Below are 72,089 nucleotides of genomic sequence, written 5' to 3'. Positions count from 1 at the left end.
AAAATCAGTGTAAAAAAAAAAATTATATACTTAGATCATATATATATATACACACATATACATACACACACATACACTGTCTAGGTGTATTTTACTATTAATATATATATAATTATATATATATATATATATATATATATATATATATTAATATCAAATTACACATAGACTTATACTGATTAAATATATATATATAATTATTGTTATATATATTTATATATAATATAAAAAATATGTAAATACGTTAAAAAATAAAAATAACAAATAATAAAAAATAAATAATTAAAAAATATATAGATGTGTGTTATTTCATTCTAACTGTATTGTGATATTTATATATATATATATATATATCAAAATACACGTAGAACGGAATAATATATATATCTATATACATAAATATATACGTATATATCACTATATATATTTATACCTATATATAAATAAAAATATGTTTTAAAAATTATATATATATATATATCTATATATATATACTTATATATACACATACGTATATGTATATATATACATATATTAATTCTACATATATATTTATGTAATATTTTTACATAATTAGGTATTTTAATACCTATTACAATTAGCGGGACCTGCCTGACAACCCATGCCAAAAGTATAGGGAATTTAATTTGCTGGCACTATATTTAACCCTATAACTTTCCAAGACACCATACAATTACACCATACAATTAGCGGGACCTGCCTGACAACCCATGCCGAAAGTATAGGGAATTTAATTTGCTAGCACTATATTTAACCCTATAACTTTCCAAGACACCATAAAACCTGTACATGGGGGTTACTGTTTTACTCAGGAGACTTCGCTGAACACAAATATTAGTATTTCAAAACAGTAAAATGTATTACAATGATGATTTCGCCAGTAAAAGAGACTTTTTTTTGCATTTTTCACACACAAACAGCACTTACACGGACGATATTATTGCTGTGATACTTTTTACTGTTTTGAAACACGAATGTTTGTGTTCAGCGAAGTCTCCCGAAGAAAACAGTACCCCTCATGTACAGGTTTTAATGTGTTTTCAAAAGTTACAGCGTCAAATATACGTTGCCTTTGAGACCCTATGGTAGCGCAAGAATGAAAATTACCCATATGATGGCATACTATTTGTAATAGTAGACAACCCAAGGTATTGCAAATGGGGTATGTCCAGTCTTTTTTAGTACCCACTTGGTCACAAACACTGGCCAAAATTAGCATTTTTTTCATTTTTCACACACAAACAAATACTAACGCTAACTTTGGCCAGTGTTTGTGACCAAATGGCTACTAAAAAAGACTGGACATACACCATTTGCAATACCTTGGGTTGTCTACTATTGCAAATGGTATGCCATTATGGGTGTAAATTTCATTCCTGGGCTACTATACAGTCTCAAAGGCAACGTAACCAATCTGGCAAATTTCAATTTCAAATGTAACGTGCTATGTTTGACCCTGTGACTTCCCAAAACACCATAACACCTGTACATAGGGGGTACTGTTTTACACGTGAGACATCGCTGAATACAAATATGTGTATTTTATTGCAGTAAAAGCAAACAGTATTATAACATTGACAGTTAAAATGTCATGTAGAACTAACAAAATAAAAAAATTTCTTATTTTCTCCCATTTTGTTATATAAAATTGTGTTTTATAGCTAAATATTTAACATTAAATGAAAGCTCTGTTTCCCCTGAATAAAATGATATATAATAAGTGTGGGTGCATTTAATATGAAAGAGGTGAATTACATTTGGACAGACATGTAGGGCAAATGCAAGGTTTTGTTTACGTTTTGTTTTGTTCACAACGTGTACATTTGGCTCCGTCCTTAAGGGGTTAAAGAACTGAGTTTTTTTGTTTGTTTGGTTTTTTTTACATTTTCTGCTGGAACCTAATATAAAAGTGACTGTCATTACTTTCTCTGGGGTCACATCCACAGGCTGCTGTTTCCGCTGTTCTGAATGAGTCCCCTTTCTGACAATATGCCACCTTTTTCCTTTGCTCATACCGAAATGCTGCTGTACTGCACTTTATTGCACTTTAGGGTTGCTGTGAGTAGGGTAGGGCTGCCACTACTGCTGGTGCTTTACCTATTAAAGCACTGCAGTTTTTTTGTGTTTTTTTTTGTGCAGGGACTAAATATTAGAAAAGGGACTTCTACCAATTTATCTGGACTCACATTCAAAGGCTGCAACTGCTGTTCCGAGTTAATATGCACTTTTAGATGTTATTGTGAGTAGAGTAGAGCTGCTAGTGCTTTCCTTGTAAAGCACTTCAGTTTCTTTTTACTTATTTGCAGGAACTTAACCCCTTAAGGACCAAACTTCTGGAATAAAAGGGAATCATGACATGTCACACACTGCCACCTCTTTCCATGGGCTCAAGTACAAAGGCTGCTGCTACTGTTCTAAGTGAATTCCCTTTCTGACAGTTTGCCACCTTTTCCCTGGGCGTATGTCCAATCCTTAGTTTATCTGGCTGTCAGTATGTGTGTGCAATGTCATATGCAGAATCTGCATATTAATTCATTAATTTCCAAAGAGATTAGATGTTCAATCAAAATTTGGTAAATAAACAAAAGTTTCAGCCACGCCAAATTGACCCAATGTTTGTAAATGAATGACCAAAAACAAACCAAACATTCTTTCAGTGCACATCCTTAAAATATTTATATAAGATCAGAGTAGCCATACTGGAAGCATAGCTGACTTAGAAAATGTTTCCAATTTGGCTATTTTTACCGTAATTTTTTAATTCACCTTGAATTCTCACTTTAGTGAATAACCCTGTCTGTTTTAATATTGCTGTTAGAAATGAATGTCCTGAGGTACTAATGTACATATACTGCATTTATTTATTTATTTTTAAGAAATTTAAAGGAATGTCAGTTAAATAAATTTTGATTAGCTCAGCTCAGCATGAGGACCTGAAATAAAGTAAATAAAATAAAGTGTCAGATCGAGGTATGTAGAAAAGAAAATCTGGCATAGTTGATGTTTTGTTATTATTTAAGATTGCACAGAAACAGAAATATCCAATATTGCTTTCACTATAGTATAAAGAAACATAAAATTACCTTCATAGAGGATCCATAGACAATCAACGTTCTATTCTGAAGGAAAAGAAGCATAAATTGGGCACTTTCCTCAAGCAAAGAGAAGAAGGAAATACAGTAAAATGATAAACACCTGCATATTTTGCTAGGGTTATCGAATCCTAAATCAAAACTATTAGGAAAACAAAAAAACATAAACCCTTGTAATTTAAAAGTATGTTACCTACAGCAAATCTTTGGAACTGTAACACCCAATATATATAGCTAGGCAATAATACACACAGATACTTTTATAGGCGGTTGCATTGCAAAGCTCTTGAAAATACTTTAACTGCTAGTACATTCAAGTTATCTACAACAATGTACTGCTAGTACATTCAAATTATCTACAACAAAGTTATCTACAACAAGTTATCTACAAAGTTTCAGCCACGCCAAATTGACCCAATGTTTGTAAATGAATGACCAAAATCAAACCAAACATTCTTTCAGTGCACATCCTTAAAATATTTATATAAGATCAGAGTAGCCATACTGGAAGCAAAGGAAAAATAAACTTTTTATTGCAAGAAAACAAATATTTTTATTACAAGTGTATATGCTTGTCTTGATTACAGTTATATATAATGATGAAACTAATTATATTTTTCTGAAGTCCTTGTAAAAAGATGTGTGATATCTTGGTTACATAAGCATTCTTTAATATATTTTTAATTTATACATCCTTGTGTCTTTATGAGATTTATTTGATATAGTAAATTAACGATGAGAATAGATTTTTATGCTTTTATAACACTTATTTGTATTTGCATTTTTACTATGCATATTGTTATTGGTGGCAGAGACATCTATGTGTGTCCACCCGGTCTCTACGTTTCATACACTCATTAAAGATAGTCACTAGTGATGTACCGAACTGTCCGCCGGCGAACAGTTCCCGGCGAAATTAGCGTGTTCGCGTTCGCCGCGGCGGGCGGACACATGCGCAGTTCGATCCGCCCCCTATTCGTCATCATTGGGCAAACTTTGACCCTGTGCCTCTCGGTCAGCAGACACATTCCAGCCAATCAGCAGCACTCCCTCCCTTCCACACCCTCCAACCTCCCTCCCAGCATCCATTTTCGATTCATTCGGAAGATGCATGCTTAGTGAGAGGAGGGAAAGTTTAGCTGCTGCTGATTAGATAGGGAAATTGATAGCTAGGCTAGGGTATTCAGTGTCCACTACAATCCTGAAGGACTCATCTGATCTCTGCTGTAAGGACAGCACCCCAAAAAGCCCTTTTTAGGGCTATAACATCAGGCTGCTTTTTTTTTTTTCCTGTGTAATGTAATTGCAGGTGCCTGCCTGCCAGCTTCTGTGTGAGGTTCACATTGGATACTGTGCCTACTTGCCCAGTGCCACCACTCATATCTGTTTTAACATTAGGTTAAGATTTACATTTCAAATAAATATTTTTTTTCACTGTAATAGAAGAGCAGTTGCCTGCCTGCCAGCTTCTGTGTGAGGTTCACATTGGATACTGTGCCTACTTGCCCAGTGCCACCACTCATATCTGTTTTAACAATTGGTTAAGCTTTACATTTAAAATACATTTTTTTTTCACTGTAATAGAAGAGCAGTTGCCTGCCTGCCAGCTTCTGTGTGAGGTTCACATTGGATACTGTGCCTACTTGCCCAGTGCCACCACTCATATCTGTTTTAACAATTGGTTAAGCTTTACATTTAAAATACATTTTTTTTTCACTGTAATAGAAGAGCAGTTGCCTGCCTGCCAGCTTCTGTGTGAGGTTCACATTGGATACTGTGCCCACTTGCCCAGTGCCACCACTCATATCTGTTTTAACAATTGGTTAAGCTTTAGATTTAAAATAAATAATTTGTTTTCACTGTAATAGAAGAGCAGTTGCCTGCCTGCCAGCTTCTGTGTCAGGTTGGATGCCTTGCCCATTTGCACAGTCAGTGCCACCACTCATATCTGTTTTAACAATAGCTTAAGCTTTAGATTTTAAAGAAATCATTTTTTTTCACTGTAATAGAAGATCAGTTAGTTGTCTGCAAGCGTCTGGGTGTCAGGCCTACTTCAGCGTGTGCTCTGCAGACCTGTGCCAGCGTGCTTTGACAGTTGCCAATCATATCTGGTGTCTCTTTAGCGTGCTTTTACAAAGAAAAAAGGTTTCCAGTGTAAGCTAATAGCAGACAGTCAGTGTCCTTCAAGCGGCTCTGTCAGGCCTTCCTTCAGAGTGTGCCCTGCACAACCCTGCCAGAGTACTTTGACAGTTGCCACTCATATCCGGTGTCTCTATAGCGTGCTTTTACAACCAAAATTTTGTTTCCACTGTAATAGAAGAGCAGTTGCCTGCCTGCCTGCCAGCTTCTGTGTGAGGTTCACATTGGATACTGTGCCTACTTGCCCAGTGCCACCACTCATATCTGTTTTAACAATTGGTTAAGCTTTAGATTTAAAATAAATAATTTGTTTTCACTGTAATAGAAGAGCAGTTGCCTGCCTGCCAGCTTCTGTGTCAGGTTGGATGCCTTGCCCATTTGCACAGTCAGTGCCACCACTCATATCTGTTTTAACAATTGGTTAAGCTTTAGATTTTAAATAAATAATTTTTTTCACTGTAATAGAAGAGCAGTTACCTGCCTGCCAGCTTCTGTGTGAGGTTCACATTGGATACTGTGCCCACTTGCCCAGTGCCACCACTCATATCTGTTTTAACAATTGGTTAAGCTTTAGATTTAAAATAAATAATTTGTTTTCACTGTAATAGAAGAGCAGTTGCCTGCCTGCCAGCTTCTGTGTCAGGTTGGATGCCTTGCCCATTTGCACAGTCAGTGCCACCACTCATATCTGTTTTAACAATTGGTTAAGCTTTAGATTTTAAATAAATAATTTTTTTCACTGTAATAGAAGAGCAGTTGCCTGCCTGCCAGCTTCTGTGTGAGGTTCACATTGGATACTGTGCCCACTTGCCCAGTGCCATACTCATATCTGTTTTAACAATTGGTTAAGCTTTAGATTTAAAATAAATAATTTGTTTTCACTGTAATAGAAGAGCAGTTGCCTGCCTGCCAGCTTCTGTGTCAGGTTGGATGCCTTGCCCATTTGCACAGTCAGTGCAACCACTCATATCTGTTTTAACAATAGCTTAAGCTTTAGATTTTAAAGAAATCATTTTTTTTCACTGTAATAGTAATCAGTTAGTTGTCTGCAAGCGTCTGGGTGTCAGGCCTACTTCAGTGTGTGCTCTGTAGACCTGTTCCAGCGTGCTTTGACAGTTGCCAATCATATTTGGTGTCTCTATAGCGTGCTTTTAAAACCAAAATTTGTTTTTCACTGTTATAGATTGAATAGCAGTTACTTGTCTTCAGGCGGGTGTCTCAGGCCTACAGTGTGTGCTCTGCAGAACTGTTCCAGTGCACATTGCCAATCATATCTGGTGTCTCTATAGCGTGCTTTTAAAACCAAAATTTGTTTTTCACTGTTATAGATTGAATAGCAGTTACTTGTCTTCAAGCGGCTCTGTCAGTCCTTCCTTCAGCGTGTGCTCTGCAGAACTGTTCCAGTGCACATTGCCAATCATATCTGGTGTCTCTATAGCGTGCTTTTAAAACCAAAATTTATTTTTCACTGTTATAGATTGAATAGCAGTTACTTGTCTTCAAGCGGCTCTGTCAGTCCTTCCTTCAGCGTGTGCTCTGCAGAACTGTTCCAGTGCACATTGCCAATCATATCTGGTGTCTCTATAGCGTGCTTTTAAAACCAAAATTAATTTTTCACTGTTATAGATTGAATAGCAGTTACTTGTCTTCAAGCGGCTCTGTCAGTCCTTCCTTCAGCGTGTGCTCTGCAGAACTGTTCCAGTGCACATTGCCAATCATATCTGGTGTCTCTATAGCGTGCTTTTAAAACCAAAATTTATTTTTCACTGTTATAGATTGAATAGCAGTTACTTGTCTTCAAGCGGCTCTGTCAGTCCTTCCTTCAGCGTGTGCTCTGCAGAACTGTTCCAGTGCACATTGCCAATCATATCTGGTGTCTCTATAGCGTGCTTTTAAAACCAAAATTAATTTTTCACTGTTATAGATTGAATAGCAGTTACTTGTCTTCAAGCGGCTCTGTCAGTCCTTCCTTCAGCGTGTGCTCTGCAGAACTGTTCCAGTGCACATTGCCAATCATATCTGGTGTCTCTATAGCGTGCTTTTAAAACCAAAATTTATTTTTCACTGTTATAGATTGAAAAGCAGTTACTTGTCTTCAAGCGGGTGTCTCAGGCCTACAGTGTGTGCTCTGCAGAACTGTTCCAGTGCACATTGCCAATCATATCTGGTGTCTCTATAGCGTGCTTTTAAAACCAAAATGTATTTTTCACTGTTATAGATTGAATAGCAGTTACTTGTCTTCAAGCGGGTGTCTCAGGCCTACAGTGTGTGCTCTGCAGAACTATTACAGTTCACATTGCCAATATCTGGTCTCACAGTAGCTTGCACGCATAGTACCACTAATCCCCAAAAAAATGACAGGCAGAGGCAGGCCACCCCGCAGGGGCCGTCGTGGTCGTGGTGCTGTGATTCCCTTTTGCCCTAGAATAATGCCCAGTTTTCAGAAGCCACGTACCCTGAACTTGAAAAGTTCTGAGGACATAGTTGACTGGCTAACACAGGACACCCAATCTTGTACAGCCTCCGCTCGGAACCTTGACGCACCAACCTCCTCCAGCTTAGCTTCAGGCACCTCTCAAGATATCACTCACCCGCCTGCCGCCACCACCAAAACTAGCACCACAGCCGCTTTACTTGGTATGTCAGAGGAGTTATTCACACACCCGTTTGAAGAAATGAGTGATGCGCAACCATTATTGCTAGAGGATGTAGATAACAGGGATATGTCTCAGGCAGGCAGCATTAAACACATGGAGGTACGGTGTGATGATGATGATGTTGTACCCGCTGCTGCTTCCTTTTCTGAGTTGTCAGATACAAGCGAAGCGGTTGATGATGACGATGCGTCCATGGATGTCACGTGGGTGCCCGCTCGGCAAGAAGAAGAACAGGGCGAAAGTTCAGATGGGGAGACAGAGAGGAGGAGGAGACGAGTTGGAAGCAGGGGGGGGTCGTCGCAAGGAGCTAGTGGCACAGTCAGACAGCATGCATCGGCACCCGGGGTCAGCCCGACAGCACGCCAATCAACGCATGCTGTGTCCACCACCAGAATGCCGTCATTGCAGAACTCAGCAGTGTGGCATTGTTTTTGTGTGTCTGCCTCTGACAACAGCGATGCCATTTGCAACCTGTGCCAAAGGAAACTGAGTCGTGGGAGGTCCAACACCCACCTAGGTACAACTGCTTTGCGTAGGCACATGATCTCACATCACAAACGCCTATGGGATCAACACATGAGTACAAGCAGCACGCCTACTCTAAGCCGCCATCCTCCTCCTGGTCCAGCATCTTCAGCCACGTCAACCACTGCTGTCCTTCTTGCCCCCTCTCAACCATCCGCCACTCCGTCTCCCGCCTTGAGCAGTTCCCGCTCATCTGCCCACAGTCATGTGTCTGTCAAGGACATGTTTGAGCGTAAGAAGCCAATGTCACCAAGTCACCCCCTTGCCCAGCGTCTGACAGCTGGCTTGTCCGAACTATTAGCCCGCCAGCTTTTACCATACAATCTGGTTGAGTCTGAGGCGTTCAAAAAATGTGTAGCTATTGGGACACCGCAGTGGAAGGTACCCGGCCGGAATTTCTTTTCACAAAAGGCAATCCCCAACTTGTACTCGATTGTGCAAAAGGAAGTCATGGCATGTCTGGCACACAGTGTTGGGGCAAGGGTCCATCTGACCACTGATACCTGGTCTGCAAAGCATGGTCAGGGCAGGTATATCACCTACACTGCGCATTGGGTAAACCTGCTGACGGCTGACAAGCAAGGAATGCGTGGCATTGCAGAGGAGTTGGTGACACCGCCACGAATTGCAGGCAGTCCTGCTGCCACCTCCTCTACTCCTCCTACTCCATCCTCTTCCATAACCTCCTCGGCTGAGTCCTCTTGTGCCGCTGCTTCTTGCTCCACATCAACGGCACCCCCCCAGCTCCCCAGGTACTATTCCACATCCCGGATACGGCAGTGTCACGCCGTCTTGGGTTTGACTTGCTTGAAAGCAGAGAGTCACACCGGACAAGCACTCCTGTCCGCCCTGAACGCACAGGTGGAAAAGTGGCTGACTCCGCAGCAACTGGATATCGGCAAAGTGGTGTGTGACAACGGAAAAAATTTGATAGCGGCATTGAAGTTGGGCAAGTTGACACATGTGCCGTGCATGGCACATGTGTGTAATCTGATCGTACAACGCTTTGTGCATAAGTACACAGGCTTACAGGATGTCCTGAAGCAGGCCAGGAAGGTGTGTGGCCATTTCAGGCGTTCCTACACGGCCATGGCTCACTTTGCCGATATCCAGCGGCGAAACAACATGCCAGTGAGGCGCTTGATTTGCGACAGCCCTACACGTTGGAATTCAACACTCCTAATGTTTGACCGCCTGCTCCAACAAGAAAAAGCTGTTAATTAATATTTGTATGACCGGGGTGCTAGGACAGCCTCTGGGGAGCTGGGAATTTTTTTGCCACGTTACTGGACGCTCATGCGCAATGCCTGTAGGCTCATGCGTCCTTTTTTTTTTTTTTCAAAGTATATTAAAATTTTTAGTATACAAATGTAAAAACATATCCCATGCTTTACCCATTTTACAGTACAACTGTACACATGCAACATAAAAGAAATCACTGAAATTCAACAACACAAAGCTTACATGGGCTTTGAGGTGTTTGCCAAAATGCATGTATTTGTAGCCCAGATATAACATTGGCTATAATTAACCTATGTAAACTTGTCACATCTGGCACACTTATACATTACTAAACACAGAATAGTAGTGAACTAAAAAACAAATTAAAAAATTCTGGTATTTGAAGAATATATTCAAATCATTCGTTTTCTGCCTACATTTTGTCATTCAGTTTTCAATTCAGTACAAATAGATGTTCAGTGAATAAACAGCTTAATATGGGGTTGTTGCTTGCTAAAAACAGACAGTTATGCTTTCTTCAGAAAACAATTATTGAACATTTGAAACTCCCATAGAAAGTATGGCTTTCAACTTACTGAGACAAATTAAAATTTCAGCTTTGATGTTCAGCACATTACATGTATTTTTTTCAATATTTCGCTAAAACATAACAGTTAAAAAAAAACAAAAAACTTAAATATAACAAAACTACAACATTTATGCAAAAGGTTGAGGTCCTGCAGTAAAATGTTGATCAGATAAGAAGTTAGGTGGTATTATTTGTGAAAGCGGGTAAGAGAAGAGATTGGCTGGGTCAATGGACAATGGATTTACTGCATGAGTAGGGGGCAACATACCATGCCAGCCAGGGTAGGCTGCTTCTGGATACAATGGAAAAGATGGATATGGGAGACCTGCTGGAACAGTATTTGGCACATGGAGAGGTGGCATAATATTAGCATCCTGACTCTCTCCTATAATTACAGAGAATTCTCCTGGGAACTGAAGGCCATTGCTCAAATTTTGGAGCATATTCATGATCTCAGGCATGCCAACTTCCTCTCCTGTATCCTCAGAATTCTGATTCCACTGCTCAAAATTTGGGAAACCTGGAGGAGGGAGCCCTTGCTCGGCCATTTGTCTCTCCTCTCGTTCAACATCTGCTAATATGTCAGAGAAAATATCATCTGGGATATCCAAACCTTCTTTATGTTTCTTGGAAGATTTTTTGGGATAAGCTGTCCAGGAAGGATGGCATGGAAGAAGCAAGATCAGAAGCAGAATAGGATGGTTGTCTTCCAAACCTGGACCTACCAAAGGACGCAATCTTTGAGGGATGGGTTGGCCGGCAGGTAGAGGCACTAGGAACGCCTCCATGCCATGACTTCTGATGATTGCATATCTCAGCTTCCGATTAAGATAAGAATACAGCCGAGCATATGAAACTGCATCACTTGACGTTCTTTGATTCAGTCGGATCACACACATGTCCTTGGTGCACTCTGGCCAGATACGATCCACATATTCCCAAACAGACTCTTGCAAAATGCATCCTTCGGATGTTAACACTTTTGGTAAATCCTGGCAAAGATGACTGCTATAACCAGACTCTGGCGTGGCTGTAACTTTAAACTGCTTTATAGAGAACATGTGAAGGAATCCCTTCCACACACTTGAGTCTGCTGGATCTGTGAGTCTAGTATCTGGATCATACAATTTCTTGTTCTTCTTTTCAATGCATGAAGAATGTTGATTGCCATTAGTTATATGGTGTTTCCATATTTTCTCTGGTTTCTTGGTAATTACCCATTGGCTTAAGTCAGCATCACCTGGGGGGTTTATCAGCCCTTTGCATATAAGGCAGTCCTGATCTAAAAGGTGGCTCTTGTGTTGGGATGTTGTGTCCCTTTTCTCTGAGATGCAATCCTGCTGAGAATCCTGAGGCTGCCACACAGAATCAGACAGATCCTCTAGGGTCAAGTTCTGATCGGGCACGGTATCAATTTCAATTAACCCCTTGTGTGTCAGCTTTGTCATCTGAATCTGGTATGGCTGTCTTTCCTCTTTCTCGATTAGTTCCAGTGCATGTTTTCTCTTTTGAATTCTCCAGTTGGCCAGCTCCTGTGCAGCCATTTACGTTGCACTCATTAGAACCAAACACTGTGGGGTGATTTATGGCCCCCACCCACCGCGCAGGGGTGGGGGCCGAGGGGGGGAGGACAGTAGGTCCCCCCATTGTGATTTATGGCCCCCACCCACCGCGCAGGGGTTGGGGAGGACAGTAGCTCCCCCCAGTGTGTATCATGGGCTTTGAGGACAGGTGTCAATCCATACCTGCCAAGTGACCCTATGTAGGGGTAACAGTCCCTATTCTGCTCTGTGTCAATGTGTATCATGGTCTCTGTGGACGGGGAACAGTCTCTATTCTGCTCTGTGTCAGTGTGTATCAGGGGTTTTGAGGACAGGTGTCAATCCATATCTGCCAAGTGACCCTATGTAGGAGGAACAGTCCCTATTCTGCTCTGTGTCAGTGTGTATCAGGGGCTTTGAGGACAGGTGTCAATCCATACCTGCCAAGTGACCCTATGTAGGGGGGACAGTCTCTATTCTGCTCTGTGTCAGTGTGTATCATGGTCTCTGTGGACGGTGAACAGTCTCTATTCTGCTCTGTGTCAGTGTGTATCATGGTCTCTGTGGACAGGGAACAGTCTCTATTCTGCTCTGTGTCAGTGTGTATCAGGGGTTTTGAGGACAGGTGTCAATCCATATCTGCCAAGTGACCCTATGTAGGGGGAACAGTCCCTATTCTGCTCTGTGTCAGTGTGTATCAGGGGTTTTGAGGACAGGTGTCAATCCATATCTGCCAAGTGACCCTATGTAGGGGGAACAGTCCCTATTCTGCTCTGTGTCAGAGTGTATCAGGGGTTTTGAGGACAGGTGTCAATCCATATCTGCCAAGTGACCCTATGTAGGGGGAACAGTCTCTATTCTGCTCTGTGTCAGTGTGTATCAGGGCTGGGCTTTGAGGACAGGTGTCAATGTTAGGTGATTTCTGCCCTTTATGGATTAAAAGCAGACTCTGCATCAACTGTGCAATTTTCCATGGGAGTTTTGCCATGGATCCCCCTCTGGCATGCCACAGTCCAGGTGTTAGTCCCCTTGAAACAACTTTTCCATCACTATTGTGGCCAGAAAGAGTCCCTGTTGTTTTTAAAATTCGCCTGCCCATTGAAGTCAATGGCGGGTCGCGCGGTTCGCCGGTTCGCGAACATTTGCGGAAGTTCGCGTTCGCCGTTCGCGAACCGAAAATTTCGGGTTCGCGACAACACTAATAGTCACATTGTGGATCCGGGATGTACTTTCTAGCTTTTTTAGTTTGTAAATATCAATAAAGTTTATTTGCGCTCAACCAAGGGTGTCAGTCATGATGATGATGTATTCATATTAATATGTATACTGCATGTGCCCCCGTGCATGGATTTTTTTTTTAATTCTTTATTTTTCGTGTGCATGATTTCATATAACATAAAGACCTGTAGCTCCACAACAGCGAGCACAGGCTTTCAATTGCATACATTGTCATGGCGAGAATGAAAGGCACACATTTTTTTTTTGAAAGACAAAATAACAGGATAATAATACTAATTGCTAAGGTATGTGTATCAGACTATTGCATGATTTAGTCAACGAGTAGTGACACATATTGATTTATGATTTAGGTGCGTCTGAGAGGTCACAGGCTATGTTCATCTAGTAGTCTAGTTATAGACACGGTTATACACGGACATGGTAGTCAACAACTCACTGCTGTATATAGACCTACAGTTGTCCCACATGCTAGGCATATCATAAGATTACAGTTTCCTCTGAGTAGAAGCATGCCTATATACTATGTGAAAAGAGTTAAACGATATGCTATACTAAGAAGAGCAAAATGTAAAGGAACTAAGTGTAGAAATAAGTGAACCTCTGTTTTTAATCTTTCAAGATACTTTTCTTTCAGGAAGTGTTCCGGAGGATTGGAGGAAGGCAGATGTGGTTCCTATATTCAAAAAGGGTTCAAAATCCTTGCCTGGAAATTATAGACCTGTGAGCTTAACTTCTGTGGCTGGTAAAATATTTGAAAGGTTATTAAGGGATAATATTCAAGAATTCCTTGAGAAGAATATGGTTATCAGCAAAAATCAGCACGGTTTTATGAAGCACAGGTCATGTCAAACTAACTTGATTGCGTTCTACGAAGAAGTAAGTAGAAGTATAGATCAGGGTGTTGCAGTGGATGTGATCTATTTGGATTTTGCCAAGGCATTTGATACAGTTCCACACAAAAGATTAGTGTTCAAACTCAAGGAAATCGGTCTCGATGAAAATGCTTGTTCTTGGGTAGAACATTGGCTTAAAAACAGAATACAAAGAGTTGTCGTTAATGGTAAATTTTCAAGCTGGACAGAGGTGGCAAGTGGTGTCCCTCAGGGGTCTGTTCTGGGACCCCTTCTATTTAACATTTTTATAAATGATCTTGAAGACCGCATTGAAAGTCATGTTTCAGTGTTTGCAGATGACCCAAAACTTTGTAAAATAATACAATGTGAGCAAGATATTACTTTGCTGCAGAAGGATTTAGATAGACTGGAGGACTGGGCACTCAAATGGCAGATGAAATTTAATGTTGAAAAATGCAAAGTTATGCACTTCGGCGTAAAGAATACACAAGTAACGTATACCCTTAATGGAAGTGAATTAGGGATAACAACACACGAAAAGGACTTGGGAATTGTTATAGACAACAAACTATGCAACAATGTGCAATGTCAATCAGCAGTGGCTAAGGCCAGTAAGGTATTATCATGCATGAAAAAGGGCATTCATTCTCGGGACGAGAATATCATTTTGCCTCTCTATAAATCACTGGTAAGACCACATATTGAATATGCTGTGCAATTTTGGGCACCTGTTCTAAAGAAGGATATCATGGCACTAGAAAAAGTGCAGAGGAGGGCTACAAAATTAATAAAAGGAATGGAACATATCAGCTATGAAGAAAGGTTAACAAATTTAAACCTATTTAGTTTAGAAAAACGTCGCCTGAGAGGGGATATGATAACATTATACAAATATATTCGGGGCCAATACAAACCATTGTGTGGAAATCTATTCACAAACCGGACTTTACATAGGACACGAGGCCATGCATTTAGACTGGAAGAAAGAAGATTTCGTCTAAGGCAAAGGAAAGGTTTTTTTACTGTAAGAACAATCAGGATGTGGAATTCTCTGCCTGAAGAAGTGGTTTTATCAGAGTCCATACAGATGTTCAAACAGCTACTAGATGCATACTTGCAAAGACAGAATATTCAAGGATATAATCTTTCAATGTAGGGTAATATGTGCTTGATTCAAGGATAAATCTGACTGCCATTCTGGGGTCAAGAAGGAATTTTTTGTCCTAGCTTGTTGCAAAATTGTGCTTCAAACTGGGTTTTTTTTTTTTTTTTTTTTGCCTTTTGGATAAACAGCAAAAAACAGGTGTGAGGAAGGCTGAACTTGATGGACGCAAGTCTCTTTTCAGCTATCGAACTATGTAACTATGTAACTATGTAACTATGTAAACACGCTGGTAGAAAACGGGCTACTGATTACGCAGCACAAAAGACACGTGCATGGATTTTGCATATATTTCACATTTATGTGCATTTATATTTGGGTTATTTTATTTAGTTTTATTGATATTATGCAATAAATTTATTGTGTCGTTATTTTCTTGTCTGCTTTTTTTCCTTTCTATATTTGTTTATTTATCCTCACAATATAAATTGTGTGGATATCTAAGAGGTCATCGCTAACTAGAAAAATATTTATAATCTTACTCTGATAAATGCTTAACATTTAAACATTAGAGTCTTAAAGTTGAGATTCTTTACTGCTCTTTCTTTTATTATAATTTTTTTATATTGACTGCTTTGTATGTATTTATTTTTTGGTTTGTTTGTTTTTGTATTGTATTGATTACGCATGCAATATTTTTATGTCTTTTTGGTGTAGCCCATCCACATTTAACTGTTTGATTATTGGAAATATGTATTTTGTCATTGTTTGCATCAATGTTTGAACATGTAATTGAATTGCTTTTGTTTATTTTTCTGTGGCAGGCTATTCTTGCATAAAATTGGAAATCTTGAGCAAATATTGATACTATATTTATTAGTGTATTTTTCAATAAACATTGTACTTTTTGCTTATTAACATTGTTTCTTTTGGTTTATTTTTTGAGTGCCTTTCTAGATTCAATATACTGATAAGGATATTTAATAATGGTCAAGAGAAAACATTGTGACCCCGTACTGAGAACCATGTATTCTTTTACAAAGAAAAAAAATGAACAAAATTTGCCAAATTTTCAAAGGTTCTCTTTCACATATTCTCTGGTATTGTCCAAAGTTAACAAAATATAGAACATATGTTCAGAAATGAATTTAAAAAGTGAATCCTAACATCTCAGTATTAACCTCAGAATTAGTTTTGTTTAAAACAAATTCCAAATTCACTTGAAAAAATAGATAAACATAGAATGTGACGGCAGATAAGAACTATTCGGCCCATCTAGTCTGCCCAATTTTCTAAATACTTTCATTAGTTCCTGGCCTTATCTTATAGTTAGGATAGCCTTATACTTATCCCACTAACCTTTACTGTGTTAACCTCTACCACTTCAGCCGGAAGGCTATTCCATGCCTCTCAGTAAAGTAATAATTCCTGATATTATTTTTAAACCTTTGCCCCTCTAATTTAAGACTATGTCCTCTTGTTGTGGTAGTTTTTCTTCTTTTAAATATAGTCTTCTCCTTTACTGTGTTAATTCCCTTTATGTATTTAAATATTTCTATTAAATCCTCCCTGTCTCGTCTTTCCTCCAAGCTATACATGTTAAGTTCTTTAACCTTTCTTTGTAAGTTTTATCCTGCAATCCATGAACCAGTTTAGTAGCCGTTCTCTGAACTCTCTCTAAAGTATCAATATCCTTCTGGAGATACGGTTTCCAGTACTGCGTACAATACTCCAAGTGAGGTCTCACCAGTGTTCTGTACAATGGAATGAGCACTTCTCTCTTTCTACTGCTAATACCTCTCCCTATACAACCAAGCATTCTGCTAGCATTTCCTGCTGCTTAAAACATTGTCTGCCTACCTTTAAGTCATCAGAAATAATCACCCCTAAATCCCTTTCCTCAGATGTTGAGGTTAGTACTGTATCAAATATTCTGCAATCAGTAACCTTTTCCTATTGATGAATCTTACCTGTAACAGTAAAAAAGAAAACTCTTAGCAAAATCTTAGACCGTTGAAGATTCTGTAAAACTCTCCAGAATATCTCCAATCACATTCTTAGAAGCAGAACTTATGAAATAACCAATAGACTGCCTTCTCAGTTGAAAGACAATCTTGCTTACTATTGGGAAGTATGGGATAAAGATATTAGAAAGAAATATACGCTTTAAATGTGTTCACATGTGGAAAGTTAATGTTCATGTTGTTAATCTGCCTTAGTTATTTTACTTATTTCACCTAGGTCTACTATCCAAACTCAAGATAAAAGGTATACAGATAATAATACATTAAGAATTAAGCTTAAAAACAACTATTTAAGGTGGATGTCCTATCCCCACCCCCCTTTGACCAGTTTTAATGTTTGTTTGTTTTTTGAATTCTTTTAATTTTTTTACATAAATACAAACTTTTTTCTTTTTATAGATATTCCATTTATAATTGTTTTTAATTAATACTTATTAATGCGATTGTGTAGAAAATAAGAGTTATGGGACATAATACAAGGAATAAAATACAAATTATAGTTTTTAATAAGACCTGTTTATTGTAAAATATTTAGTTTTTTGTTTATATAGATGTGGATTGTGTTGTACAGTTGTTGAATATATGCATGGCTAAATTTTTAAGTTTTAAAAATGTTTCTTAATAGACATTATTTGAAGAGAAAAAAAAAAGAGTAATCAATGGATTTTTGCTTGGAGCACTATGCAAGTTTATTTACTCAGAATATTTATCACTTTTGTGTGAGAAATGCATAGATTTTTTCTCAGAATGAATATGTAGCACACAAAGCAGCTTGAATATTAGCCCATTCTTAATGGAGCCCATTCCTAATGTCAATCATTACATATACATTTGCTCACACTCTGCTAATGAGAAACAAATGTAGCAGCTCCTTTGCTTTTTGGAAGTAAATTGTCTTTTTGAATACATTTCCAGAAATATTTATCAGCAATCCTCATATCTATGGCAAGGAAACAAAGATAACAAAAATAATAATAAAAAAACAAACTATAATAACAAAAGGAAAATAACTACTTGTGGTGTATAAAAAAATAATCCGATCTCCCATGGTGATAACTGGAGGTCTAGAAATGAAGAGCTGCCAAGCTTTTACAGCATCATTCTGTACCTGCTGTTGCATCATCTTTCTGCACCTGTAGAGCTCTACTGCACTTTGGTTGGTAGTAGTAGACTCACAGTTGTGCAACGTTCAAAAATGCTTTCCCTAAGATGCACTGTGACTGGTTTCTAAACTGTTTTTTGTAAATTGTAAAGACTAGATTATTAAAGTGGAACTGCCACCCTTTCCTCCAAAATAGATTTTATGGAATACTTATTATGACTGGGTTGGAATTGCACAGAATCCAGTCAAGAGATATACAGAGACAAAGTGGAGCCTTTTATCCTCCATCTGACTTTTTTTGACACGAGGCACAGCTACAGTCAACTCCTGCTGCTTTCATGTGCGAAAGTACAGCAGTGATGTCGGCGCCGGAGAGGACCATGTCAGATCAAGATGGAGGCACCCGTGAAGGACAGTTTCAGATGAGTAGGCTCACATTTACCAGCCCCCCAGCCACCAGACCACCAGTGGTGATGTTGCCATTGGGGAACTTTGTGAATTCGGCATAGTCCCCAAATGGTAACAGCGTAGGCCCACCACATAGAAACTTAGAAACATAGAATGTGACAGCAGATAAGAACCATTTGGCACATGTAGTCTGCCCAATTTTCCAATAGCCTTATGCCTATCTCACTCATGCTTAAACTCCTTCACTGTGTTAACCTCCACCACTTCAGTTGGAAGGCTATTCTATGCATCCACTAGCCTCTCAGTGTAACGGATTAATCTGCACATAGAAATGGCTATAATGGTATTTACCTTCCTGACAGGAATAGTTGTGCCCATCTGCAACCATGCGCTCGAATACCTGATAAACCCAGCATGTCTAGGGATGTCGGCCGCTGCAGATCTGTGTCACTTTATAGCCCCATGGCCGCCCACGTTGATGATGACGTTGGTGTGTGTGTGACATCACGAGCGTGCACATTTTGGGTTCAAAGGCCGGTTACAACCAATCGGAATAACAGGAGGGTTATTTAAACTACTTTGTACATTCTTACATTGCCCTGTCGTGGTTTCTGCCTGATGGTAATCAGAGAGTGCATTCCTGATCTTGATTTTTTTGGTATTTGATGTTGGCTTAGTTCTGACTTCACTGACTTCTGGTATCCTTGACTTTTGACTTTTTCTCATCACTGTGTCTGATTCTCTATTCCCAACCTCGGCAAGTATTCTGACTATTCTTGGATATGTTAAGTCCGGCCATTCTAAGGTCCGGTTAAATGTTATCCTTAGTCATAGGTGTGATACAGTTCTGCGTGCGGGATCAATTAGTAATCCTGACATTACAACAGGGCCATAGATCCTGTAGAATTGTATCAGCACATAGATGCTTGCAAGAGAAAGCTAGAGGAGAATTATCACCATATGCATCAATTTGCCCAGGCCTTCAGTATGCTTCTTACTCAAACAGCGCATCTGCAGCCTGCGGCTTCTCCGACTGTGTTACCTCCGCCTAGTGTACCTCAGCCTATAGTACATAAGGCACCTACTATCTCCCTATTTCCTCCCCCGCATTTTGATGCTAATATTCAAGAATGCCACCTGCCCCTGATACACACTGACAAAGAGCAGAATAGAGACTGTTCCCGTCCTCAGAGACCATGATACACACTGACACAGAGCAGAATAGGGACTGTTCCCCCTACATAGGGTCACTTGGATTCACACCTGTCCTCAGAGACCATGATACACACTGACACACAGCAGAATAGGGATGTGGAATAGCACCTGGGGAGCTGGGGGGGGGTGCCGTTGACGTGGAGCAAGACGCAGCAGTAGAAGAGGACTCAGCCGAGGAGGTTATGGAAGAGGATGGAGTAGGAGGAGTAGAGGAGGTGGCAGCAGGCCTGCCTGCAAGTCGTGGCGGTGTCACCAACTCCTCTGCAGAGCCACGCATTCCATGCTTGGCAGCCGCCAGCAGGTTTACCCAATGCGCAGTGTAGGTGATATACCTGCCCTGACCATGCTTTGCAGACCAGGTATCAGTGGTCAGATGGACCCTTGCCCCAACACTGTGTGCCAGACATGCCATTACTTCCTTTTGCACAATTGAGTACAGGTTGGGGAATGCCTTTTGTGAAAAGAAATTTCGGCCGGGTACCTTCCACTGCGGTGTCCCAATAGCTACAAACTTTTTGAACGCCTCAGACTCCACCAGCTTGTATGGTAAAAGCTGGCGGGCTAATAGTACAGACAAGCCAGCTGTCAGACACCGGACAAGGGGATGACTTTCTGACATTGGCTTCTTACGCTCAAACATGTCCTTGACAGACACCTGACTGTGGGCAGATGAGCAGGCCTGACACAAAGACGCTTGGAGACAACTAAATGCTATTCAATCTATAACAGTGAAAAAAGTTTTTTGTTTTTTAAATGCAAGCTATTGGGACACCAGATATGAGTGGCAAAGTACACTGGCAGAGTTCTGCAGAGCACACGCTGAAGGCCTGACACACCCGCTTGAAGACAACTAACTGCTATTCAATCTATAACAGTGAAAACATTTTTTGGGTTTTAAATGCACACTATTGTGACACCAGATATGAGTGGCACTGTGAACTGGCAAAGGTTGGCAGAGTACACGTTGTAGGCCTGACACACAGACGCTTGGAGACAACTAACTGCTATTCAATCTATAACAGTGAAAAAGTTTTTTGGGTTTTAAATGCACGCTATTGTGACACCAGATATGAGTGGCAATGTGCAATGGCAGAGGTCTGCAGAGCACACACTGAAGGCATGACACCTGCTTTAAGGACACTGACTGCTATTAGCTTACACTGAAAAACTTTTTTTCTTTGTAAAAGCACGCTATACAGACACCAGATATGAGTGGCAAATTACACTTGCTGAGGTTGGCAGAGCACACGCTGAAGGCCTGAAACCCAGACGCTTGCAGACAACTAACTGCTATTAGCTTACAGTGAAACACTTTTTTTGTTTTTAAAGGCACGCTATAGTCACACCAGATATGAGTGGTGGCACTGGGCAAATGGGCACAGTATCCACTGAGCCTGACACAGACGCTGGCAGACAACTAACTGCTCTTCAATCTATTACAGTGAAAAAAGTTTTTTGGTTTTAAATGCACGCTATAGAGACACCAGATATGAGTGGCAAATTACACTTGCTGAGGTTGGCAGAGCACACGCTGAAGGCCTGACACCCAGACGCTTGCAGACAACTAACTGCTATTAGCTTACAGTGAAACACTTTTTTTGTTTTTAAAGGCACGCTATAGTCACACCAGATATGAGTGGTGGCACTGGGCAAATGGGCACAGTATCCACTGAGCCTGACACAGACGCTGGCAGACAACTAACTGCTCTTCAATCTATTACAGTGAAAAAAGTTTTTTGGTTTTAAATGCACGCTATGGAGACACCAGATATGAGTGGCAAATTACACTTGCTGAGGTTGGCAGAGCACACGCTGAAGGCCTGACACCCAGACGCTTGCAGACAACTAACTGCTAGTAGCTTACAGTGAAACACTTTTTTTATTTATAAAGGCACGCTATAGTCACACCAGATATGAGTGGTGGCACTGGGCAAATGGGCACAGTATCCCCTGAGCCTGACACAGAAGCTGGAAGACAACTAACTGCTCTTCAATCTATTACAGTGAAAAAAGTTTTTTGGTTTTAAATGCACGCTATAGAGACACCAGATATGAGTGGCAAATTACACTTGCTGAGGTTGGCAGAGCACACGCTGAAGGCCTGACACCTAGACGCTTGCAGACAACTAACTGCTATTAGCTTACAGTGAAACACTTTTTTTGTTTTTAACCCCTTAAGGACACATGACATGTCTGACACGTCATGATTCGCTTTTTATTCCAGAAGTTTGGTCCTTAAGGGGTTAAAGGCACGCTATAGTCACACCAGATATGAGTGGTGGCACTGGGCAAATGGGCACAGTATCCACTGAGCCTGACACAGACGCTGGCAGACAACTAACTGCTCTTCAATCTATTACAGTGAAAAAAGTATTTTGGTTTTAAATGCACGCTATAGAGACACCAGATATGAGTGGCAAATTACACTTGCTGAGGTTGGCAGAGCACACGCTGAAGGCCTGACACCCAGACGCTTGCAGACAACTAACTGCTAGTAGCTTACAGTGAAACACTTTTTTTGTTTTTAAAGGCACGCTATAGTCACACCAGATATGAGTGGTGGCACTGGGCAAATGGGATCAGTATCCCCTGAGCCTGACACAGAAGCTGGAAGACAACTAACTGCTCTTCAATCTATTACAGTGAAAAAAGTTTTTTCTTTTTAAATGTCAAGCTTAAGCTATTGTGACACCAGATATGAGTGATGGCACTGGGCAAATGGGCACAGTATCCACTGAGCCTGACACAGAAGCTGGCAGACAACTAACTGCTCTTCAATCTATTACAGTGAAAAAAAGATTTTTCTTTTTAACCCCTTAAGGACGGATGACGGACGAGGTCCATCATCCTGGGGAAACCCTTAACGACGGGTGACGGACCTCATCCATCACGCAGTAAAATTAACCCCAGATCGCCGCAATCGCGGCGATCGTGGGGTTAATGGTGCTCCAGTCTGCCTCTGTATTAGAGGCAGACCGGGAGCACCCGATAGTGCTGCCCCAGCACATGTGCCCGCTCTGACAGCATGTCAGTGTGAGCACATGTGCTCTTTATACTTACCTACGTGTCCCTGCACTTCCGGGTTCAGTGTGAAGTGCAGGGAGACGGATCTTCAGTGATCCTGCCCCCTGGTGGAAAAAAAATTAAGTAAAATTAAAATCCCACCCCCTTTTATCCCCCCTTTACCCATTTTAATAAAAAATTAACCCCTTCCCTGCCAATTGATCACTGACTACAGTGGTCAATTGGCAGGGATTACATTTTAATATGATCTGATTTTTTTTTAACCCCTGAGAGTTAATTCTTTTTTTTTTTTATTCCTCAGGGGTTACATTTATTTTGGTAATTAATTTAAATATTTTAAAATGATAAATTTAGCTAGCTGGGGAGGGTGGAAGTTAGTGGGGAATTGGGGGATTTAGTGTTAGGCTAACTAGGGGTTAACGTTAAAAAAAGTTTTAAAATAAGCTTTAAAAAGTTAAAAAATTAAGTTAAAAAAAGTTTTAATAACTTTTAAGTAAAAAATAAAAAAAATAAACCCTTTACCCAGTCCAAATAAAAATTAACCCCTTCCCTGCCAGTCGATCACTGCCTACAGTGATCAAAATACAGATCACAGTATTATACTGTGATCTAATTTTTTTAACCCCTGACGATTAACTTTTATTTATTTTTTAACCCTCAGGGGTTAAATTTATTTAATTAACTAATTTAAATATTGTATAATTAAATATTTTGCTAGCTGGGGTGGGTGGGAGTTATGGGAAAATGGGGAATTTACTTTTAGTGCTGCTTACTGCTAGTTAGGGGTTAACGGTAAAAAAAAGCTTAGAAAAATGTTAAATCCGTAAAAAAAAGTTTTACGAAAGTTTAGGAAACTTTAAAAAAAATAATTTTAAAAAACAAAAGTAAAAAAAAGTAAAAAAAAAGTAAAAAAATACATTTAATAACTCTCATTACCACTACACCTGGTACAAGCTAGCGGAAAAATTATCCCACGCTAAGGTTCAAAATATGCCTTTTGAAATACCCTGGGATGTCTTCTTTAAGAAATGGTATGGCGTTATGGGGTATTTGGTGTATATAGCCTGGTAAAATACTCTAAAATGGGACATGGGTACAGCGTGAAAATGTAAAGTTTGAAAAGAAATGGAATGGTTGTGTCCCAAATGTGCCCCTCCGATGTCCACATATACCTGGCAAAGTTACATACGGGGGTATTTTTGTACTCAGCAGACATAGCTGAGTAACATATGAAGTATTATACAGTGGTAGTACACATAAGGTTTGCAAAATATACTGTGCAAACTCACTTTGTGTGTCAAAAAGGCAGAAAAAACGCTTATTACCACTACACCTGGTACAAGCTAGCGGAAAAATGATCCCACGTTAAGGTTCAAAATATGCCTTTTGAAATACCCTGGGATGTCTTCTTTAAGAAATGGTATGGCTTTATGGGGTATTTGGATTATATAGCCTGGTAAAAACATAGCTGAGTAACATATGAAGTATTATACAGTGGTAGTACACATAAGGTTTGCAAAATATACTGTGCAAACTCACTTTGTGTGTCAAAAAGGCAGAAAAAACGCTTATTACCACTACACCTGGTACAAGCTAGCGGAAAAATGATCCCACGTTAAGGTTCAAAATATGCCTTTTGAAATACCCTGGGATGTCTTCTTTAAGAAATGGTATGGCTTTATGGGGTATTTGGATTATATAGCCTGGTAAAAACATAGCTGAGTAACATATGAAGTATTATACAGTGGTAGTACACATAAGGTTTGCAAAATATACTGTGCAAACTCACTTTGTGTGTCAAAAAGGCAGAAAAAACGCTTATTACCACTACACCTGGTACAAGCTAGCGGAAAAATGATCCCACGTTAAGGTTCAAAATATGCCTTTTGAAATACCCTGGGATGTCTTCTTTAAGAAATGGTATGGCTTTATGGGGTATTTGGATTATATAGCCTGGTAAAATACTCTAAAATGGGACATGGGCACAGCGTAAAAATTTAAAGTTTGAAAAAAACGGAATGGCTGTGTCCCAAATGTGCCCCTCCGATGTCCACATATACCTGGCAAAGGTACATACGGGGGTATTTTTGTACTCAGCTGACATAGCTGAGCAACATATAAAGTATTATACAGTCGTAGCACACATAAGGTTTGCAAAATATACTGTGCAAACTCACTTTGTGTGTCAAAAAGGCAGAAAAAAAGCTTATTACCACTACACCTGGTACAAGCTATCGGAAAAATTATCCCACGCTAAGGTTCAAAATATGCCTTTTGAAATACCCTGGGGTGTCTACTTTAAGAAATGGTAGGCCTTTGTGGGGTAGTTTGAATTTAAAACCTGCGAAGATGCTTGGAAATTGCACATAGGCCCAGCGTCAAAATTCAAAGTTCTGTAAAAAACGATATGGCTTGGTCTCAAATATGGCACTGTAGATTCACAAAATAGTGCCAAAGACATGCATTGGGGATGTCTTTTTACTCAGAATACTTAGCTGAGCATAATTTGGAGGTTTTGAACTTAGTGGCATATATGAAATATACAAAATGCCCAGCAAAAATGCAATCCGTATGTAAAGAAATGCCCCAAATTATTTTTTACCACATACTTTGGCATATATTGGTGAAAAAATGGGGGCATGCTAAGGCACAATATGCACCTTATGATATACCCTGGAGTGTCTACATTTACAAATGGTAGGCCTTTGTGGGGGTTTTTTTGAACAGTCAAACTGTTATAATACCCCAAATGGAAGCATAGGCTCATTAAATCCGTCTCTCAAAATTCTACTGTGAATACTGAAAAGGACAGGTCTCCTATATGGCACTGTAGCTTCACAAAATAGTGCCAAAGACATACAATGGGGGTACCGTTGTACTCAGCAGAAGTAACTGAACACATAATAAAACTTTGTACAGGAATAGCACACACCAACTTTACAAAATACACATGAGAAGTTCTTTGTTATAAGTTTGTGTGCGAAAACCCCCCAAAAACTAATTTTTCTCCAATATTTAGCAGAGGTTGGCGGTAAAATGGCTACGTAGAAAGTGTCAAAACAACCTTAGGTAAATAGCCTGTGGTGTCTACTTTATATAAATATATACTTTTGTGTGGCAATTTTGTTTTCTTTTATGGCTATTAAGCTTACAAGACAAACATACCAAATTCTAAAATCGCTCCACATTAAAAGTTTATTTTACTCCTTGTGCTTTGTGACCTGTAACTACCAAAAAAAACTTAAAATCCCAGACACATTATATATTCTGTAAATCAGAACAACTAAATGAATTTATTTTTAATTACTTTCCTTAACCTGCACTAATTGTGCACACATTATTATTCAGGGGAGGGCTGGCAGCCTTAGGCCTGGGGGGCAAAACCAGTCAAGTGGCCCATTGCGCCACCAAATCAGTTCACCATCCATGCCCACCTTTTCCTGGTTTTATAACGGATATTGATGTTATGCTAATCAGTAGCTCTTTGCCATACCCACTCCTTCACGGCTCTGACTTTCAATGTTGTCAGAGCACAGGCTGAGAATCTCTGGGCCTGTGCTCTGACTCACTAACTGAGCGCTGGAACCACGAGGGAGAGGATATGATCTGACTGCACCTACTGCTGGTGCGCAACAGTGGACCACCAGCGAATCATTTAAATTAAATATGCTGGTGTACCCAACTTGTGAGCTGTGTTGGCCGCCGGGTGCCTCTGTTGTCATGGCACCCTGCGTGACCGCACAGCTTGCCCACCCCAACGGCTGGTCCTGCTGACACACACTGACGTTACTACTTAGACATCCCTCAATATTAATACAGACATCAGAGTAAACACCAATAAACTGTGGAAACAGAGCTGATCCCCCCAAATTTATAAAGGTTTGCTTAGAGGATTTATTGTAAGATTAAATCATGCCTCCTCCTCTCACTCCCCCATGCGCTGCTCTGTAGGCTGGGAGGAAGTGAAGAGTAATCACAGTCTCCCAGCACAACGCCACCTGTGGCTGCATGGGGAACAGCTGTTTAATGTAATGCTTGCAGGATGGCCAGCTGCCGCAGAACCTCTTTGTTTCCGTCTCTGCAAAGGGCTCCAGGCACTGCTTGTTGTGAGTGTGAGCCACTGTAAATTAGGGGCAGAGGGCAGAGGGCACTTGCACTGCGGTCAAGACGGGTCTGGGCAGCAGGAGAGTGCAGTGCAATCAGTGAACTCCCCTCCTGTGGGTCACCAGTAGACTGGTGCACCTGCCCAGGATCAGAGCCGGTGCAAGGATTTTTGCCGCCCTAGACGAAATATAAATTTGCCGCCCCCCCATGTGACATCACAATGCCCCACCCATATGATCTGCCATATGAACTAACGCCAGTGCTGCACACAGTGTGTGTTTACATTAAAAAGCATGCAAATAACCAGCTATAGACACCACATCCACTTCAGTAAGCTATAGTGTCCCTTTAATGTGAGGTAAATTATAGATTAGTGTCACTAATAATATACTACATTGCCTACTTACAATTAGATGAGGATGATGATGAGCTGCAGTTTGGCTCCACTGGTCTGGTGTAGAACAGGATCTCTGGAGGCTGTTTGCAACTGTGGTCACAAAATTCAATGTTCTGGGAGAATTAGAAGCAGCTCAATTTTTGGGGGGCCTCTTACACAGCTCAAGGTCTGGGCCCCAGGGCCTCACGGTGGGTATGCCCATAAGGCCCACTCATAAGTCCACTTATATGTTCCACCCACCCATGAGTTCGCTCACAGGGAGTGGAGTGTGTAGGGGATGTGTTATGAGTTATTGTAGAGGATCTAATATGTGTGCTTATGGTATGTAGTTTATAGGGATACCAGTTTGTGCAGGTGATGCAGTGTGTTTGTGTGTAGTGGAAGCAGTGTGTATTTGTGTATAAGGGATGTATTATGTGTTTCTGGTTGTGTGTAAGGGATGCATTGTGTGAATCTGTGTTTGTATGCAAAGGGATGCAAGGTGTGTGTCTGTATGTGTGTGCATTGAGTGTAAGAGATGCATTGTGTTTTTGTGTGTATGTAAGAAAAGCAGTGTGTGTGTGTTTGCATTGTCTGTTTCTGTGTATGTGTGCAAAGGATGCATTGTCTTTGTGTGGGGGTTGCATTGTGTGTGTGTGTAATGGATGCATTGTGTGTTTCTCTGTGTGTAAGGGAAGCATGTTGTGTTTCTGTGTATGTATAGGGATGCATTGTGTGTGTGTGTGTGCACATAGTGTGAAAGAGCTCCCTGTCTTGCCCCCTGTCCTATAGAGCTGTCCCTTCTGTCCCTTAGAGCTTCGTAACCCTCCTACTTCTTCTTACTCCCCCTTCTTCTTCTTAACCCCTTCTTCTTCTTACTCCCCCTTCTTCTTACTCCCCCTTCTTCTTCTTACTACCCCCTCTCCTTCTTACTCCCCACTCTTCTTCTTACTCCCCCTTCTTCTTATCTCCCCTCCTTCTTACTCCCCCTCTCCCTCTTCTTACTCCCCCTCCCCTTCCCCCCTCTTTTTCTTATCCCCCTCCTTCTTATCTCCCCTCCTTCTTACTCCCCCCTCTTCTTCTTACTCCCCCTTCTTCTTCTTCTTACTCCCCACTCTTCTTACTCCCCCCTATTTTCTTACTCCCCCCTTATTCTTCTTACCCCCTTCTTTTTCTTATCTCCCCTCCTTCTTACTCCCCCTCTCCCTCTTCTTACTCCCCCTCCCCTTCCCCCCTCTTTTTCTTATCTCCCCTCATTCTTACTCCCCCCTCTTCTTACTCCCCTTCCCCCTCTTCTTCTTACTCCCCCTCTTCTTCTTACTTCCCCTTCTTCTTCTTACCCCCCTCTTTTTCTTATCTCCCCTCCTTCTTACTCCCCCCTCTTCTTACTCACCCCCTTCTTTTTCTTATCTCCCCTCCTTATTACTCCCCCCTCCCCCTCTTCTTATTCCCCCTCCCCCTCTTCTTCCCCCTTTTTCTTATCTCCCCTCCTTCTTACTGCCCCCTCTTCTTACTCCCCCCTCCCCCTCTCCCTCTTCTTACTCCCCCTCCCTCTCTTCTTACTCCCCCTCCCTCTCTTCTTCTTACCCCCCCCCCTCTTACTCACCCTCACTCTCCCCCTCTTCTTACTCTCCCCCCACCCCTCTTCTTACTCCCCCCTCTTCTTATTCCCCCCTCCCCTCTTCTTATCCCCCACCTCCCCTCTTACTCCCCCCTCCCCTCTTCTTACTCCCCACCTCCCTCTCCACCCCCCCTCGAAAAACCCCAAAAAACTAAATTTTACTCCAATATTTAGCAGAGGTTGGCGGTAAAATGGCTACATAGAAAGTGTCAAAACAACCTTAGGTAAATAGCCTGTGGTGTCTACTTTATATAAATATACACTTTTGTGTGGCAATTTTGTTTTCTTTTATGGCTATTAAGCTTACAAGACAAACATACCAAATGCGTCGGTGCAATAAATTAGTAAAATGCAAATTGCAGTTGAACGCAAACAGCAAAAAATGCAAAAAATGCAGTTGTCATTAAGTGAAAGACAGGCTTCTGAAGCTCTGTCCTTAAGGGGTTAAATGTCAAGCTTAAGGGGGCGGGGCCTGACCATCATGGCGGAGAGACATGTTTTACACAAGCTCCTGCACAATCTTGGCAAAATGAGCAACAAAGGCCTCACACAAGCGACACAACCAGCAAATTTGGATGCCCACCGGCCATCCACACCAAGGGGCACACAATGGGACATCCTGCTACTTGATCGGAGCCAGATGGAACCATGTACGGCGTTGCGGCCTGGTATACGCCGGGCGGGGGAGGCGGCCGCTCCCCTAACCCGGAGGCGCCCTGAGGCTGCTCGCTGCACAAACAAGCCCTGTTACCCCCCCCCCCCCAGGACCGGCGGGGGTGATCCCGGTCCGCCCAGGGGCAGATGTCCCAGGCATGCTGAGAGGTGGAATGTCGCCCACGACAACAATCAGAGGCCCACCTAAAATGGCGGACACAGCGTGTGCTACCGACTCAATCAACGCCACGCAAGATGTCCTCACAAGACTGAACCACCACTTTGAGGTATTCTGGAGGAAGCTGGAGGGCAGGCTACGTCTACCTGCCCCTCCCGGGCCCCCGGCTCCCTTACAGCGACCATCACCAATCGATCCCCACCAAGCGACTCGGCGATTGCACCGCCATACAGAATCTAAGACCACACGAGTGGGGAATCACCACGGAAATGCCTACCCCAGACGCCGCCACTGCAAGGCACGACGATCGGGCAAAGACCGACTCCAGGTTCCCAACTCACCTGGGCCGAGAAGTCACAAACTACAGCACCACTCACGGGCTCAGAGGTACTCTAAGGGACTTGTCCCAATTCATGGACTTAACCGAGGACCTTACCCAGGCCACACATCACCGCCCTCGATACCAAGGCGGAAAGCGGCAGGGCCCTTCATGGGGATGCAAGGTAAAACCATCCGACGCCAACCATACGCGTTGGCCCACAGCACCGCACGGGAGCTCCAACACACTACCACCCACCTGAGTCTGCCAGGCAGTATGGATTACCTGCACCCCACCTCACCTCCACAACACAAAACCTGCCTCTCTGTGGCATTCCCCACCAACAACCCCAGCATCTTCCAAGCTTGCTTAGAGAACCTGCCATCCCAAGGAATCGGCTGAGTGGAACGAGGACCCGCAGACTGGCAGGTGATGGTTGCCGGGGAAGACGGAGACCATACAGAACTGTGCCCACCGAGCAGTGTCACTCAGTTTTTCACTGTGGACTTGAGATATGTTTTCCCACTTAACCCCAGAGTAGCAATGAGTCTCATCACTAGCCCCACAATAGTGCTTTCCCAGGAATATTATAGTTTGTGGATCAGAAATGCAGGCCCTCATCAAGGCCTGGGGCTGGGGGTGGGCTCTACCTGACTCCTGTCTCACAGTGCCGTCCACCTACGTTCCCTGCCTCTAAGTCGGGACATTGGTTTGGGGGAACTTCCCACATCGGGCCCACTGTTGGAAACCACCTAATGGACTGCCAGACTGTCTCCCGCCTGAAAATTAATGTTTTCCCACACTAATAAGCGCATAATAATCACAGTATTCATTCTACTGCCTCTCGTGATACAATTGCTTGGTTTTGTGCTGAGACAGGGGGGTAGTTCGTGGTCACACTATCTTGCCAGTTTCACTACTAACACTTAGCCTAGTTAGTTACTCTAGGCATTTACCTTATATTTTTTTAAAATCCACTTATGTACACCAGGCATTTTATTGTTTTATCACATACATCGATCATACTATCAATAAGCTAAGCTGACTTGAGAGTAGCTCACAAGTACATCTCTATCATAGCATCTTGTCTCAGTGTGTATGAAAGGCTTACCAATCGAGTAATTCTGACATGCCATGGTATGTCTTGTTTAATTAACTCTTGCAAACAAAATTTTGAATGTTTAAACTTTACATCTGTTCATAGTCTTGACGCAACAGTTTAGCATGTTTATATTCTACTTAATTGATAAAAAAAATAAGGCAGTCATATCAAGGAGATGTTAAAACCATATTGTGATATCCCTATCTTGTATCCATCCATCTCGTTCATCTCCGATTCTTTATTCTGTACCACCCAAATCAATTGCCTTAATAAAAGAAAGATTGACAAAAAAAAAAAATGTCAAGCTTAAGCTATTGTGACACCAGATATGAGTGGTGGCACTGGGCAAATGGGCACAGTATGCACTGTGAGCCTGACACAGAAGCTGGCAGGCAGGCAACTGCAATTACATTACACAGAAGAAAAAAAAAAAGCAGACTGATGTTCTAGCCCTAAAAAGGGCTTTTTGGGGTGCTGTCCTTACAGCAGAGATTAGATGAGTCCTTCAGGACTGTAGTGGACACTGAATACCCTAGCCTAGCTATCAATTTCCCTATCTAATGAACAGCAGCTACACTTTCCCTCCTCTCACTAAGCATGCAGCTTCAGAATGAATCTAAAATGGATGCTGGGAGGGAGGTGGGAGGGTGTGGAAGGGAGGGTCTGCTGCTAATTTGCTGGAATGTGTCTGCTGACCGTGAGGCACAGGGTCAACGTTTGCTCAATGATGACGAATAGGGGGCGGATCGAACCGCCCATGTGTTCGCCCGCGGCGGCAAACGCGAACACGCTATGTTCGCCGGGAACTATTCGCCAGCGAACAGTTCGGTACATCACTAGTCACGAGTGGACACTTGCAATGGACACTATGAATATCTGGTTATGCCCTTCGGGTTATGCAATGCCCCAGCCGTATTTCAGGACTTCATTAACGATGTACTAAGAGATTAATTTTACTCTTTTGCACTTGTATACCTGGATGAGATCCTTCTTTATTCCCCCGACCTGGAGACCCATCATGATCATGTTAAATAAGTATTACAAACTTTACTCAAAAATGGTCTTTATTGTAAACTTGAAAAATGCATGTTTGATCAACTTGAAGTACAGTTTTTGTGGTAGAATATATCCGCCTCTGGCTTCCAAATGGATCCTCACAAACTAGATGCTGTTCTACACTGGCCATTACCCAACGGGTTAAAGGCCATTCAAAGGTTCATTGTTTCTCCAATTATTACAGGAGATTCATAAACGGTTTCTCTTCAGTAATGGGGGCTATCACCAATATGGCACGTGAGGGGGCTAATTGTAATATATGGTCCAAAGAACCCAAAGAAGCTTTTGAACGTTTCAAGAAATTGTTTGCTTCTGCAGATATATTGATACATCCTGACACTAGCAAAGCTTTCATACTTGAAGTGGATGTCTCCAAAACAGGGGTCAGGGCTGTCCTTTCCCATAGAGAGATTCAGGATACCCCTTTGCATCCTTGTGGTTACGTCTCCAGAAAGTTGTCTCCAGCTGAGCGTAATTATGACATAGATAACAGAAAACTGTTGGCCAATTTATTGGCGCTCAAGGAAGGGTGACATCTTTTGGAGGGTTCCAAAGCCCCCCTGCTGATCATAACCGATCACAAGAATCTGGCCTATATTGATGATGCCAAACGTCTGTCTTCTAGACAAGCTAGGTGATCCCGCTTTAACTTTTTTATTACTTATAGACCTGGTCCTAAAAATGTTAAAGCTGACCATTTATCTAGGCAATTTGACCAAGAGTCAGAATTAGAACAAGAAACGTCACCCATTGTTCCTCCTGAGTGTATCATAGCATCCACTGTCCTTTCCTTGTCATCACCATTGCTTTGTGCTATCATGTTGGCTCAGTCCCAGGCACCTTGCAATAAACCTCTAGATAAATTGTTTATTCCATTACATAACAGGAAAGAGGTTTTGAAAATATTCCACGACAATGTAACTGTTGGACATCCGAGTATTAATAAGACTGTATCCAGTATTTCCAGATTTTTGTGGCAGTCACTCAGAAGGGATATTAAGGATTATGTGGAAGCCTGTTCTGTTTGCACTCCTGTGTGGATTGTTAGATCCACTTCCCATACCCAGTATTCCATGATCTAATCTATTTATGGATTTCATTGTTGAGCTACCAACACCCTGTTCTAAATTATTATGCAAATTATATTTTCTCATTTACCTAAATAATTGATGTAAATAACAGTCAGTATAATTATCATGTTATCAACTATTAAGAGTACAATTCAAATTTTATTGAACAAACCTCCTAATGATAACAGTATTTTGTTTAACCCCTTAAGGACGGAGGACGGTTCAGGACCGTCATCAGCATTTTTGCGTTGCCGACCGGTGACGGTCCTGAACCGTCCTAACCGTCCAATGTACTTACCCGATCGCCGTCGTTCCCCCAGCGGCGCTCGGCGGTGCTCCCGGTGTGGGAAGACTGCCTGCAGCCCAGACAGTCTCCCCATGGCGGTTTAGGACCCCTGTGGCCATGTGATCGCCCAACAGGGTGACCACATGGTCACAATATGTGTCCAAGTATCTGCCTGCAGGGGGACTGTCTGTGCTGACAGGCAGTCTCCCTGCCAGTGTAAAATCTGAAAAAAAATTAAAGTGAAAGTTAATAAAAAAAAATTATTATTATATATGTGTATATATATGATATATAGACATATATTATACCTATATAATATATGTCTATATATCATATATATATATAATGTCATGCTAAGTGTATTTTTATATTAATATGTACATATATTAACATAAAAATACACTTAGAATTAAATTACACACGTATATATATAATATATATAATAACTATATATATTGTATATATATATATATATATATATATATATATATATATATATATATATATATATATATATATTATAAAATACTAATAATAAGTAATTTAAATTAAATTAAAAAAATTAAAAATAATAATAAAAATTTTAAAAAAATTATATCTATACGAAATTTTATTCTAACTGTATTTTGATATGAATATATATATATTTATATCAAAATACACTTAGAATGAAATTGTATATATATCTATGTATATATAAATAAATAAAAAGAATGCAAACTATTCATATGTCCATATACAAAATTACATAAATAATTATATAAATATACACGTAGACTTCAAATATATAAATATGCATATATATTTAAATTCTACGTGCGTATTTATGTAATATTTTTACATAATTAAGTTATTTTATTGATTGCAATTTAAGGGACCTGCCTGCCAACCCAGGCCGAAAGTCCAGAGAATTTAATTTGCTATCACTGTATTTTACCCTGTAACGTTCTACGACACCCTAAAACCTGTACATGGGGGGTACTGTTTTACTCGGGAGACTTCGCTGAACACAAATATTAGTGATTCAAAACAGTAAAACATATCACAGCGATGATATTGTCAGTGAAAGTGACTTTTTTTTTGCATTTTTCACACACAAACAGCACTTTTACTGATGATATAATTGTTGTGATACATTTTCCAGTTTTGAAACACTAATATTTGTGTTCAGCAAAGTCTCCTGAGTAGAACAGGACCCCCCATGTACAGGTTTTATAGCGTTTTTGAAAGTTACAGGGTCAAATATATGGGTCAAATATTTTTACATTGAAAACGGCCAGGTTGGTTTTGTTGCCTTTGAGAGCGTATGGTAGCCCAGGAATGAGAATTACACCCGTGATGGCATACCATTTGCAAAAGAAGACAACCCAAGGTATTGCAAATGGGGTATGTCCAGTCTTTTTTAGTAACCACTTAGTCACAAACACTGGCCAAAATTTGCGTTCAATTTAGTTTTTTACTTTTTTCACACACAAACAAATATGAACGCTAACTTTGGCCAGTGTTGGCGACTAAGTGGCTACTAAAAAAGTCTGGACATACCCCATATTGAATACCCTGGGTTGCCTACTTTTAAAAAAATATGTACATGTGGGGTGTTATTTAGCGATTTATGACAGATAATAGTGTTACAATGTCACTATTGATACATTTAAAAAAATGTATGTTTTGAAACCGCAATATCCTACTTGTACTTATAGCCCTATAACATGCAAAAAAATAGCAAAGAGCATGTAAACACTGGGTATTTTTAAACTCAGGCCAAAATTTTGAATCTATTTAGCAGTTTTTTTTATTCGGTTTTGTAGATGAGTAAAAGATTTTTCACATAAAAGTCAAAAAACATGTATTTTTTTCAATTTTTCATCATATTTATCATTTTTTTTTAAATTAAATTACATGAGATTATATAAATAAAGAAAGCCCCTTTTGTCCTGAAAAAAGCAATATATAATTTGTATGGGAACAGTAAATGAGAGAGCGGAAAATTACAGCTAAACACAAACACCACAAAAGTGTAAAAAGATGCCTGGTCACAAATGTACAACATCGCAAAAACAGTCCGGTCCTTAAGAGGTTAAACATAAAAAACTTACAATGCACTGTTCCAAATTATTACGCACAGTAAGTTTCAAAACACTTTATAGGTTGTAAAGAACTGAAAATTGTCATTTGTTGTGTTTGCAGCATATTTACTGAAATCAAAAGCTATTTCAATCAAACTTCTAACAACATTTTAACTTTTTAAACATTTTAACAGGTTACGTTACATTTTAAAATAGGACGCCTTATTTGATAGTAGCTTCACAAGTCCATTGTGAGTTTTTGGACATTCTGCTTGAATTTCTTTGCAAGATGTCAGAATAGCCTCCCAGAGCTGCTGTTTGGATGTAAACTGCCTCCCACCCTCATAGATCTTTTGCTGAGGATGCTCCAAAGGTTCTCAATAGGATTGAGGTCAGGGGAGGATGGAGGCCACACCATGACTTTCTCTCATTTTATCCCTATAGCAGCCATTGATGCAGAGGTATTCTTTGCAGCATGAGATGGTGCATTGTCATGCATGAAGATGATTTTTTACGGAAAGCATAGTTCTTCCTTCTGTACCAGGGAAGAAAGCGGTCAGTCAGAAACTCCACATACTTTGCAGAGGTCATCTTTACACCTTCGGGGACCCTAAAGGGGCCGACCAGCTCTCTTCCCATGATTCCGGCCCAAAACATGACTCCACCACCGCCTTGCTGACGTCGTAGCTTTGTTGGAACAGGGTGGCCATCCACCAACCATCCACTACTCCATCCATCTGGACCATCCAGGGTTGCATGGCACTCATCAGTGAACAGGACTGTTTGAAAATTAGTCTTCATGTATTTTTCTGCCCAATGCAGTTGTTTCTGCTTGTGAGCATTGGTTAGTGGTGGCCGAATAGCAGGTTTATCACAGTTGCAAGACTCTGGAGGACTCTACACCTTGATGTCCGTGGGACTCCAGAGGCACCAGCAGCTTCAAATATCTGTTTGCTGCTATGTAATGGTATTTTAGCAGCTGCTCTCTTGATCCGATGCATGGATCTGGCAGAAATCTTCCTCAATGTGACTTTATCTGCACAAACCTATCTGTGCTCTGAATCAGCCACAAATCTCTTAATAGTGTGATAATCACGCTTAAGTTTTTGTGAAATATCTAATGTTTTCATACCTCGTCCAAGGCATTGAACTATTTCACTCTTTTCGGCAGCAGAGAGATCCTTTTTCTTCCCCATATTGCATGAAAATGGTGCTCTGCTTAATAATGTGGAACACCCTCCTTTAGTAGTTTTTCCTTAAATTGGGCTCACCTGGCAATCTAATTATCACAGGTGTCCGAGATTGTTTTCAGTGATCAAAAGAGCCCTGAGACACAATGCCATCCATGAGTTAAACTGAAAAACTAAATATTTCATCTTTGTGACACCTAAATAGAATTTGCATAATAATTTGGAACAGGGTATAGTTCTAATGGTTATACCACCATCCTTATGGTAATTGACCGTTTTTCCAAAATGGCACATTTCATTCCACTCAAGAAATGGCCATCTTTTTAGTATCTGGTTTCCATATTGTTGTGCCTAATCATTAAAGGGACACTGCAGGCACCCAGACCACTTCTGCTCATTGGAGTGGTCTGGGTGCCAACTCCCACTACTCTTAACCCTGCAAGTGTAATTATTGCAGTTTTTCATAAACTGCAATAATTACCTTGCAGGGTTAACTCCACCTCTAGTGGCTGTCTACTAGACAGCTACTAGAGGTCACTTCCTAGTTTCTAGCACAGGTTTCCTGTGCTAGAGCGTCGCTGGATGTCCTCACGCTGTGTGAGGACCTCCAGCGTCGCTCAAAACCCCATAGGAAAGCATTGAAATGATTTTTCAATCCTTTCCTATGGGGAGACGTAATGCGCATGCACGGCATTTCCGCAAATGCGCATTAGGTCTCCTCGGCCGGTGGGCGAGATTAGTCTCGCCCACCGGCCGACGTAATCACAAGGAGGAGCGTCGCGGAGGGGCGTTTTCACCCCTTCAGTAACCGGGGACTGGGGGGTGGGAGGGAGAGGGACCCTCCAGTGCCAGAAAAATTGACCGTTTTTCTGGCACTGGAGTTTCCCTTTAAATTCATGAAGCACCAATATCAAAAAGCAATAATCAATTACTCTAAGGTTTTTAAAGATTTTGGTGGGCACCATTCAGGATAAGTGAATTAAGTATTTGAGAAAGGGAAAAACACTGACATCAAGTACTTGTACAAACTTTATTGACTAACAGAAACTTAATAAGTAATCATTCTGCTTAATATTTAGCTTAAAGGAACAGCTCAAAGAAACAACTTAATAAAAACAGCTTAATAAAAACAGCTTAATACATCACCATAAGAGAGGCTTGCTGCACTCTACTGAGAGAACTTCTGGCAGTCAAGCATGAAGGGGATCCTCTCTTACTGGGAAATCAGCAGAACCAGCAATACGCGTCTGTATTACAGGTAGGTAGTATTCCAATGAGTGCCAAGTTTTCCTGTCTTTTATAAGTTATTAATAATCAATGGGGAGAATAGTCTGTACTTTCCACCAAATCTTCTTATCAGTGCAGCCCAGCAAAGACCTTGCAAAAGCGTTGGATGGGACCTGCACCTGGCCAGGCTCTCCAGCCCCGTCAACAATACCACGCCAGATCTGTGCGGCTATTATCTCTTATCTAAATAGAACTATCTCGTGATGGCATGCATGAGTCATTCTGGTGCTGTGTCTTGTGGTTATTAGCACTTTCAGTACTGTGTACTGGTGCCATCTTGACTATCTATAATGTTTTAATTTGCTCAATAGTGATCAATCAATCATTCTTAATTAATATGGAATATTATTATCACACATATGTATACGCGACATTGTCGGGCTTCATGGGATCCTTCAAAATATTGTGCCTGATAGGGGTTCCCAATTTGTGTCAAGGTTCTGGAGGGCATTCAGTGAGCAGTTGGGCATTAACTTGGCTTTTTCCTCTGCTTACTATCCCTAGACCAATGGTGTGGCTGAAAAGGCTAACCAATCGCTTGAACTGTATTTAGGTTGCTTTGTAAACAGTACTCAGTCTAACTGGGCTGATTTGCTGCCTTGGGCCGAATTTGCCAGGAATAACTCTACCCATGACGCATCTGGGCACAGTCCTTTCTTTGTAAATATCGGTCGCCACCCTATTGTTCTCCCTGATATGTTTTCTGACACAGCTATCTCTGCACTGGATGGCCACCTTACCTCTATTTGTGATACTTGGACTAAGGTTCACTCTGCTTTTGAAACTGTGGCTGCTCGCTTTAAGTCCCATGGCTGATAAATGGCGACGTGCCAATGCAGTGAGGAACCAGGTTTGGTTATCATCACGCAACATTAGATTAAAAGTTCCTAGCATGAAATTTGCTCCTAGGCTTCTTGGTCCTTACTGTATCTTTAAGAGAATTAACCCTGTTTCTTATTCCCTGGCCCTTCTGCCATCATTACTCATTCCTAATTTGTTTCATGTATCTTTACTAAAACCGCTCATTTGCAATAAATATACAGTCCCGGTGATTCCCCTTCCTCCTTTGGTTGTTTCCAGTCAGGAGGAGTATGAGGTCTCCTCCATTATTGATTCCAGGTTCTCGCGTGGTTCGTTGCAATACCTGGTTGATTGGAGGGGGTATGGGCATGCCGACCGTTCTTGGGTTCCTGCTTCTGATATCCATGCTGGCCGTAAGGTTCACTCTTTCCACGCCAAGTTTCCTCTCAAACTGGGTCCTCAGGTGGGGGGTAATGTAACGGATTCATTCGCACATAGAAATTGTTATGATGGTATTTACCGTCCTGGCAGGAATAGTTGTGCACATCTGCAACCATGCGCCCCGGATACCTGATAAACCCAGCGTATCTATGTAATTTTATAGCACCATGGCCGCCCACATTGATGATGACGTCAGCATGCATGTGACGTCACGCGTGCACACGTTTTTGGGTCAAAGGCTGGTTACAACCAATCGGAATAACATAAAGGTTAGTTTAACTACTTTTTACATTCTCTCATAGCCCTGTCATGGTTTCTGCCTGATGGTAATCCGAGAGTGCGTTCCTGATCTTAATTTTTGGGTATTTGACTTTGGTTTAATTCGGTGTTGATTCCCTTTATGTATTTAAATGTTTCTATCATATCCCCCCTGTCTCGTCTTTCCTAGAAGCTATACATGTTAAGATTCTTTAACTTTTCCTTGTAAGTTTTATCCTGTAATCCATGAACCAGTTTAGTAGCCCTTTTCTGAACTCTCTCCAAAGTATCAATATCCTTCTGTAGATACAGTCTCCAGTACTGCGTACAATACTCCAAGTGAGGTCTCACCAGTGTTCTGTATAATGGCATGAGCACTTCCCTCTTTCACTTCCATCTTTCATGCATTCTGCTAGCATTTCCTGGAACATGAACCCTGTTACATATCTTAGTATCATCAGCAAAAAGACATACCTTACCATCAAGACCTTCTGCAAAATCATTAATAAAAATATTAAAGAGAATGGGTCCAAGTACAGATCCCTGAGGTACCCCACTGGTGACAAGACCGTGCTTTGAATATACTCTATTGACTACAACCCTCTGTTGCCTGTCACTCAGCTACTGCCTTACCCATTCAACAATATTGGAATCCAAACTTAAAGATTGCAGTTAATTGATAAGCCTTCTGTGTGAAACAGTGTCAAAATCCTTACTGAAATCTAGGTAAGCAATGTCTACTGCACCACCCTGATCTATTATTTTTGTTACCCAATCACATTTTGATAGGATTTTTTTTTCAATTGGACAATTTTTATTGTTTTTTTGGGGTACAGAATGGAAGAAGGGAGATGGGGAGGAAAGTACATATGAAAGTTCCGAACATCAGCTCAGTTTATATCTCGTACCATTTGCATGTTGGTACACATTGCATACAGCCATAATCTAGAGTTCAAACCCAGCCACGTCTCTTAAAGGGGCAGCCACGCATTGCTGTTTGCTGGGCTCGGGCTGTGCTGTGACAGGTAGCGTTTGAAAGGAGTGTATTGATTCTCCTGACCTTCACTCCCCTCCTATACAACCGGACTATTCTAGGTGGGGGGAACAATAGGGGAGGAGGAGGAACTGTAGGTAGGGGGTTTCACATCATTCAGTTTCTTCCTAGGGGTCTCAACCCACCTTAACTCACGTGTATCAGTTACACATTATAGATTCCCCTGTTACAATTTTGTACTGATATATACAACTCTCTAGGTTCTCACCCTCTATTTGCTACCTCCATTTCCCACTCCTAGGTTAGTTTCGTAGCAAACAGGTATGCAGCAGAATCTTGTGGCAATGGCTCGTGGGGAGAGGTCAGTGTGCTCTAACCCCCCGCGAGGGTTTTTCGAGAACCATACCGTCCTGTCTCTTTGGTATGTGATGTGAGTTTTGTACTCATGCAAGTTGTTTTACAATGCATTTACTCCCTCTATTCTCCCTTAACAAACATGAACCAGTAACATATAGAATGTTGTACAGTGGTGGGTAGTTGATGAGAGTACGGTGTAAAGGGACTTTAGTCTTTAGTGTACTAGTCTATCTATCCTTGATGTTTCTGGGCTGCACAGGTATTGGTTCTTGTAGAGATATCTCTGACCTGTCATGCTCTTTTCATCCTATTGTAGATGGTCTCTACTATCTGCTGTCAAGTGTGTATTATCAGATGATGTGTCACTCAGTCAGTGTGAACCTAATTACAGAACTACCTCGTTTGGTGGTAGAGTATACATTTATGTTTCAAGTCTGTCAACGCAGTTTTGCATCTTGCTTTGTGATTTGGTTTGTTTCATGTTCTCATAGTCCAGATTCAGTGTCACCTGGCGTAGAAGGGTTTATTTGGAGGGGACCTCAGTGGATTTCCAGGCCCTGGCCAAGATTGTGAGTGTGACTATTACGTAGTGTGAGATATTCCAAGACACTATCTTCCTTGGCAGTGCCCCCTATGTTGAGAAACAAGAGTGCCCTTTCTGGTGTCAAGGTGATTTTTGACTGGCACAACCAACCCCGTGAGTGTGTTTTCTACCATTTCCCAATATGGCTTAATTCGAGTGCACGTCCACCATATGTGGTACATCGTGCCCTCATCCCTCCCGCATCTCCAGCATCTATCTGATGTACCTGGGTACATTTTTTGTTAATGTTGCTGGTACCATGTACCATCGGAAATAGATCTTCCTCATTAACTCTAAGTGAGAAGTGCATAGAGTCCTACCCTTATGTGCCCTAAGTGCAGTTTACCACGTCCTCTGGTCAAAGCGTAGTATGCATCATTTTTTGTATTTACCCTTGTATCTGTCTTCAGGGTGGTTTAAGAGTTTGTATATTGTGGAAATAGGTCTCTTGGGTGTAATCGGTACCAGGCATAGCGTCTCAAAAGCTGTGAGATGGGTTAACCCCGGCTCGGTTCCGCGCAAGTCACCTAATAGCAACTTGAGCTGCATGTACAAGAATAATGCTCTGGTCAGTAAGTCAAATTTGAGTTGGAGATCTGGGAACTGTGGAATATTGGTGCCCTGGAGTATGTGATAAAAATATGTACATCCCCTATCCGTCCATAGTCTGTAGTCAAAGGTGGGATTAACTATGGGTGTAGCTTTGGACCAATTGGGGCTTGAGCAAAGACTGACTCTCTTGGTGTCCCATGTTCATATCATTATATTTGTTGGGGGAAGCATATAAGGGGCTGCTGGTCTCAGTTTCGCTGGTACCCAAAGCAGCTGGAGCAATTTGTGGACCCGTGCCCAGTGGGCATCTATGTCAATCCACTGCGGTTGCTGTGTCGGTGTGTGGGCCACAACTACTGAGTAAAGTATGGATACCGTGTAATATGCTTTAATATTGGGTATGTCTAGCCCTCCCTCCTCCACTGCTGCACATAGGAATTTAGATGCTACCTGTGCCCTTTTGTTGTCTCATACAAATTGGGTGATTCATTTTTGTATTTGTGTAATATATGTCCATGGGATCGCAATTTGTAAGGTGCAAAATAGATATTGGAGTTTGGGTAAAAGGAGCATTTTAACAGCTGCTATCCTGCCTATCCACGAGAGGTATTTCCCCTCCCATTTTTGTAATATAGCTACTAGGTCTTTGTACAGTGGTTCATAGTTGGATTTGAACATGTTATCCGGATTTTTTGTGATATGGAGGCCAAGAAAGGAGACATAATCAGAACTCCAGTAGAGGGTGAAATTAGCTTTAAGAGTGTGCAGTAGAGTGTTATGGGCAAATGTAAATATTACATGTTTTAGAATGAAATGTTGTATTTCTTAAACTGTGTACTTTGTCTTTAAGCAATAACCTCTTACTTACCTTCAGTGAATAATATGTGTACGCCATTTTGTCCCAGACGAAATACAATAACAATAATGCATAAACAAGCTTCAAGGCTATGCTACGACTGTTTTAGTACATAATATACTGTGGTAACCCTAAATAGATAAAGATGTCCAGACTTTAAGATGTCATCTTGTCTCAAGTCAAGAAAATTTCCATGACGTATATATATGTTAAATAGAGGATCTCTTACTAACTATATAAAATTATGGCTAAGATATCTGTATGGTTAGCCCTGCTAAGTTCTATGCTTTAAGACATTACAGTGGTAAATAAGGGAACCAGCCGCGGTTACAAGAGTATCTGGGATCCCTATACCCAAGGCCTGTGTCTTGGCCATATTCAGCTTGTAGTATGAGTTGCATCCATACTCTTTATTTCTTTAAACAAATTTGGTAGGGAGATATGAGGCTTTGTCAGAGTGAGGAGGACATCGTCTGCAGATAAGTTAGCTTTGTATGTGCGGTCGCCAATGCAAACTCCTTGTATGTCCACATTACCTCTGATCCTTGCTGCCAAAGGCTCCACGGCCAATACATAGAATAGGGGCGATATGGGACAACCCTGCCTTGTCCCGTTCGATATGGTTAATGCTTCGGATAGAAATTCTGCGTTCAACACCCGTGTGGAAGGCGCACTATGGAGGGCCTCTACCACTGCCCGAAATCCATCCGGTATCCCAAACCTTTGAATGACCTCCTCTAGGAATTGCCAAAATAGCCGGTCAAAGGGTTTCTCCACATCTAGGGAGAGTAACAACCTTCTCGCTTTTGAGATGTTTCATGCTGCACACTAGGTCTAACACTTTACGTGTGTTTTCGGACCCTGGCGACCCATCATGTGTGTTTATGCTATGCGGCAGGAGTTTGCCCAATCTCAACGTGTATATATTGGGAAAAAGTTTGGCATCAATGTTTAGTAAAGAGATCGGTCTAAAGTTCTGTGGTTGAGTTGGTGGTTTCCCTGGCTTGGGGAGGGTTATTATGTTGGCTTCTAGGATGTCATTGTGCATGTGTTTGGCAGTGGTGGAGTCTGTGAACATCTATACTAAGTGTGGTGCTAGGATCTCACTAAAGGTTTTGTAGTAGGCATTTGCGAACTCATCTTGACCTTCTGTAAGGTTTTTATTCCTGTTATGACCTCCTCAACTGAAAGTGGTGCTACTAGGTCTGCTTGTTGTTGTCGGGAGAGGGTGGGTAGATTCGTGTTCTGTAAGTACGTATTTATGGATTCTGTTATCGGGGGTTGGACCTCCGCAGCATTGTTAATGTTGTATAGGTCTGCATAGTACTGCAAACTCAACTAATATCTTTCAGGACCAAGAGTTTTGTCCCTGATTTTGAGTTCAGAAAAGCTATTTTCTGAGTGGCTTGTCTAGTTTTAAGGCGCGTCGCCAACAGTTTACTCGCTTTATTGTCTTGTGTGTAGTTCTTAATTTTTAGCCACTTCAGGTTGTCTCCTGTTGCTTTTAAAGCTTGGCGTGTATGAGCTGAGTGAGCCTAGAGATTTTGCTTTTAAGTTCCTGGGATGGGGAGATCTGATTTTGTAGGTTCAGAAACTGTAGCTCAGTTTGCCAATTGTGGGGAGATTCACAGGCCTTCTTTCATATGAAAGATGCCTACCTTATGAATTCTCCCCTAATTACGGTTTTGTGGAAGACTGTGGTATTCTGGGGCTTGGGACTCTCTCTGGTCCATAGTGGAACGCACGTGTGTTCCACCTGTTAATTATTCTCTTCTCTTAGTCAGTCTTAAACTATTAACAGGTATCCATTTATGTGTTCTAACATTATAAGTCTTCTCTTTTGTAAGTTATGCACTATGTTCATGTCCTATTACTTGTGATCTTTTATTTTCATAACTATCTCAAATGTAATGTGTATACATATATACTTCCTGTATACTCGTTTTCTTGACAACCATAGCCATGTGATTATGGTTGGGAGGTCTCCAATTATTGTTGGTAGCAACCCATTTCTCAAGTGTACCTTATGGTTAATTTATTGTTTGGTATATAAAGGGATTTGTCTCCTTTCTCATCATGCTCCATTGATAAAGACATAAATGCCAAAAAGTTGGGGGTTTTTATTTGTATTTTTACCCTCTTCTCACTCAGACATTTTCATTTTTCTCTGGTATCTATTATCTGTTGGACATTATTGTACAGGTATTAATTTAAGTCTGTATCAGGATTGATACTATTGGTTCCATGTATTGAGTATTGATTATGCTTATTTTTGACTAGGATACATTATTTACATTTATTGTATATGTATAGTTTGATCTATGCTGAGATTTATTGGTATATATATTGTGAAACCTGTGATTTTGTACCCATATAATAAAGTAAATTTTATTTAGTTGGTTGTCATTTGAATAAATACAGCATTCATATTTTCTTATACTTAATTTTTTTTAATTCTTTACAAACATACAATATGCTAATATAGACTTGCACGTGCAATAAACATGTTTTTCATGATGATCCCTAGAATAATATGTGATAGACTGACTATAAAAGAGAATATTTCAGTACAGACAAAAGAACAAATGTACTTGCTAATATAATCATGTTCTGATCTAATATAAATTTCACTGGCATACTGCTAAATGTCAATTCTAAATAAGGCAAGTTTGTTATTAGAAACAGGGGATTTAAACAACAAATTGAAGTTCTGACAAAATAATGTATTGATTTTTTTGAGAATGCTGTTGATCCTCTTTAAAAATGTACACTGCAATATTTGAAAGTGATAACTACATATGGTCTTTAAAAAAGAGTCAACATGCTGAACAACAGAATATTCAGATAATTATAGACATTGCAATTAAGTAAACATTTTTTGCAAATACATAATAAAACATTGTAAAAAGATTAACATTTTAAATTGTCAGTGATTATAAAATATATTGTCAAAATGTCATGCCATTTTTCTCAAGATTTTGTTTTAATTAAAAAATATATATAATATTCTAATTTTAATACTAGCAGGTCATACTTATACTGTTATTTAATCATGTTTTGTAGTTTAATATATTTTTTTACCAGGACAAATTGAAGAGTTAGATAATCTACTAGTTGAAGAAATAGCTAAAATGACAATGAAGGGGGAAGTTATCACCATGGGTGACTTTAATCTTCCTGATGTGAATTGGAAAACAAAAATAGCTACTTGTGCCAGAAGCACACATATTCTAAACTCCCTACTGGGATTGTCTCTAAAACAAGACGTTGAGGAGCCAACTCGTAAAGAGGCCATACTAGATTTAGTGTTAACAAATGGAGATTTGGTATCAGATATTACTGTAGGTGAAAGTTTAGGATCCAGTGATCATCAGTCAGTGTGGTTTAATATAAGAACAGTGACTTAGTCACACCACACAAAAAAAAAGTTTTAGACTTTAGAAAAACAGACTTTTCTAAAATTAGAATATGTGTAAATGAGTCATTATCAGACTGGAGCAATTTAAATGGAGTCCAAAATAAATGGGATTATTTAAAAGCTGCACTACTGAAGGCAACAGAAAATTGCATTAGGCTTGTCAGTAAAAGCAAAAAATTGAAGAAACCACTGTGGTACTCCGCAGATGTGGCCAAAATAGTAAAAAACAAAAAGTTAGCATTTAGTAATTATAAAAAAAACCAGAGTGAGGAAGACAGAATGACCTATAAGATTAGGCAGAAAGAGGCTAAGCAAGTTATAAGAGCTTCCAAATCACACACAGAAGAGAAAATAGCACAGTCAGTAAAAAAGGGGGACAAAACTTTTTTTAGATACATAAATTCGAAAAGTAAATTAAAACAAGGATTAGTTAGATTAAAAACAAAAGAAGGAAGGTATGTAGATGAGGATAAAGGTCTAGCTGACTGCCTCAATGAATATTTTTGTTCGGTATTTACAGCTGAAAATGAAGGAAAGGGACCTCTGTTAAAAAAAAAGGATAAATGAGTCATTTATTACACGTGAGTTTAGAGAGGAAGAGGTTCTATTTCAACTGTCAAAAGTAAAGACAAATAAGTCAATGGGACCTGATGGAATACACCCAAAGCTATTAAAAGAGCTTAGTGGTGTACTAGCAAAACCATTAACAGATTTATTTAACCAATCATTGTTAACAGGAGTAGTCCCAGAAGATTGGAAGTTAGCGAATGTTGTGCCCATTCACAAGAAAGGTAATAGGGAGGAGTCGGGCAACTATAGGCCAGTAAGCCTTACTTCAGTAGTGGGGAAAGTGATGGAAACCATGTTAAAGGATAGGATTGTTGAACATCTAAAAACACATGGATTTCAAGATCAGAGACAACATGGGTTTACTTCAGGGAGATCATGCCAAACTAATCTTATTGATTTTTTTGATTGGGTAACTAAAATTATAGATCAGGGTGGTGCAGTAGACATTGCTTACCTAGATTTCAGTAAGGCTTTTGACACTGTTGCACATAGAAGGCCTATCAATAAACTGCAATCTTTGAGTTTGGATTCCAATATTGTTGAATGGGTAAGGCAGTGGCTGAGTGACAGGCAACAGAGGGTTGTAGTCAATGGAGTATATTCGAAGCTTGGGCTTGTCACCAGTGGGGTACCTCAGGGATCTGTACTTGGACCCATTCTCTTTAATATTTTTATTAGTGATATTGCAGAAGGTCTTGATGGTAAGGTGTGTCTTTTTGCGGATGATACTAAGATATGTAACAGGGTTGATGTTCCAGGAGGGATAAGCCAAATGGCAAATGATTTAGGTAAATTAGAAAAATGGTCAGAGTTGTGGCAACTGACATTTAATAAGTGCAAGATAATGCATCTTGGACGTAAAAACCCAAGGGCAGAGTACAGAATATTTGATAGAGTCCTAACCTCAACATCTGAGGAAAGGGATTTAGGGGTGATTATTTCTGAGGACTTAAAGGTAGGCAGACAATGTAATAGAGCAGCAGGAAATGCTAGCAGAATGCTTGGTTGTATAGGGAGAGGTATTAGCAGTAGAAAGAGGGAAGTGCTCATGCCATTGTACAGAACACTGGTGAGACCTCACTTGGAGTACTGTACACAGTACTGGAGACCATATCTTCAGAAGGATATTGATACCTTAGAGAGAGTTCAAAGAAGGGCTACTAAACTGGTTCATGGATTGCAGGATAAAACTTACCAGGAAAGGTTAAAGGATCTTAACATGTATAGCTTGGTGGAAAGACGAGACAGGGGGGATATGATAGAAACATTTAAATACATAAAGGGAATCAACACAGTAAAGGAAGAGACTATATTTAAAATAAGAAAAACTACCACAACAAGAGGACATAGTCTAAAATTAGAGGGACAAAGGTTTAAAAATAATATCAGGAAGTATCACTTTACTGAGAGGGTAGTGGATGCATGGGATAGCCTTCCAGCTGAAGTGGTAGAGGTTAACACAGTAAAGGAGTTTAAGCATGCGTGGGATAGGCATAAGGCTATCCTAACTATAAGATAATGCCAGGGAGTAATGAAAGTATTTAGAAAACTGGGCAGACTAGATGGGCCGAATGGTTCTTATCTGCCGTCACATTCTATGTTTCTATGTTTCTATACAGGTCTAACAAGGATGCAAACATGGATACTACACCTCATATTTCTTGCAACAGTTGCACATGCTTCAATTACCTACAAGTGGTCATCCTTTGACATTTAGTAAGCATTAACATATCATTTCAGATAACAGACCATGAATTAAATGAGAACCAATGCTTTGAATGACAGATATAGACATGTAAAGTTACCCGTCTTGGGATAAAAAATTTAATTAGTTCATTTGCAACTTGCATTCTTAATGTGGCTATATTAAAGCGATTGTGACGAAGCAACTTCGCCACTGGTTTTTGGAGGGGCCTGTTTGCCAGCCTCCTACCCTGGTACTATGGGCCCTGTGATAACCCATGTTCAAAAGTACTGTTTCTGCCCCTTGGACTTTTAACTGGAACAAATTCATACATGTGGCGGCGGCCATCTTAAATTTGTCACCTTTGTGAGTCTTTGCATACTTTGAAGAGACCCCCTAAAGTGATATTCTCATCTGTGCTGCGATGGACTTGGGGTGCAGTGGAAGGAAGATATTCTTACCTGCAACTGTCTCACAAAGACACCAACATTTTGTTTCTTCAGATCCTGGCACTGCATCCATCAGGACCAGCATCGGTCTTGTACTATCATGCATGCATGAATGTATAACTTTGATGTGTATTTGATGTCTATAGAGGATCCTGCAAGACTGAACTTAACTCCCATCATCTGCTGTTAGTGACACCTCCGGAAATTAGGCTTGTTCTTACAGATTACAAAATGACAAAACTTGAGTCTTTACTATAAGTCGCTTCTTTGTCTTATGATATCTTTGGATTATGTTGGAATTTCAATGAAGTGTGAGTATTTGATGAAAAATTTCTAGCATTAGAAAATACTCAATGTATGGTGACATAGCCACTTTAAAGGGTTTTTCCAACCACCATGATCAATTTAGTGAATTGAACTGGTCATGGTGGTAGGTGTCAGTATGTGCAGTATGTCCACTTAAAACACTACACATATTGAGATATTGGCCTTGGATTGGACTGCTCGAGACCCATGTGATGTCAGACGGAGGAGTGGAAGTCAGTGCTGGGAACTTCACCCCGCACTGTAATTCCAGGTAAGTAAAAATTTTATTTTTGCAGGTTATTCTGCAAATTGAGGTGAGGACCTACTTAATAGTGCCCAACAGGTCATATTGCACCAAAAAGGCCCTCCCCCTCAAAACTGTTGGCAGAACCCGCTAAGGAAATACGTAAACAAGAATAATAGAGTTAACAATGGTGTGCAATATTTCCCAGCAGCTGAAAGGGCCAAAAGGTATTATCATTTATTAAATGAACATTGTATGCACCTGTTCTAGATTAAATATTGTAACATTGTGGCATATTACCTGCAGCTGATTATTAACTGTGCCCTCTGAAAAATTAGGCTTCTAAGTTAGATTATTGAGGAAAATATAATAATTAGTAAAATATTTTTTACTTCACTATACATTTATAGTAAATATGCAAGAAATAATGCAGAACACATAGTATATTGTTCAGCAAAAATAAGGTACAAAGACCCAGTAGTTTAAATCATGCCATTTGATAGACTCTCTAACAAAGTTCCACTCCATCGGCAAATGCAAGACCTTGTAATTAAATGGGAAAACTTGTCAGGCTTAAAATGAATAACTGAACTAGCTTTCAGTTAAATCACGTTCTACTAAAATCAATCCAAGTTAAGCAGACATAGTTTGAAAATCTATTGTTTTTCCACGTCCATTAAATAAAGCTTTGTAGTTCTTTAAAGCAGTTGTGAAGTGAATCTAGCAATAGATCTTTTGCCATAATATTCTAAATTCTATTTGACGTCTGTTATAGAGTGACATATTTAGTCAAGTTTTGTTTGTCTACATCAATCCTAATGGCATTCCTAGTACAGGTCAACAGGTCAGGGTTCTAATTTTGTTTGTTAATGGGCATATATTTTATTTTTTTACTTTTCTTTGCACTGTTATTCATTATTATTATAATAAATTTAGAAATAGATTTTTGTTAAGGTTTTTTTATTATACACACTATACACACACACAATATATATGTAAATTTGTATCTTGTGAAACCTTTTTATTGGACTAACATAGTATTTTAATTACTTTCGGGAGAACCTCCCTTTCTCAAGTCATTTCTGCCAAATGGTATTACAAGATACACATTTTATCTGTTTTTTACATCTACATCACTGGACTAATATGGCTACAATCTCTACTTGAACACTATATATATACATACATACACACAATATACAAAATACATAATCCAGCGCACTCACTTATTCACTAAACAATGATTTCAAATCTTACAGATCACAATAGTCTTATTTAAAAACACCTCACCTAAAAAAATAATGGGGGTTTAGTTACATTATATGATCATATATTGCATAAACCTGCCACAATATGTCAATGTACCCCATTCTTGGCAGGTCCTACTCTAGAAACCTAATGCTTGCTCTTATGAGATTAATTCACTTACTTGGGAAATACTTCCTCCTTGGACTCAACTAAACATTTTTTTTTGCCTAGGTGAGGTGTTTTTTGTTTTTGTTTTTTAAAAACATTCTGTGTTAGGTGAGGTGTTTTTTAATAAAGCTATTGCAATCTGTAAGATTTGAAATCATTGTTTAGTGAATAAGCGAGTGCGCTGGATTATGTATTTTTGTATATTGTATATATTGGCCTCAGCCGCACCCTATAATGTATGCATGTTCAGGTGAGTGCAGCACTCTTGGTTTCGTGTGTGTGTGTGTGTATGTGTGTGTGTGTGTGTGTGTGTGTGTACAGTTAGGTCTGGACATATTTAGACACTGACACAAGTTTTGTTATTTCGGTTGTTTACCAAAATAAATTAAAATGCAGTCTCTTAGCTTTAATTTGAGGTTATTCAAATCCAAATTGTAGGAATTATAGCTCTTTAATATGTCGCCCCCTCTTTTTCAAGGGACTAAAAGTAATTGGACATTTGATTCAAAAGCTGTTTCATGGACAGGTGTGGGCTATTCCTTTGTTATTTCTGCATCAATTAAGTGGTTAAAAGGTCTTGTCAGGAGTTGATTCCAAGTGTGACATTCACTTCTGGAAGCTGTTGCTGTGATTCTACAACATGCAGTCAAAAGAACTCTCAATACAAGTGAAATAGGAAGTCAGAAAAAAGATAGCAGGAGCATTAGGAGCTCCTGCAACAGAAAATGGCCTGGATGTCCATGGAAAACAACAGAGGTGGATGATTGTAGGATCCTTTCCATTGGTAGAGAAAAAGACCTTCGAAACATTCGGCCAAGAGACGAACGCTCTCCAGGAAGTAGGCATATCATTATCCAAGAATACAATAATGAGTAGACTTCATGAAAGCAAATACAGAGGTCAACCACAAGTTGCAAACCTTTCATAAGTCTCAAGAATAGACTTTGCCAAAAAAAAATAATCTAAAAAGCCAGTCACGTTATGAAAAAGCATAGTTTGGATAGATGAAACTCAGATCAATCTGTACCAGAATAGTGGGAAGAAAAAAATATTGAGAAGGCTTGAAATGGCTCATGACCACATCTTCTGTAAAATGCGGTGGAGGCAGTGTGATTGCATCAGCATGCATGGCTTCCAATGGCACTGGGTCATTAGTGTTTATTGATGATATGACAGAAGACAGAAGCAGCCGGATGATTGTTGAAGTGTATAGAGATATATTGTATGTTCAAATTCAGCCAAATTCAGTGAAGTTGATTGGATGGCAATTCACTTTACAGATGTACAATGACCCAAAACATACTGCGAAAGCAACCCAGGAGTCTATCAGATTTAATTTTAGGGTATTTACATCCAGTAGTTTTTAATGGTAATGAAGTGGCATATTTTGCAATAGCCAAGTCAATCACCTGATTTTTGCCTGACCTGGTAATTATAACAAAGGAGGACACCCAGCATGTATATTATATATTTTTAATTATTTTTTATTTAATATTTGGGAAGGGGATCAAAACAGTCTAAATAATTTTATACAATATATTAATTAAAAAATTATAACTTACAATTTACTTCTACCTGTCATTCAGAGCATATTGACTTCCTTAATCTTGCTATACAGGTGATACTCGAAAAATGTGAATATTGTGCAAAAGTTTGTTTATTTCAGTAATGCAATGTAAAAGGGAAAACTAATATATGAGATAGACGCATTACATGCAAAGCAAGATAGTTCAAGCCGTGATTTGTCATAAGTGCGATGATTATGGCTTACAGCTCATGAAAACCCCAAATCCACAATCTCAGGAAATTAGAATATTACATGCAATCAATAAAACAAGGAGTGTACATAGAACAACATCGGACCTCTGAAAAGTATAAGCATGCATATGGACTTAGTACTTGGTTTGGGCCCCTTTAACGGAGCTCCCCGTACTCTGACCGAGTACCCTCCATTGATGGATGCTTCCTAGCTTGCACCGAGGACCACAAGCACCGCACTGGACACCACAACCACTGCAGACTCCACAACCGCCGTAGCTTAACTGGAGCCGCGCCGTCTTACGTCCACCCTGGAATCAGCCTCTGTCTTCCAGGACCATGTGGGGAAGACCTCTCCTCCAAGAGAGCGTATCAGGAACAAGAGCTAAGTGATTGAAGCTCAAGGGAGTATGCAGAGCATAGCAATCCCAAGTGTGATATAGCAGTTCCCTCCAATAACGAGACAAGGCTACGTATTGAGGGTCAAGAAGATTTCTGGTTTAATTACACACGCTCTGCTTTTATGCAATTCTCCCCTGCAAGGGAGACGCCCACAGACAATTATCCATTACCCAATCACACAATGGTTACATCCCACAGATTCCCTCCCCTTAGCATGAGAGGTAACCCAATTAGCCGTACAATTTAAACATACTTTTTACCTAACTTTCATAACTCTAAACCCATACATCCAATATTAATAACAGTTACATAATCTTAATCAGCACATTCCAAATACAAACATACCCAAAAATCATTCGAATCCGTCCAGTCGTTCGGGAGATAGGTATAATTCCTTTATGACCGACTGTGGGCTGTGCGGTCGGTCTATTTTGCACCGAGAAAATGACTAAGTCCCATTCGAACGAGCGTTTGAATCTTCGAACAGGACTTAGTCTCCAGCCGCGGTGTCGAAGAAGGTACGGGTCAGCATTGTTCGTGCAATTGGGTAGCCGCAAACAGTTCCATAGATTTTGCTGCACACACCGCTGACCGCATTCGAATACGTTAAAATGGCCGCCGCCACATGTTCATTTGTCGAATGGCGGCTACTTCGACGACTTCGGCACTTCGACTGCATTCGAAGTGCCAGTTTAAAAGTTGTAACACTGCTCCACAGTATTTAAAGGGCCAGGAACAGCATACAAAAATCCATTATGCCCAAATGTAATTCCAAAAGGGCAATACATTCCAGGGCCATAGTCGCAGGGCAGGAGGCTAGCAATCAGTCCTCTCCAATGCCCAGTGGCAAAGGGCAGTTTGTCACAGCCCCTTTTGCAGCAATTACTGCCTCAATGCGGCGTGGCATGGAAGCTATCAGCCTGTGGCACTGCTGAGGTGTTATGGAAGACCAGGATGCTTCAATAGTGGCCTTCAGCTCTTCTGCATTGTTCGGTCTCATGTCTCTCATCTTTCTCTTGGCAATGCCCCATAGATTCTCTATGGGGATCAGGTCAGGCGAGTTTGCTGGCCAATCAAGCACAGTAATCCCACGGTCATTGAACCAGGCTTTGGTGCTTTTTGCAGTGTGGGCAGGTGCCAAGTCCTACTGGAAAATTAAGTCAGCATTCCCATAAAGCTCGTCTGCGGAAGGAAGCATGAAGTGCTCCAAAATTTCCTGGTAGACAGCTGCATTGACCCTGGACTTAATGAAGCACAGTGGGCCAACACCAGCAGATGACATGGCTCCCCAAATCAACACAGACTGTGGAAACTGCACACTGGACTTCAAGCATCTTGCGGTGTGTGCCTCTCCATTCTTCCTACAGACTCTGGTTCCTTGGTTTCCAAATGAGATGCAAAAGTTGCTTTCATCAGAAAAGAGGACTTTGGACCACTGAGCAACAGACCAGGTCTGTTTTTCTTTAGTCCAGGTAAGACACTTCTGACGTTGTTTGTTGTTCAGGAGCGGATTGACAAGAGGAATACGACATCTGAAGCCCATGTCCAGGATCCACCTGTGTGTGGCTCTTGATGCACTGACTCCAGCCTCAGTCCACTCCTTGTGAAAGTCCCCAACACTTTTGAATGGCCTTTTCCTGACAATCCTCTCCAGGCTGCGGTCATTCCTGCTGCTTGTGCACCTTTTTCTTCCACACTTTTCCCTTCCACATAACTTTATATTAATGTGCTTTGATACAGCACTTTGGGAATATCCAACCTCCTTCGCAATTACATTTTGAGGCTTTCCCTCATTATGGAGGGTGTCGATTATGTTTTTCTGCACAACTGTCAGGTCAGCAGTCTTCCCCATGATTGTGATTCCTACTGAACCAGACTGAGAGACCATTTAAAGGCTCAGAAACCCTTTGCAGGTGTTATGCCTTACTTAGCTTAGTAAAGTGGGACACTGTGGGCCTTAAATATTGCACCTTTTCACAATATTCTAATTTACTGAGATTGTGGATTTGGGGTTTTCATGAGCTGTAAGCCATAATCATCGCACTTATGACAATTCACGGCTTGAACTATCTTGCTTTGCATGTAATGCGTTTATCTCATATATTAGTTTCCCCTTTTACGTTGTATTACTGAAATAAATTTACTTTTGCACGATGTTCTAATTTTTTGAGTATCACCTGCATACATAGAGGAAAATACCTTAAAAACCAAAACTTGTTTTAAAAGTACAGATTGTAATACAGCAATACAATATTCTAGTTTACATCACCCCTCTTGGCTAAGGAACATCCCCAAAGGACAACTCACCCGTTTAAGACGCAATTGTTCAGAATTACAGGTATAAGCAAAAATCTCAAATTATAAAAAATCAATATCTAGATAAAGGTTATAATAGGGAAGATATAGGGAAGGCAGAAATAGGTCTTATTGAAACAGATAGTATGGATTTCTTAAGAAACAATAAACATACCAAACATAAGAATGATAAAAGGTTTGAATTTGCTTTCGCAACAAGATACAACTAACAGGCCAAATTTTTTTTTCAATATTTTATAATAGTTATATATGAAAACAAACTAGATTAGTAAAAAAAAAAGTAGAGGTACACATAAGAAATAAAGACATACAGCATTTAAAGAAAAATTTAAAGAAAAAAAAAACATAATTAGTGGAATAAACACACTGATCACTTGGCATAAACATCTCCGTTAAGCATACACAATTTGCTGTAAGAAAACAAATACATGTGTTTAATTATTTTAATATGAATCAGAATCCACTAAAAGCTCAAAACACTGAGAGCATACATGACCATACACCGTAACCATATACAGATAAGAATCATATCCAGATACTACAATAAATAGTCACATTTGAGTCTGCAAAACTTGATTAGATACAATCCAAAAAATTACATTCCAGCTCAAATACATAGAATGTGACGTAGAAACATAGAAACATAGAATGTGATGGCAGATAAGAACCATTTGGCCCATCTAGTCTGCCCAATTTTCTAAATACAAGCATTGGACAGGGTATAGGATCCTCTTCAGGGTTCTATGATCCAAAATAGATATATGGGTGGAGCTTGCCACCAACAGGGTCGGACGCCATCTCGGCCAGCTCCTCGCAACTAGCCCAAATCTGACTAAATATCACCGCCATCCTTCCACATCCAGACCTACAATTCAACTGACCTGCCTCACATAGACACACCGCACCTGCCGTTGTGTTCTTTCAGCCGCCCAACCTACGGCCTGGGAGCTATCCTCAAAGATAGCGCGGCGGGAAACAGCCTGCACACTCACGACACCTTGCCCTCCACGATCGACCCAAATGCCGGCAATGGGGTGCCGTTCCCAAAAACCAAACCCAGCTGCAGAGTGCAGAGATATCTACTCCATGCTGCAGAGGCCGGTGCAGTCAAAACAATCCGTGAAGACACACCCGGAAGCCGCAGGTGAGGAGCAACGAGGTAAGGGCCACCCTCAGCCTGGTCAGACTCCATCCCCACATCCCTACGACAGCACAGCCTCCACAACAAAAGATGATTTAAAGGCACTGCTGGCAGACATACACAAGGTCTGGGCTGCAGACCTCAAGTTACTCAAAGATGACAAACAGGCAGTCAAACAGGCTGAGTGACAATGTCTGAAAAATACATTATTGACATTCGCAGAGACCTGGCCACAATTATATTTCAGTCACACAGCTACAGGTCCATCAGTTAGCTTTGTCACTCAGGATGACAGCCTTTGAAGACAGACAAAGCCATAACCACGTTAAGATCAGAGGCGTCCCTGCTAATATCACGGCAGAAGTGCTACCACACTACACTCGACGGCTGCTAGTGACTATATTACTTCATCCAGTAGCCAGGAAACTGTCTATCAAAGGAGTTTACCACATAAGGCAAGACCAGAGAAGATAAGATATGTTGCATTCCACTGTTCCTCTTCTCAAGATAAGGCCCAGATTATGCTGGCCCTGAAGGGCAAAACACCATTGTCCTTTAAAAGCGCATCCCTAACATATGATGAAAGTCGAACACATATCCAGTGCTGAATATCCAAGTGGAATATCACCATCTAAAATAAAAAGTATAACAAGTAAAACCATTAATATACACAATAAAACAATAAATAAATGAATAAAGAGATGTCAAAACAATATACAAACATGACAGGCTGTATGCAGAGGAACCGTAAAGTTGGCATCGACAGAAGTGGAAATTACACTCCTCATTAACTCCATGTGGAAAAAAAAGAGTATCCAATTTATACATCCAGTATAACTCAGATTGCTTAAAGATGGCTTTTTTAACCATTGAATGGCTTGAAATCTTTGAAATGTTTAGCAAGGGATACTGACTACTTTTGGTATGTATGGTGCTTTTATGTTCACCTATGCAGACTGATAGGAATCTAGCTGCCCCATATAAACCAGTCTGCAAGGACATATTAAGAGATAAATCATCTGGTCTGAGTGACAATTGAAAAATTCTTTAATCTCAAAATGTTTCCCAGTTCTCAGATGTCGAACTATGATCAAGCAGTTTGACCAATTTACTGGATCTTTATAAATTTTCTTAAAGTGTGATACACAAGCCTTGATGTTTTTAGATATTTTATATACCAAAATGGAGTTCTTCTTATATAAATCTCTGATCTTTGGATTGCTTTGTAATACGTGCCAAAGTTTTGTTAGTGACATGTTTGATAAAACCCAATTTTCCAAAATAAGTACCGTATTTATCGGCGTATAACACGCACAGGCGTATAACACGCACCTCATTTTTAGAAAGAAATTCCAGGAAATTTCCCCCCTCATGCCATAGTATTCCCCCCTCATCCCATAGTGTCCCCCCCCTTTCCATAGTATTCTCCCCCCCCTCCCATAGTATTCTCCCCCCCTCCCCCCATAGTATCCCCCCCCTCCTCCCATAGTATCCCCCCCCTCCTCCCATAGTATTCTCCCCCCCTCCCCTCCCATAGTATTCTCCCCCCTCCCCTCCCATAGTATTCTCCCCCCCTCCCTTCCCATAGTATTCTCCCCCCCTCCCCTCCCATAGTATTCTCCCCCCTCCCCTTCCATAGTATTCTCCCCCCCCTCCCCTCCCATAGTATTCTCCCCCCCTCCCCTCCCATAGTATTCTCCCCCCCTCCCCTCCCATAGTATTCTCCCCCCCTCCCCTCCCATAGTATTCTCCCCCTCCCTCCCCTCCCATAGTATTCTCCCCCTCCCTCCCCTCCCATAGTATTCTCCCCCCTCCCCTTCCATAGTATTCTCCCCCCCTCCCCTCCCATAGTATTCTCCCCCCTCCCCTCCCATAGTATTCTCCCCCCCTCCCTCCCCTCCCATAGTATTCTCCCCCCCTCCCTCCCCTCCCATAGTATTCTCCCCCCCTCCCTCCCCTCCCATAGTATTCTCCCCCCCTCCCTCCCCTCCCATAGTATTCTCCCCCTCCCTCCCCTCCCATAGTATTCTCCCCCTCCCTCCCCTCCCATAGTATTCTCCCCCTCCCTCCCCTCCCATAGTATTCTCCCCCTCCCTCCCCTCCCATAGTATTCTCCCCCTCCCTCCCCTCCCATAGTATTCTCCCCCTCCCTCCCCTCCCATAGTGTACTCCCCCCCCTCCCCTCCCATAGTGTACTCCCCCCCCTCCCCTCCCATAGTGTACTCCCCCCCCTCCCCTCCCATAGTGTACTCCCCCCCCTCCCCTCCCATAGTGTACTTTCCTCCCCCTCCCCTCCCATAGTGTACTTTCCTCCCCCTCCCCTCCCATAGTGTACTTTCCTCCCCCTCCCCTCCCCTCCCATAGTGTACTTTCCTCCCCCTCCCCTCCCCTCCCATAGTGTACTTTCCTCCCCCTCCCCTCCCCTCCCATAGTGTACTTTCCTCCCCCTCCCCTCCCCTCCCATAGTGTACTTTCCTCCCCCTCCCCTCCCCTCCCATAGTGTACTTTCCTCCCCCTCCCCTCCCCTCCCATAGTGTACTTTCCTCCCCCTCCCCTCCCCTCCCATAGTGTACTTTCCTCCCCCTCCCCTCCCCTCCCATAGTGTACTTTCCTCCCCCTCCCCTCCCCTCCCCTCCCATAGTGTACTTTCCTCCCCTCCCATAATTACTTACCTGTCCTGAAGCGTGGGCCGGCTTCACAGCGCGCACCGCGGTACAGGAACTTTAATTTAAGGTTCCGGTTTCCGGCGGGACTGAAAGGAAGTGTGCACACTATTGTGCACACTTCCTTTCAGTCCCGCCGGAAACCGGAACCTTAAATTAAAGTTCCTGTACCGCGGTGCGCGCTGTAAAGCCGGCCCACGCTTCAGGACAGGTAAGTAATTATGGGATATCGGCGTATAACACGCACCCACGATTTTTCCCCTATTTTCAGGGGAAAAAAGTGCGTGTTATACGCCGATAAATACGGTAGTTATGTATGGGATATGATTTCAATTATGTTTCTTACAAGAAGACTTAAATAGTGTATTTTTCTCAACCTGTCTGATTTTCACCACGAAGTTCTCCAACTCTCTATGTTCTTATCCTCGAGATACAAAATCATTGATCATCTTATTTGCTTGTACTGCAAAGTTTTCTCCCTGGGATACAATGCATCAAATACATAAGAACTGACTGTGAGGAAGTCCATGAATCATGCTTGGTGGATGGAATTAATCTGTCTGTAAAAAAAAGCTACTTTATCCATTGAATTTTGATCCCGATCAAAGGTCAAGCCACCATCTGCATTCCTTACCTTCACAGCAAGAAATTAAATTATCTCTGAGACATATTCCAAGGCGAATTTGGTACTGGTGACACACTAATGTAGCTCACTGTTGAATATGACTAAACAGAAAATATGAATAGGCAAATCTTTGCTAAGAAACAGCCATGTATAGATGGGCATATGAGGGCACTACATTCACCCCCATAGTTATCCCCCACACCTGGGGGTAGTATTTCCCATCAAATGAGAAATAACCAATCTGGCTCTATATATTTTATTGTTTCAAATTTTCTGTTCCAAGGTTGGAAAGTATGCTTTTGAAAGCAGTGTCTATAACAATTTATCAGTTTTTATTTTCAGACACAATTTTTTATACATATTTTTTTAATAAAAAGTTTTATTGGTTGCATGAAAAGAAGTAAAGTATAACATCAATGGAAATGCAGGTCCAAATCAACAACCAGTTTTTTATAGCTTTATGAAAATAAGAGTTTTTTTAAGATTGCACACGGACAACATCAAAGCATTAACAACAAAATTGGGACAGTAGCGTTAGAGCTGGTTCATCTTCAAGATAAAACTATCAATTATCTCAAATTAGCAGATAAATCCCATATGCACACATCTTCCCCTTCTAAGTCTGTATGGGTCAAGTTAGTATTGCTAATTCCAGTCCAACTCTAAAACCTCGCTAAATGTAACCTAATGTAGATATATACAGGTCACTAGTATGGTGCTAACTCTTGATCATTCTGGGTATTATATTTAGAGTCAAGCTAAACGCCAGGGAGGACCAAGTCTCTATATCATCACGTATAGAGCCTTAACCGGTGGCCCAAGAAACCTTACTTCCAGCATTTACCCCTAGTCCCCACATTACAATTGTCTTTGTACCATACGTCATCTGTCTTTGAAAGTCCACATGGTAGACATTTATCAGCCAGTGTGTCTAAATATCTGCATATAGTTGGGTGCATCCCAGTGCAAGGAAAGTCCGTTTTTCTAAACGTCTTAGATTTTCCATTTTATCAAACCAGGTAGTGAGGGGTGGTAGTGCAGCCTGTTTCAAGTAAAGGGGAACAATCTGCTTTGCAGTATTTAAGGTCCGAATAGTGAGGGACAGCTTATTTTTAGCTGTCGGTGAGGTGGTATGGTGCAACAGAAAAGGAGCAGGGCAAAAGGGTGGTGGAATGTCAGATAACTTACATAGGATAGCATTGATTGCCTTCCAAAAGGGGATCACCTTTGGGCACTCCCACCAAATGTGAAGGAACAAGGACGGAGAGGCTCCAGGAAGACCACAGCGACTGGGGCAGAAGTGCTGAGGTTTTCACCAGTTCCAGCTAGGACGTGATCCTTGGCAGAGGTACCCAGCCGGGGTACAGGAACTCCGCTACATATACAAAATATAAAATATGTATGTATTTGTTTATCTTTTTTGAAGTATTATTTAATAAAGGTTACTTTGGTTTTATATAGCGTACTCCTATTTTTCTATTTGCTAATTAATTATGTGGATCCACTGGGGATATGGAACTTGAGTGAGCACCTATTTTTTTGCAGGTGATTTGCTTTCTCCATTTTTGCTTTGGTGGAAGTAGTGTACCTATCTAATACTTTTATGAAAGTTTTCCCTTTTCTGAAGAATATAGAGGAGGCACTCATTCCCAAGTGTTTGCAGCTAAGAGTATACTTCCCTCACAGATCAAACAGAAGAAAGGACTGGGCACGATTTGGTGAAAGGTCCAAGGCACTTTTATTGATAAAACATATACAATGTTTCAATAGAGACAAATGTGCAATCTAGAGTATAAAAATGTCAAAAAGACCTAGTACTTAATTAGGAAAAATAAAAGGAAACCTGTAAAAGACTACGAAACTTCACCAACTATTAGCACTGATTTTTGGATATGTTGCTCACTTTTAAGGGGTTTTATGTGTTTTTAAGGTACTTTTTGGGGTTTCATAAAATTGGGTTAGATTAGTACAGTTCCTGATTCAATTATCTCCCAAGCACAGAGGAGGGATTCTATTGTTTGTGTATGGGAGTGTCTCACTGTATAACAGTTTTTATTGGTTTGTTAACTTTGTGTCACTGTGTCCAACATGGTCCACATGGGTGTCACCCACCCTTATTGGGAAACTTGCATAAAATGCCAGTGTGCCTCCATTAAAATTATGTTCCTGCTTACCCTCAACATAGAGTCTCATCTCATGTGTGAGGTAAATAGCTGTATCTATCCTTGGGATTGCTATATCACTATACACCCCATGAATTATAATCACTAGCTCTCATAAGAGCTGTTCATGCTATGTTCTCTGGGAGTAGGAGAGGTCTACCCACTGGAATCTGGATCTCAGTCTTGAGTCCAGGGTGGGTGAAGGACGGCGAGACCCTGGCGCAGCTGCATCGCTGGAAGTGGGGTCTGCAGTGCTTATGGTGTCTGGTGGAGTGCTGGAATGCCTTGGTGAGGATCCTTAATAGATGTAGCCTTGACTTAATAGTACATACAGTGGAAGGCATTAATGAGGAGTTGGTGGAGATTAAAAAAGAAATTGCTGAGGTAGTCATCAAATTACAAGAATGTGAAAATAAAGAAAAAGCAGATATGATCATACAAAACACCAAGGTTTCTCTAGAGACCTATGAGAAGGAATTGCTCCAATGTAAACTACAGAAAGGTATACCCTAGATTATATGCAAAAAACAAGTGCATAATTGGAATGAAAATAGAAGGAGATATAAACAGGGTAAAGTAACCCAGAAAACAGTTACTGTGAGTAACTCAGAAAGTACAGATAGCGAAAATCTTACGGCTGGACCATCCACATTTAAGGAATTTTTTAGGGGAGAAATCCAGCCAAGGAGAATCCGGAGGGGACAGCGAAGATCTAATAGGAACCCCAAGACCAACAGTGCAGAGATATCCTGGACGCAATCAGCAAACAGAAACACTAGTTATCAATATCTCTTCTATGGTTCTATCAGCTGCCCAGGAACGAGTACTACAGAAAGGTATGGGATTTGTGGAAATATTTGAAGGCAATAAATGAACATTAGACATTGAATTGCAATTTTATTTAGTACTATCAGATTAAAAGCTTTTTTTTATTGTGGCTCTATTTCTATGCCTACTTCTGATGTGGAAAGTTCATGGCCGGTCGATAGAACCAGATGTAGATCGGTGAGTACATTCAGCCCTCCACAAAATAACATTTTGGTGGAATCTTATATTAAACTAGGAATATCAACAAACTGGATTGGAAGAAGAGGAGTAGATGGTCTAATTTGACCAGACAAGAAAAACTGTCTTTAAAAGAATTGTGTGATGAATTGTCCCTGACTATAAAGCCGGCCGATAAAGGCGTGTCTTGGTAGTCATAGACACCTCCAAGTACAATCAGGAAGTTATGAGCCAACTCTCTGACACACAGACTTACAGTAGAGAATCTAGAGATCCAACTAAAGAAATTAGTCTGCTACACTGTCTTGTGTTATATTGTGAATTTGTATATTTGTATAATATATGTATTATTAGATATTTAATGCTAAATCCTCTATTGTAAAGAGGCCTACATTTTTCTCTTTTTATGAGTAAATATGTATGAATTGTATATTGACTATAGAAGTACAAATATTACAATTTGTTAAATGTTTAAAACAATTGAAAAGAAAAAAATTAAGATAAAAAAAAAAAATTAGTCTGGACATTATTAAAATTATTGATGAGGCAACAGAACAGGGAATAATTGACAAGAACCTCGGGAAGTTCTTAATCAAGAATGACCCTATTACACCCCTCTTTTATATACTTCCAAAGGTGCATAAGGATCTAAATGATCCTCCCAGACGATGCATAGTTGCAGGGTCTGACTCGGTTTTTCAACCCTTATCCATTTTTCTAGGTTTATTATTACAACCCAGTGTAACTAATACTCGATCCTACATCAGGGATACTACAGATTTTTTGACAAAATTATGTATTTTTAATGGCATACAGGATGTTATGTTTTTGTGCACTATGGATATAAGCAGCCTGTACACCTCCATTCCACATGATGGAGGTGTGCAGGCTGTCACACTGCATTTATTGAAGCTAGACATTGATGGAGCTCAACTAAAATTTGCGATTACTCTCCTGGAGAAAGTATTGTATAATAACTATTTCTTATATAAGGATGGTTTTTACAAACAATTGCAAGGCACAGCGATGGGGTCAAATGTGGCCCCATTATATGCCAACCTTTTTATGGCTTGTTTTGAGGAAGATTATATTTATATTCACCCTGAGTTTAGTTTTGTTAAATTATGGTTACACCTCATAGACAATTTTTTTTTTTTTTTTATGAAGCAGACCTTTTGATACTTTGTTAGAGTTTTGGAGGAACCTCAATTTAATACTTTCTACTATCAAATTTACAATTGAATACAAACCTGTGCAGGTCCATTTTTGGGATGTGAATGTTACAAGAACACCGGATGGCTTTCATTTTGATATTTTTTTCTAAACCTACAGATAGAAATGCGTATCTTTACTTTTCTTCATTCCATCCGCCCAGATTAAAGGAGGGGCTACCCTATTCACAATTACTGTGCCTGAGAAGGATCATCTCTGATGATCATGTATTTAACCAGAGGGCAGAGGGGATGATGAAAAGATTTAGGGATAGGGCTTATCCTATGGAAATATTGAGGATAGCCAAGGAAAGAGTTATGTAACACAATGAACAGGAAGGGATCAGGATAGAGAATGGTGACGAACCCAAATGAAGTCCCTTTGTGCACACTTACTCTGTTAAATCTAAACGCATCACACAAATCATTAGAAAACATTGGCATGTGTTAAGTGAGGATAGGGAACTAAGTAACATTTTTGGAACAGTTCCCATCATGGCATTTAAGAACTCGAGAAATCTCAGACAAGACCTGATACATGGCAGGGCTAACAACTACAATGTTAGGACTGACATGTGGCTGACACCTCTGAAAGGGATGTATAAATGTGGGAGGTGTGTCAATTGTAACAACGCTATAAAAACAAATTAATTTACACATCCTAGTCTTGGTTATAATATTGATATAGGAACATATATCAATTGTCAGTTGGAATTTGTCATTTATCTGATTAAATGCCCTTGTGGTAAGGGTTACGTTGGGCAAACCTCCAGACACCTTACCACAAGGATAGGGGAACATAAAAGTGCAATCAGAATTGGAGTCGTTACCTCATCGGTAGCCCATGACTTCAATGAAATGGGACTTCGAGTGTCACAGATTTCAGTTTCTAGGCATAGAGCAAGTTAAAGGGACACTGTAGGCACCCAGACCACTTCTGCCCACTGGAGTGGTCTGGGTGCCAACTCCCACTACCCTTAACCCTGCAAGTGTAATTATTGAATTTTTTTATAAACTGCAATAATTACCTTGCAGGGTTAACTCCACCTCTAGTGGAGGTGTTAAATTAAATCCTGGTAAGAGCATAGTGAGTATACAAAAATAAGTGATGAAAGCAATTAAAAACAGTGTTAAAATTAAACAATTCACGTGTTGGTGCTAAAATGAGTATACTCACTATTGCAGATTATTTTATTTTTTTTGTCAATCTTTCTTTTATTGAGGCAGGAGTTGAATGGGGTACAGAATCGAGAAGAGGGGATGCACAATTTTTATACAGAGTGGGAGCACTTTGACACAGTAGTACATCTCCTTCGAATGGCAGCCTCATTTTATATTTTATATTAAGCAAACGTTCAAAAAGTTAATAACACGCGTAAATTAGCAGTTATGAAGGTAGTTTGAACTAAACGAACATATTAAACATGCTTTCCAGAGAATTAATAACACATATATTACTATTTGTCGCTAATCTATAGGTTTAAAGTACAAGTCATGAATCAAACTTAGGTAATATGCGACATTAGGCTATTGGCCAGGTAGAGTTTAAATGTTAGGCAGGCTGAACCATTGCCTCTTGGTCACCGAGAGGCGCATAGTATTGATACTAAAACATAAAAAAGTACAGTGGAATCGCTAAGGCAAGCTTGTCATGTAGTATACAGCTATCTGGCAGGCAGCAGTCGTATATCAGTTAGGGCATGGTGACTGGCCTATCAATCTAAGATAGGATCTGTCTAGTGGCATATGCTAGATCATAGTTAATCTATGTATTCAGGCCAGGAAATACGTCTGACGCATGTGTGAGTGCATGTTTGTGGGTGCCATGCGAACTTCGAGTATATAATGTTATAATACAAAGCAAGATTTGAAATAAAACAACATTCCATATATTAGCTATTCGCTCAGTGTGCTACCAGGCTTGCATGTTTGCAAATTGTCATAGTCATAGGTATATTTACAGTTGAAGTACCTAGCGAGGCTACACATAGATCAATTGAGGGACTAAATTATATTCATTCGGTTACGCTGTTATTCAGTTATGTATGACAACTTAGTGTATGGTCGAGCTTACTACGTTTGCAGGTACATGCAGTAAGCTGTGTGTCTCGAGATTGTAACAAGAAATGAAATGCATATGGCTAGCCTATATTTAAACCTTCACACGCGTTTAGCTGTATCTCACATAGCTGAGTAGTGATGTCAGGTTGAGGCATACTAGGTTATCATGGAGAGACAAATTAATTACTGAACATATAAAGAGGCAAAACAAAAGTATAAACATATGTAGAATGAGATATTAAACAATATGGTCCATTGCAAAAGGTCAGCTACTATTGCAGATTATATCTGTGCTGACTGGAGAAAATAATAAAAGTGACCTGACTATTGAAAAACTCCTCCTATATTTACACCTGTGGCCACCTCTAAAGGAGCCTCTGAAGCTGGGGGGCCTGGGCGGGGTGCTTAACCCCAAAGGAATCTGGTCTGGATTCCAAATATAATGTGTACAGAGAAATAAATCCTTTCTCTGTACACATTATATTTATAACCCACAGGTACCCAGAAGTGTTTTCCGGCGGTATATGGCAGTGTCCTTCATTATGAATATTGAGGGAGCCCCTTACAGCTGATTCCTATCAGGTTTAGCACCTTAGGACCAATTAGTGTGTTGGTTTGTGGGATATATAAGTGGGAAGTTTGAAGAATGAGTGAGAGGTCCCCCAGAGGAAGGCTTTATGGACGAAACGTTGGGCTGCTATTTCTCCTGCATTTGGTTAGTATACCATTTATATGGGTATTGGTTACAATTTTTTGCACTTTATTATAATTTGTATGTGGTTTTAGAATGACTGCTTTTGTATAATCTGCACTACTATATGTCTCTTGTGACATCTGTATAACTTATTATGATATGCATGAATAAAAACAATGTGTTATGTGCAAACTCGGGTGTTCCTTGGGTTCATTTTATATTTCCTGTAAATACCTGTTGGGGACAGGGTTTTCCCTTAAGAGCACCCAGTACCCTGTATACCACATTACTTAAACACCCTCTCCATTTAAGCTTTCTCCTATAAGTGTATATGCAAATGTTACTTTCTATTCATAAATGTATGGAATATGCTGTAGGAATTGTTTTGCATTCTATACAAATATGATATAATATTTTTTGTGATATTTTTATGGCATATGAGAAAGAATTCAGGTATCATCTGTCTTGAGTTATGCCAAAAAATGACATCTGGAAAATGGTGATACTCCACATAATTGTCAACTGCGTCTAAATAAAATGAAACAGATTATTTCAGTTAAAGTATGCCACAAGCTATGAATCGTCAGAATGTCTTAAAATAAAGAAACAAAATTAGCTTTATCAAAGCTTACTCTTGTGTATATTCTTTTTTTCTGGTATCTTGAAGCTTTTTTTCATCTATGATAACTAAAAAATTTTTTAAAAAATTAAATCTGTTTAGTTTGGAAAAACGGCGCCTGAGAGGGGATATGATAACTTTATACAAATATATTCGGGGTTAGTACAAACCTTTATCTGGAAATCTATTCATAAACAGGGCTATACATCAGGTCACATATTTAGGCTGGAAGAAAGGAGATTTCATCTAAGGCAAAGAAAAGTTGTTTTTTACAGTAAGAGCAATAAGGATATGGAATTCTCTGCCTGAAGAGGTGGTTTTGTCAGAGTCACTACAGATGTTAAAACTGCAATTGGATAAATACTTACAAAAACATAACATACAGGGATATAATTTCTAATTAGTGGGGTAATAGCTGCTTGATCCAAGGAGACATCTGACTGCTATTTTGGGGTCAAGAAGGGATTTTTTTTCCTAGTTTGTGGCAAAATTGGAAGCGCTTCAGACTAGGTTTTTTGCCTTCTTTTGGATCAACAGCAAAAACATATGTGAGGAAGGCTGAACTTGATGGACGCAAGTCTCTTTTCAGCTATGTATCTATGTAACTATGTAACTATGACTATTTAAAAAATACTATTGCTAACCAACCCTCAATGACTTTCAGAAGGGCAAGTAACTTGGCAGATCATCTAACACATAGTCATTTGGAACTATCACAAACAGTGTCCACGTGGCTTCAACCCACAAGGGGAATTTATAAGTGTTGACACTGTAAAGCATGTGACTTCATCCTACCGACCAAATCAGTTGTCAGCAAACAAACCTCCAAGGAGATTACTTGCAATGCCTTCATCAACTGCAGTTCCTACTAATGTAATTGATCTCATAATATGTACATGTGGCTTACATTACATTGGCAAAACTTATCAGCAATTACGTCGCAGAATATTATAACACATCAATTCCATAACCAATCCAATTATTGACACCACTGTGGCCAGACATGTAGGGCAAAACCATGCAGCCACACCAAGTGTCCTACATTTTCAAGCGATTCAGAAATTGCCCCTTAATCATCGCAAAGGAGACATCAAGGTAGCGTTACTAAAGGCAGAATCTCATTGGATCTACAAGTTCTGGATTTTATATCCTAGAGGACTGAATGAAGAGCTTAACTACTCTATTCATCCACTCCTGAATGGTATTCTCTAACCCAAGATGCTCCTTGTGTTTGTGCTTACTTCTGGACAATTAGATTTCATTTAAACCAACCTAATAACAATGGGGTCTACTCTGAATTATATGTCCAGACTTTTTAGTTTGAATAACATTATGACCCATTTTCTGCCATATCTGGCTATATATGGCAACTACCATTTAATCGGATCACAAGCTGGTGTACATTCCAGCAATCTACCCAAATAATTGGTCATTCCATGACATCTTTTTGTTCTGAAACACATCTTTTTTTGTTCTGTTACAAAAGCTAGTGCCATACTTAATAATAATATTAAGTTAAGGATACGCTAGTCATTTTTCACTTTAGGACCTTATTTGATTAGCAAAACTTAATCTGAGCATAAAGGCCGCAATTTACTATTGGCAAAATATTAGACTAAGTACACAAGACTGAATTTATTACACAATCAGGTTAAATAGCATATACAAATATTCTCCTTCTCCTAAGACTTTGTCATATCTTATGTAGTAGTGAAAGCTATTTGAGTTCCGTTCCCTCCATTTGGGACAATTATATATGGAATTTTTTATTCCATTTTTATATCGTCTATCTGGAAATTATATGTTTCCTTTTGGGAAGCTTTCAGCATTGAAAGTCTGCTGTACAAAATTTCAAATAAACACTTGTATCTATTACACTGAGTTTAATTTTACTTTATCCTAATTCAATTTGAAGTGAACATGAAACATAAATTACTATCCAAGGGTCAAAAGTCTTGAACTATTGTTGCCCCCGTAACACTTTATACATCACTCTGTTATATAGTTTAGACACATTCTATCTGTTCTAACTAAACTTTACTAATTGTAGGAACACCAATGTAATTAGCCTATGTCAGCTTCTTCACGTAGCAGCTTTAACACCCAGAAGCATCATAGTTTTCATATCGTTCAGGAAACTTTACGCCTCCCAACCTCTTAATAGTAAATAAATAAATTAATTAATAAAGCACAAAAAATTATTCTAATTGTTTTATCATCATAAGATGTGTCTTACTTTATGTGACCCTTTACGTTTTGTGTTACTTATTTTTTCCCCCTTCATGTTACTCTTGTGATTAGTGAAAATTATTTTTGGCTGAAAATCTAATTTTCGTGACATAAAACTTGACGCTTTTGTATCTATATCCTTTTCTCACTCCTGTAAATTAAAGTAAATTCTGAGAAGTGTTAAAAAAAAAAAGAAAAGAAGAAAAAAAAAAAAAAAAAAAGAGAATTTTTCTTTTCTTTTCCTTTCTTTCAAAATAACCATTTGAATTAAATATAAAGGTATTTAAGAATGATCACATGTATATGTTCTCTCTTCAATTGCCTTCAGTTTCAGAAATCTAATGTCTCTCTTTCAACCTTGAATTTAATTTTTCTGGAGATATCTGTGTCTTAGAGTCTATATAAAGCATAAGTCTTACTGGGAATCCCCATCCATATTGGATTTTATTAGCTCTTACAATTTCTGTATATTTAGCAAAGGATCTTCTTTTAAATCTTGTTTATGTAGATAGATCTGGAAACACAGTTATTTTTTCATAAGGGGCTTGAATTTTACTATCTTTGATTGAAGACATTATGGCTGTTTTAATTGGAAAGGACGCACAGCATATCATGACATCTCTGGGGATATTTGTAGTCAGATGTTTAGGTTTAGGTATTCTGTCCCATCATTCCATTAAATGACCATATTTATTGTTTTTTTACGTACAAGCTGGCAATGAAATTGTTTAAAAATTCTTCTAGTTTTTCCGTAGTGACTTCTGGAATATTCCTTACTTTCAAGTTATTACGATGTGACTTATCTTCTAAATCGGCGTGCTTTTGTCGAGTAGATTGTTTTTAAACATTGAATTTTGTTTTTGATTTTTTCAAATTGGGATTCCAGAGCACTGTTTAGTAAATCTACCATCACACGCTGTGCTTCAGTTACTATTTCCACCTTTTCTACCCTCTCTTGATTCACACTCTTCGTTGTGTCTTCTAAGGGGTTGCCTTGATCCCTGTTTTCATGGACTGGGAAGAGAAAAAGGAAAAGCATTTCTCCAGAGGTTCATTTTTATTTTCAGATTTTTGGGGGTATTTTTATTTTCTTGAATTTTCCTAGTCGTCATAATAAAAAATGAGGATGGAATCAGTAATTAGCGAAAAACGAGAGGAGAATTTTTTTTTCCAAAAAAGTTAAATCTTTTCAGAATATACAAGGAGGATTCTGTTGCTTCTTGTAGTCTCTTTTCTTTCTCCTTTCTCTCCTCTCCTCTCCTTTCTGTCGATGTTAATCCTTCTTCCTGTATTTCTCTCTTATCAAATAGGTCAAAAGCTTTTCTCTCTCTCTATCTCGCCCCCTGTATCCAAGATTTGTCTTTTTTAACTCTCTTCTCCTTCTTCCCCTCCTCTCTCCCACTCAAACTTTTTATTTGGTATACAAAAAAAATCAAGCAGGGTATTCAGGCCAAAAATAAAGATTTCAAATATAGTATATAAGGAAGTTTTCCACAAAACAAAGTTTTCAGGATGGGTATTCTGGCAAGGTATTCAAGTAGTATGTGTCAGGATTATAAATTGATCCAGCATGCAGTACTGTGTCACACCTAGGACTAAGGATAACGTATAACCGGACCTCAGAATGGCCGGACTTAACATCTCCAAGAATAGTCAAAATACTTGCCGAGGTCAGGGACACAGAATCAGACTTATTTTTAAGTTTCTAGAAATCATTCCTACGTATTGGAGGTCACAGGGGCACTAAAATAGGTAGACTACATTTTTAGACTTACATGTAATAAATTATTTTATGTTATATGACTTATTTGTGATATTTGACTTAAATTGAGTTGTTTTGTTTGGGACTGACCCTAGTGTAGTTTTACAGACAGTGCATTTTCTACATTAAAAAAAAAACCTTTTAAATTTGATAAAGTGGAAGGCTTAGTTGACTTATTTTTAGTGAAATTCTTAGTGAGAAGGGATTTAAAATTAGCGGCACCTCTAAATATGATGTTCGGCTTTTCAGGGATAATCTTATTGAGGACGTCATGCTATAGGATGTGCCAATGTTTTTGATCCAACCCTGGAGCAAAGCTGGGCAAGCGTAGCAAAAATACATAAGACAAAATAGTCCCTACATTGTCTTATGTTTTAAAGAAAACTAGAAATGATAGGATAGGATAGGAAGAAATGAAGAACAGATCCTGAGAGAGGGAGAGAAGAGGAA

This window comes from Pelobates fuscus, chromosome 2 (assembly GCF_036172605.1).
Source record: "Pelobates fuscus isolate aPelFus1 chromosome 2, aPelFus1.pri, whole genome shotgun sequence".
Taxonomy (NCBI): domain Eukaryota; kingdom Metazoa; phylum Chordata; class Amphibia; order Anura; family Pelobatidae; genus Pelobates; species Pelobates fuscus.
The sequence above is the reverse complement of the archived record's forward strand: the minus strand, read 5'-3'. Positions refer to the sequence as shown.